Source organism: Episyrphus balteatus, chromosome 1 (genome assembly GCF_945859705.1).
Source record: "Episyrphus balteatus chromosome 1, idEpiBalt1.1, whole genome shotgun sequence".
NCBI lineage: Eukaryota > Metazoa > Arthropoda > Insecta > Diptera > Syrphidae > Episyrphus > Episyrphus balteatus.
Window position 1 is genome coordinate 117,222,767 of NC_079134.1, and position 72,089 is coordinate 117,294,855.

The window sequence follows — 72,089 nt, forward strand, 5'->3', positions numbered from 1 at the left end:
TTGAACACAATATTCTTGAGATATAAAACAATTTAACCCCTTGTAGCCCCATGTGACATTTCTGCAACAAACCGAAAAAGATTGCATAAAAGCTCTACAAACTATTTTTTTTTTCTTTTGAAGCTTCTAATATAATCTTTAAGTATTGCTTTATCGAAATAGTACCTACTTCAAATTTCTAATAAATAGCACCAATAGTTTTTAATTGACAGTTAATGTTGAAAGTTGGGCTTTTTTTGAAAATAAGCTAATTTGTGTAAAAACTACGAAATTCAGAAAAAAAAAAAGTTTTCATTAGTTTATTTTATTTTATTTTTGGATTTTAGGAAAGTGCCTAAAAATTAATATTAGATAGTTTTTTGCTTGAATTTTTGCATTTTTATATAAAAATAAATTATTTAAACTTTTTTTTACTCCCTAAATATCAAAATAACTAAGTAAATAATGACTTTATTGAATTTTTAAAAAATACGTGTTTTATTAAAGATAAAGGCCATTCGATTGACTTATTAATTTTTAAATTTACGACCTTGGGTTACAAAAGGTTAATGCAAATAAAAAAAAAAAAAAAACTGGGTTTCCCAGCAAAAAAGTATGATTCAGTTTTTTTGTTATTCTTAGGAACTTTAATATTTATTAGATTGAAGTCTTTAGTATTTGACTAAAAACTACTAGATCATTAACTAATATTATAATTATGTCCATAATATTGCAAAATTTTATACAAAATCAATTAAAAAACATAAACATTTTTTTTTTCAAAATTTCATCTTTAAAACTTAATTTCTCAAAAAACTATTTGATGAAACAACTTAAGTCAAAAAATAAAATAAAGAATAGATTACTAACTTTAATAAAGCACAGGATTGTAAGTGCATTTTCAGATTTTTATATTTTTTTTTCTCCCGGCTAATCCAGGGGTAAGCACTTAAATGGTTTTTACTGTAACAAGAAAATGAAAATTTTTCCTTCCGAATAACTTTTTGGTCATTTGGTACCTATTTGATGTGGGAAATGTGCCTAAATATTTTTGGCCAGGTTTTAGACCACTGTGGGTCGTTAAAATTTTCTGCTTGTTAGTCAGTCGTATGATACTTCACTTTATTTCTAACTGTTATTGCTGTTTTTTTGCCAATCCATCCCTTGTGCCCCCCCCAGAAAAAAATCCTGGATCCGCCCCTGATTTTTCCTATTTAAATAATACAGTTGTCAAATCAACTGGAGTTTTTTCATAACGTTCAGTACATTTTTGATTTTATATTGGAAAAAGCCCAACAATACAATAAAGCCACACTTTCAGGGAAGAAACTAATGATACAAATTTATCAATTCAAGCGAGGAAAATTACTCTCGAAGTAATTTTTTTAGTTGAAACCAGTTCGAAAACTTTTTCAATGGGAGTCTCCCAAATTTTAAGAAATCTGCATTGCAGGTTTTTTTCGTCATTTTTGCAGATTTTTCCAAATATTTTCATGGCGACACTGTTTGAGTTTGACATTATTTGAAGATGATTTCAGTTCAGTGTTCAATTTGTTATTTGTTGTGTTTGTGTTCTTTATATCCCTGCTGTGTTTGCCTTTGCTAAAAATGTTGCGAAATAATGGCTGTGTTCCTTTGGGCTTTTTAGTGCATCTGAATCCATTCAAAGACCTTTTTTCTATTGGAGAAATGGTGTTTAATACAACCAGAACTACTTAGCAGTAGATACTTCAGGCCAAAGGAACACAGCTAATATTTCACTTAAAACTAAATTGATACATAATCCTTGAATAAATTAAATCGGGAAAAAATAGAAAAGAAATCTGTGAAAAAAATATAAAATAGCTACATTCTATGTAGTTATATAATTGGATTGAATATTTAGGCGAGGATAAGTTTGTGGTACTACTGGGTAGGTATATTTGTATAAGAAACTTGTTTCTTATATCCGTATAAGAAACTTGTTTCTTATATCCGTATAAGAAACTTGTTTCTTATATCCGTATAAGAAACTTGTTTCTTATATCCGTTCTAAGAATATAAGAAACACTCGGTTATAAGAAACAAATATTGTGCAATTTTGGAGTTTCTTATAAGCGTTATGTACTGTACAGTATTTATCGCTTATAAGAAACACGCTTATAAGAAAACCTCGCTTAAAAGAAACTCGAACAAAAGCACCGTGTACTTTACCATATATTTTAATGTTGAATTATGTGTTTATAAGAAACACGTTTATAAGAAAAACACTGATAAAAGAAATATTTTTCAAACCACGAACTTTCTTCCTCACACATAAAGTTGGTTGGATTTAAGAAACTTTCAAAAAAATCACGAAACTAAAAAAACATGAACCCTTAAGAAAAATTAAAAGCAACCTGTGCAAATGTCATTTGAGCAGTGTTGCCAATAGATTTATCTGCATTTTGCAGATTTTTAACCTATTCCCAGACTTTTGAGAACTATAAATCTGCAGTGCAGATTTTATCTGCAGCTGAAACTTAACCTTTAAAAGACAAAAAAGGATAACATTCTAAAAACTCCAGTAAAATGTCAATTAAATTAAAGCCAAGGACTAACTAAAACATCATTTATTTTGCCAAAAACTACCTACAATTTTTCCCATAGGCGGATCCAGGGGGGGGCACGGGGGCACGTGCCCCCCCCAGAACTTAAAGTTCATACTTAAAGGAAATCAAACTATAAGAGTTTTTAAAATATATGAATAATAACAGAAAGAACTTGAGTGAAACTCTTGTCTATTTCTGGCTGAAAATGCGAATTTTGTTGTTTGTTGCATCCCTTTCCATGAAAAGCTCCACCTCACAAATAAATAAACGGCTATTTGTTTTCGATTTAAGAAAAAGTGAATTTTCAAAGTGATTTTGGTGAAAAATTTTGATATGGACATCGAATGACATTGAATGATATTCTAAAAAAAAAAAATAATTGTATATGCAACTCTATTTTTTCATACGGAGGGGTTAAAAAATTTGCACTTTTCTCGTTGTTTTTTTTAACATTAGTGTTTTCAAAATAGCGGAACACGCCACAACATTGCATAAACTATATATTATAGAACTGCTGGATATGTAGAACAAACTTGCATTTTAGAAGTTTGCCCAAGTTTGCACCCCGAAAATAAAGACCCCTTGAAAAAAACTCCTCAAAAGCGACCCTTACTTATAGATTTTTATAAATATTATTTTATTGAGAAAATTTCTCCAGGGATACCTCTAAAAATATGTAAAAAAAATAGTGTTCCAAATTTCAAAAAAATCGGTGCAGTAGTTTTGAAGTTATGAGGAGCACCGGCGTTGAAAACATTAGTTGTGGGGATAACGATTTAAAGTTTTGAACTCTGGACTAAAAGACTAAAACGTTCCTAAGGGAAGTATTAAAATACTCAGAACTTGGTCAATTTGGCTGCAAGAGACCTACAATTTGAACACAATATTCTTGAGATATAAAACAATTTAACCCCTTGTAGCCCCATGTGACATTTCTGCAACAAACCGAAAAAGATTGCATAAAAGCTCTACAAACTATTTTTTTTTTCTTTTGAAGCTTCTAATATAATCTTTAAGTATTGCTTTATCGAAATAGTACCTACTTCAAATTTCTAATAAATAGCACCAATAGTTTTTAATTGACAGTTAATGTTGAAAGTTGGGCTTTTTTTGAAAATAAGCTAATTTGTGCAGGTGGCCATGGCACAGAGGAATGAGTAGATGACTTCAGAGCCAGACATCGTGGGTTCGAACCCAACGGTCGACTCAGAAGTTTTTTCTAAATCGCCAGCTTAACTGAAGCCACCTGTGCGATAACATGAGACAATTGTCAACGATGTCTCCCCCTCTGTGCCACGTAGTTATGTGTTATATGGGTTTCTGTTGTTCTTTCTTTCTTTGTCTTTCTCTTTGTTGTATTAATGTCTTGTGCTGTATCAGCAAAAAGGACTAAGTTTCCGAAGCTGTAGTGTGTGTCTAGTCCGTAGATTTATCTTCGGATTAGATTAATATGTAATGTAATGTAAGCTAATTTGTGTAAAAACTACGAAATTCAGAAAAAAAAAAGTTTTCATTAGTTTATTTTATTTTATTTTTGGATTTTAGGAAAGTGCCTAAAAATTAATATTAGATAGTTTTTTGCTTGAATTTTTGCATTTTTATATAAAAATAAATTATTTAAACTTTTTTTTACTCCCTAAATATCAAAATAACTAAGTAAATAATGACTTTATTGAATTTTTAAAAAATACGTGTTTTATTAAAGATAAAGGCCATTCGATTGACTTATTAATTTTTAAATTTACGACCTTGGGTTACAAAAGGTTAATGCAAATAAAAAAAAAAAAAAAACTGGGTTTCCCAGCAAAAAAGTATGATTCAGTTTTTTTGTTATTCTTAGGAACTTTAATATTTATTAGATTGAAGTCTTTAGTATTTGACTAAAAACTACTAGATCATTAACTAATATTATAATTATGTCCATAATATTGCAAAATTTTATACAAAATCAATCAAAATTTCATCTTTAAAACTTAATTTCTCAAAAAACTATTTGATGAAACAACTTAAGTCAAAAAATAAAATAAAGAATAGATTACTAACTTTAATAAAGCACAGGATTGTAAGTGCATTTTCAGATTTTTATATTTTTTTTTCTCCCGGCTAATCCAGGGGTAAGCACTTAAATGGTTTTTACTGTAACAAGAAAATGAAAATTTTTCCTTCCGAATAACTTTTTGGTCATTTGGTACCTATTTGATGTGGGAAATGTGCCTAAATATTTTTGGCCAGGTTTTAGACCACTGTGGGTCGTTAAAATTTTCTGCTTGTTAGTCAGTCGTATGATACTTCACTTTATTTCTAACTGTTATTGCTGTTTTTTTGCCAATCCATCCCTTGTGCCCCCCCCAGAAAAAAATCCTGGATCCGCCCCTGATTTTTCCTATTTAAATAATACAGTTGTCAAATCAACTGGAGTTTTTTCATAACGTTCAGTACATTTTTGATTTTATATTGGAAAAAGCCCAACAATACAATAAAGCCACACTTTCAGGGAAGAAACTAATGATACAAATTTATCAATTCAAGCGAGGAAAATTACTCTCGAAGTAATTTTTTTAGTTGAAACCAGTTCGAAAACTTTTTCAATGGGAGTCTCCCAAATTTTAAGAAATCTGCATTGCAGGTTTTTTTCGTCATTTTTGCAGATTTTTCCAAATATTTTCATGGCGACACTGTTTGAGTTTGACATTATTTGAAGATGATTTCAGTTCAGTGTTCAATTTGTTATTTGTTGTGTTTGTGTTCTTTATATCCCTGCTGTGTTTGCCTTTGCTAAAAATGTTGCGAAATAATGGCTGTGTTCCTTTGGGCTTTTTAGTGCATCTGAATCCATTCAAAGACCTTTTTTCTATTGGAGAAATGGTGTTTAATACAACCAGAACTACTTAGCAGTAGATACTTCAGGCCAAAGGAACACAGCTAATATTTCACTTAAAACTAAATTGATACATAATCCTTGAATAAATTAAATCGGGAAAAAATAGAAAAGAAATCTGTGAAAAAAATATAAAATAGCTACATTCTATGTAGTTATATAATTGGATTGAATATTTAGGCGAGGATAAGTTTGTGGTACTACTGGGTAGGTATATTTGTATAAGAAACTTGTTTCTTATATCCGTATAAGAAACTTGTTTCTTATATCCGTATAAGAAACTTGTTTCTTATATCCGTTCTAAGAATATAAGAAACACTCGGTTATAAGAAACAAATATTTTGCAATTTTGGAGTTTCTTATAAGCGTTATGTACTGTATACTAATTATTTTTTATATTAAGTACACCTACTAATTCGTCTTACCTTAATTACAATTAAAAGAATTTGCACAATTGAAAGATCATGGACCAACTCGTAACCGATATCAACGTTTTGTTTATAGAAAATAAAGTTACAGTTATCCAGACTAGAGCTGTAACAAATTGTATGTATTCGTTACTAAGATGCGGGTATTCACATCAGTAAAGAGTAACGAAATGTTATTTTCAAAACAATATCGTTACTCGAATAAAAAAATATCCTACACTTTTTAGAACATAAACAACATTAAAAAAAAAAGTTTAACAAAACGAATTACCAAATTCTTAAATTTAGGCCCATTTGCTGAAACGGAACTTAAATATTTAAGTAAAACATAAAAGACTAAATTCGACATACCGGTTTGCACGAACTTAAAAGTAACCCCTAAATCTGACTAAGTTTAACATAATTTAGGATGAGGAAATAGTAGATCATAAGGGTAGTATGTTATACTTTAGCAATTTTAACTGGAAAAAAAGAAAAAAACACCCCCTAAAAATGATTTTGGGTTAAAAGTGCACAATAATTATAAGTTTAAGAACGGTTAATTTACTTTTTACGTGTTAACCATTAGTTGATGGTACAATTTGCCGCACGAATTTGTACACAATTTTAAATATTTTGTTGTCAAAATTTCCACACACAATACAAACAAACACAATGACACACAAATACCTACACAAAAATAATCCTTCAAATGAATAATTTTTTTTATTAAATTAAACACCATTTATTTTACCGCTTTCACTATTATTCACTTTTTCTTCAATAAAAATAGACGGAATAACCAAATTTGTTAAATTATTTCCCGTTAATTGTTCAAAAATAATTTAAATTAACTGACGTTTGAGTCGATTTGACAATTTGATTTGAAACTCTCAGCAATTTCTCTCATGAAAGTAAATCATTGTTAGGTTGAACAAAAATATTTTTTAGCAACTTGGAATAAACTAAGGAAAACATAAGTGCTATGTTCGACCTAGCTAAGATTCAAATTTATGATTCGTATGAGCAAATGGGCCTTAGTGTTTTTGATTTTTATTTTCCTACATAAATGTTTAAAAAAATATGTTTTAAATATTATATTGGATGTTATTGATACTGGCACTAGAACAAACCATATGCCATTGATTTTATCACCGTAAGTATTAGGATTGGGTCTATTTTGAATAATTGAACAAAATAGAAGACTTCGGTGTCACTTATTCAAACTTAATATATTCTTCTTTCGTTAACTTCAAGATAAGTAAGCGTAAATACTCAGCATAAAAAATCGTATGGAAAAAAATGAAGTTTTAGTAATTTTCGATTTTCTCAAAAACTAGAAGAGATACAACTATTTGGTTTTCAGTGTTTAATTAATTGATATTGCAGTGAATTAAAAAAGGCATTTTAGAGCTTTATTTCACAAAAAGTGAAAAAAAGTAGTACTAAATATTTTGATTTTACCTTATTTTTTACATTTTTACTTGCTCTATAGGGCAGGTATTGGTTTCGTGTAGAAAAAAAAAATCGAGGTTTTAATCAAAACCAACATTACGATGATGGAGAAGATCAAAAAAGTGGTTTTCGTCATGCCGTCCGTCGGTCTGTGCGTCCATCTGTACATCGAGCTAGGGCCTAAACGGGTGAATGGATTTGCTTGAAACTTGGTACAGATGATTTTTACGTAATTCCCTAGGTCCGTTTTTTTTTATTTTTTTAATATCTCCAATTTAACGCATATCTCCCATATAACGTTTTCGAGGTATTTCAAATTTCTCGAAAACGGCTCTAACGATTTCGTTTAAATTTGGTGTGCGCAGTACTCTTATTGATTCCAACAAAACTGCGTTTTTAGTTTTTCTCAAAAAATGCCAAGAGCGGAAATATGGCGTTGCCGTTTTTCAAAAATTGACATGTTTTTTAAGTCCATATATTTCATCAAAGCATAAGTCAATTTTTTCAAAATTTACAGACATCATAGGTATTGAAGTGTAAAATGTAAAAAAAAATTAAAAAAAAAAGTTTTCAAAAAATTTTTAAAAAATTGAATTTTTTTAACTTTCGATTTTTTTTCTGTTTTTATTTTTTTTTTTTTCTTCACAAAATCTTAAATTTCCAATAGATATTTAAGATAAAGATGCTTTGAACTACAAGAGCAAGTACGTGCGACCCAGTCGTGCATTTTATTTTATTAATAAATCATTTTTTTCGAAAACTAATAATAGAAATAACTTTATTTTAATACTAGATTAAAGGTGGGATGTCTAGCTTTTGAAAAAGGTGAAACACTTTATAGTTAGTGTTGCCACTTTTTTTTAATATATTTTTTTTTTCATTTTAAGTTCTATTTTATAAAATGGTCAAAAACACCACTTTTGCGCTCGATTTCGACTTTACCCCCATATAAATTAAGGTACTCTTCAAGACCTTTCATTTGATATGCGTTTCATAACTGTTGAGCAATGTTGTAAGTGGGCCCAAAGTCCATACAAAAGTGCCCATGGTCCTTTATTTTAAATATTTCTCTCACTTTCTTGGCAAGTCTCAAAGAGTAAGCACGTGTTATTTTTTTCGGTTTTGCTAAGAATTTTTTTCAGTTTCGTTGATGATGGTTGATTTTATCAAATCCCAAAGGGGGCAGACAAGCTTCACCATGAAGGTTATGCGTACGTGAAGTACAGAGGGGACGATGATAAAACTTTTTGGAGGTGCGAGAAGTATCAGAGCTTCAAATGTAAGGGAAAGGTTGTTTCTAGAGAAAGAAATGTGGTTTTGCTAAATGAGCATAACCAGAACCACGGCCCTTCCCCCTTTTTGTATGAGGTTGCTCGCACCTCCCAAATCGTTAAAATCACTTCCTCGGATTTCCCAGATCCATAGTTGTACGCTGTATGCAAGGAGTTTCTGTGGAAGCGTCTGTCCGTTGCTCAAAGCTGAGATCACTTGAAAAGGCTGTAACCCGGCAGCGGCGTCGACAGCACCAACCAAGATCTATTCCTCACAGCCGCTCCGAAATAAATCTTTCTGCCGAACTGTTGGCGACAAAAACAGGTACCTACCCCGGAACCATTTTTGTTAGCCGACAGAGGCAGGTACTTGAATCAGAGGGAATGGAAAATGCTCAGCCAACTAACTTTACAATCGACTTCGAACAGGCGGAAGAGCTCGCTCTCCGAAGAGTTTTCCGCGAAGCGGTAATTCATGGCTGCTTTTTCCATTTCGCGCAAGCAGTCCGCAGAAACATTCAGCGATTAAGGATGCAAGCAAGATACGGAGCGGACAAGAACTTCTATAACTGTCGGACAGGAACTTCTATAATTGTCTTTGGAAGTTTGTGGCGTTGTGTTTTTGCGAAACCAATGATGTATTAAAATGTTATGAGATGTTGACGAGCGAGCTGATAGAAAGTTTTGGTGATACATAAAATCACCAAGACTTTCTAGAGTATTTCGAGAATACTTGGGTAGGCCGCCGCCATCGTACTCCTAGACGGTGGAGTAGCGTGCCCGGGTGGCACCCGGGGCGGCAATTATGATGTCACCCCCAGAATGAAAAAAAGTAAAATAAATGAAATTAAACTTTTCTATACTATTAAGATTTTTTACTTTCTCGCAAAAATTGAATACAACTGATTTTTTTATTTTTTTTTTAAGTAGCTAAGGAAAATTTTCAAAAAAAAATAATTTTTTTTGTAAATTAAATAATAATGGATAAAGAACCAATGAAATTTTGTTTTTATGTGCCGATTAATATTTATTTTTAAATAACATACCTTTTTTATATTTTTAAAATTTGTACCTATACATAAAAACCGTCTCAATAATTTTGAACATTTTTTGTCACTAAATTTATCATTGGCATTGACACCCATTTTCATTTTGTGCCACGATGAAGCAAAATGGATCAATTCCGATCGCAATTGCGGAGAAGTAACTTTGCTAAATTTGCTTATTAATTTTGAAACATTTTCCACCGCCTCCAAAGATCCCTAGGAAGTCTTCATTGACTAAAAGGCCACAAACATAATTCTGTGGACCTCGAAAGATCCATAAAGAGTCCCCAAACATGATTTCTTTTTCACCCAAGGAAACTCATTCTGAAATCGAATAGAACAGGTCAAATCGCTTCTACTCAATTCTGTTTTTTTGTGATTGTGTTAGTTTTTCTGTAAAATTTCAAATGTCAAATATAAATTAATTTTTTTTTCTTTCAAACGAAATATTATAAAATAATTTTCAAATATGGTAATATTCAACAAATTAATGGGATAGTTGGTCTGCAAAATATTTTAAATAAGTATATAATGCGTTTATTTGTTTGAAAATAAATTAAATTGAATTTCAGAAAACAATTTCTAAAATTTTGAATGAAAAACAAAAAAAAACTGATTGAGTGATTGTTTTGACTTTTGAATATCCATGTATTAGTGCTTCTTGAGTGGATTCTGAATTTAAATCGAGAAGAGAATTTCTCTCCTGAGAAGCGTTCTAGCTGTCATTTTCGTGCGAATAAAACACTTTCAGAAGACTTCTGAACGCTTCCGGACGATTCCGGACGGCCAATCGAAAACGCCATTAGTGGTGTAAAAAAAATAATATGTCAGAGAAAATTAAATTTAAAAATTTTAATATTCAGGATTTTAAAAATTTGACATTTTAGTTGGGTCAACTGAGGTGAATTTAGAAAAAAACTCAAAAAGCAATTTCCGTAATAAAAAGTGATAGAAAAAAGGATTGATATTGGAATCGATAGATATTGTTAATAAATACAAGTCAGAAGTCACACATGAAAGCAAAAAAATTAATAAATCTGCAACTCGAGTCAAAATCTTGAAATTCAGTGTTTGAGAAATAATTCACCAGAAATCAGCACGAAAGGTGTTTGAAATAATATTTATGTTATTAGAGAGCAAACAAAAAATTACTTGACATGTATCTACCAAATTTTGTATTTAACTTAGTTTTTGGCTCCTTTTTATATTATAAGAATTACAGATTTTTACATTTCAATACACTCTGTACACTGTTTAACGAAAAAAACGAAATTTGAATATATTTTTCTGGTGGCCTAATACGTTTTGTAGGGCATAATGAATATATTGCTTTTTATTTTATTTTTCAAAATATGTACCTCCAAAATCTGGATTTAGGAACAAAAAACGCTTTGTGGGGAAAAACCCAAGAATAATAAATTGGTCGATCTTCGGCGTTTCCAGCATCCAGCTAGGTACACGTTATTAGGAGTGTTTTTGGCACAGCTATCCGTATCGGCAGTGGGAGCTTCCATGTATTATAAATGCAACACCAAGCTGCGGATAAAACTTAAATCTGGCTGCGGATAAGAAATTGACATTTGTTCGAGTATCGATACTCGAACGAAGAAAATTTATATGGGCGACTGACCAAATCTACGAACCATAAACAAAAAATACCAAGACTGGAGACTCGGCGGTCAACTGACGTTTGCCTACAAGCTGCGAGGTGTGGTGAATGTCGTGAACCTATCGTTGTGTTCGTGTCCGATGTGTGGTAAATGTCGTGAATCTATAAATGTGTGCGTGTTAACGTCACTTACCAACGTGGTGGCTTTCACATATATTCACAGACAACACTGTACTCAAAAGGGTTTTGAGGGGAAAGACGTACGAGAGTTTCCAGCATAAACAAAAAATACCAAGACTGGAAACTCGGCGGTCAACTGACGTTTGCCTATAAGCTGCGATTTGTGGTGAATGTCGTGAACCTTTCGTTGTGTTCGTGTCCGATGTGTGGTGAATGTCGTGAATCTATAAATGTGTGCGTGTTAACGTCATTTACCAACGTGGTGGCTTTCACTTATATTCACAGACAGCACTGTACACAAAAGGGTTTTGGGGGGAAAGACGTACGAAAGTTTCCAGTCTTGGTATTTTTTGTTTATGCTACGAACATACCCCAATATGTCAAAAACTTATCCGAAAGCAAAAGTAAATACAAATCAAACTTTGATTTGAACAAATGCAAATGGATATGCAAATGGAGAATCACGAAAAAAGGTAAATCAGCATTTATTTAAAATTATAAATAATAATACATAATAAAATTCTTTCTTAAAATATGTAGCATCAAGAAAAAAACCTGGGCAAAGGAGGAGACTGGTGGCAAGCCGATTATTACCAACACAAATACAATAAATATTGGTGCTAGAAATGTTGCAGAAGCTGTATGTTATATGTTTTATTAATTGTTTTTGTTTTGTCGTTAACGTATTTTTTTTTTCATAGAACTCTCAATTTTCACAACATTAATGCAGTCAAGAAAAAGAAACAGAACCAGTCGAAACAATTGTTGAAATTTGAACACCATCATTATCTTCAAACGTCATACGCATACCGTCGGCTGAAAGTCCTACTAGTCCAATTCCCACAACATCGTCTTCAACATCATCTTCAAACATCATCCCAACAACAGAAAGTCCAACTACTCCCATTTCCACAACATCTGGTGCATCAAAACAAAAAAGGAGTGGTATTGTGGTATTAAGAGAAAAATGACCAAAGGGATGTACTTCGCCGAGAAAAATGAAAGGAGCAAGGAGGATATCGAGAAGAAACACGACAAGTGGAAGGAATTTATGAATCTGCAAAGAAAAAAGCAAGAAAGTCGAACTGAAAAATTGAATTTTCTTAAAGAATATATAAATTCAAAAAAGCAATAAGTGAACAACAAATTATTTGGAAAACACCATAGGATAGAGACAAGTTTTACAAAAGAACAAAACGTCAAAATTAATGAATCAATAAAAAAAAAGATGTAAGAAATTTGTATATAAAAAATTTAAAAATTCATTCTCATCTCTCAAAAAAAGTATTGTGAGTAGATATATTTTTATTTTTTTATAATTTAATTTAATTTAATTTAATTTAATTTAATTTAATTTAATTTTATTTTATTTTATTTTATTTTATTTTATTTTATTTTATTTTATTTTATTTTATTTTATTTTATTTTATTTTATTTTATTTTATTTTATTTTATTTTATTTTATTTTATTCTAATGCATGATAATGCAATTAATTTTAATCGTCCCATATTGAAACCGTTTTAAAACTGGTTATTTTATTAAAACGGTTTCAATAGACAATCTTCTTCTCCATTACCGACGATAGTCATGATCTCGGATGAGATCACAACTCTCCCATTCTATGTTAGACATTATGGCTTTTCCGCATGTGGGGTTTTGGGGTATTTGTCCAATGTCCACGAATGCCAACGGCCATGTCACTTATTCTTTTCTCGATTGTGTTGTCAGAAATTAAAATACTTCTAAACTTATCTGCCTCGTGTTTTCCGAGAATGGTTTTAACTATGTATATCAATTAATTTATTTTCGTTTCTTTTTCCGAAGCACCATCCTAAGCTTTTTGGTATGAAGAAATAAAACCCTTTTTTTATGGTGCCCTTTAAAGGAAATGGGTTTTTTTAAGCTTGTAGTTTTGTTTTATAATTCAAGATTCTTAGATATTGTGCTAGAATTTTAGCATCCTTCGAGATACGAGAAACAATTCTGGAACTTACTTCTGCCCATATTGTTACTGTAGATCTTTTTAGGACATAAAAAAATTTCGTTTGGCTTTTCTTAATAAGGTGTTTTATAAGGAATTTTTTTACAGCAGCAGCAATCTGACCAACATTCTCAAAAACCACCCGGCCGAGTGCACCAGATGAGTTTGGACCAGCCAGGCTTCCAGTTCAACCCAATTTACATTGGAAAAAACCAACCCCTTTACCCGAAGGTACACCAATGCATCCGGATGTGATGCGAATGACTGGGAATCCCCTGATTCTGATTCTCTAAAAAATAACGAATCAGCAGGAAGGAAGTATCAACAAAGGAAACCACAGTGTATTCACTAAGTGGAGGGAATGCTGGACATCCATAGGTTCACCAACAACAGCAGCAACAACAAATAAATAGAGTTATTTTATTTTATATTTAATATTATATTTATTGTAATTTCTTTTGCTTCTATTGCCTTCCATTATCCCTAAAGGTTGGTACCAACCAGTTGGTTGCAGCATATGCTGAATCACCCAATAGGAACGTGTTGGATGGAAAGAGCACATTGTTGGCGGCTTGTCCTTTTCTATAAAGCTCAGAACGCCTTAGCACTCTGCTATCATGCAAAGAACCGGGTTCACCACAGCTTATATCTATGAATTTTTTGTCCGCGTCAACAACTGCCTGCAAAACAATCATCAACTGGTGTTTCCGGTTGTAATAGCACTCCTTGTCGATTTTCTGGAGCGGCTATAGTAATGGGTGCAATCTATTGCACCCAGAACACCAGGAATTCTTTTTTTTTTTCAAATCTCCTGCAGTTCTCGTTGATATTGGTTCCTTGTGGCCGTTTAATGTAGTCTGGGCCCTTTGACACCAGCCACTTGGCCACACGATATACTGAGACCCAGCTGGATGATTTGGTGACACCAAACAAGTTCCCAAGCTTGTAGGCATTTTGTAGGCTTCTTTCCACGTCACAAGAGGTAATGGGATCAAATTTGTATTTAGTTTAGTTATATTATTTTATTTTTATATGTGATGACGAGTTCAAGCCCTCATACAAATCATCAGCATTCAGATTTAAAATATCATTTATTTTTGAAATGATATTAAAACCTGGATTTATTTTTAAAATGGTTTCCAATTTCTGTTTTAAATTCGGTCCAAATTCACCATATATGTTATATACAATGTTTTCAGCTACCTCAAACAAATCCATTGATATTGCTAACGGGAGACCCTTCGCTCCCAAGGAAGTTATGATTTCGGAAATTTTTTCGAAATTCGATTTTAAACATAAAATCTCGATGTAGTTGGGGATTTCGTTTCAGCTCTTTTGAAAGTTTTATAGATTCTGCATCTTCCGGGTTCAGTGTTTAAAGAACCTACTATGAAAATTTTGAATTATTTTCTTTACTGAACTAAAAATGTTTTTTTGATAAACATTATCGTCCCTCATGTTATCTCCATAAAATGGTGCCGCCTTCAACCATGTAGATACCACATCTTGTTAAGATTGGTAGGTATGTACCTACTAGTGGTAACTCCTTATTTAACATTAGCTTGAAGCGTTGTACTCTGAGCGGAGCTTTTATAAAAAAAAATTGAACAAATCATATAAAAGAGTTAGCGACAGGAAACGATGTTCTAACGTTCTCCGTTATTAAATTTAACCCGTGCGCAAAACAAGTTATGTGTATGAGATTTTTTTTCTCCAGCTTTGATCATATATGCCTCAGCATCCGTTTTAAGCAACTAAACGTTTGATTCATTTCTGTGTGGCCAGAATAGGGATCCGAATCTGTCAAAGTCAAAAGTGACAGTTTTGACTTTGATGAACATGACAAATGCCAAATTGAAAACAAAAAAAAATAATTCTAATGAATTTGTTCTTGAAAGAAGAAGTAATTTGTATTTCATTTTGAAAAGTGTAATTTTAATTGCAAATATTTTTGCTAATATTTTTACCGACTTCCAAAACGAATGAGGTATTCAATTAGTCTGTGTATAACTCAATACACAACCCAGAATTGAAGTTTCCTAAAATTTGGGAAAGAAATGCGAAATTAAAAAAATATCGGAGCTTCGATTGAAGAGATGGTCTGCAGCTGCAGGTAGAAATAAAAAATCTTTGAATGTTAAAATAGATCGAGTTTTTTCAACACATTTTTCATTAGGTTCGTATTGTCTAAAATCACTTGATGTGCTCTTGTAAAATGTTTATTTTCTAGGAAAATGTGTCAAGCTGAGTGATGTTTTTTAATGTAGACTGGGTCCCTACATTGCACTTAGCCAAATGCAAAAGAGCTCTGACAAGAGAACCAGAAGCGTCCATCATAAGAGAAGGTAAGAAAATCATTTGTTTTCCTATCAATTATTCAGCTAGGAAATAAAATTGTCTTCGAAGTTTGGCAAATTTTTTTTCTAAGCCAGACAAACGCGAACGAAAGTCAAACGATAGGCAAATGACAGTCGTAAGCATTAACGAGTATCGTTGAAATCAAACGATTTGATCGTAGTACCTAATCGCTTTTGAACAAGAACGAAGTAGTTTCAACGATAATCGTTTTAGAAAATAGTGCCCCAGAAGTTTTTCCCGACGAAAGTACTCGTTCTAAAAGGATTATTGAGGGCTCTTTGGAATCAGCACTAAGCTCAGAGAAGAAAACAATTCAATTTTTTTTCATCAGAGCAATATTTCTAAAAAAAATACTTAAAAAGGCAATTTAAACACGATCAACAATCATCATCAATCTTGGTGAACCATTGTTCTCTGAGCATTTTGCCAATCCAGGAAATGAAATTGAGCAAGTTGTGCCAATGTCTATCACAAATTCACAATAGGTAAATCTCGAACACCAATTCTATAATTCATTGCTTAACTTTAAAAATTATTTATAGGAATAGGAACTCAAATAGATTTATCATTGAAGGATATATTGGAAATGGAGGAAGCTGCAAAGGCTAAGGCCGTACACCATGGACGTATTATATAATACGTCAATGCCGTACACATATCAAAGATAGAAAATGAAGTAAATAACTGAAAAAGGACCTTAGATACACAAATATGGGAATGGAATCTTTTCAAGACGACGCCACAGTGGGACGACCCATAGCAATAAATCAAATCCTGAATTGAGTTCGGAGATAACAGGGGTAGATAAGGATCTTATTCGCAACTTCGGAGTTATATTAAGGACGATTGCTACTGACCGTGAAATTCATGTGGAAAGATTCGTGAAACTATTGGACGAAACGAAAACCATGTATCTCTCCCAATACAGTTGGTACTACATGCCTAGCAGCTTCTCTTTCATGCGAGAGATATAATTTCCTTTTTTCATTTACCTATTGGAGTCTTTTCTGAAGAAGCATTGGAAGCTAGGCATAAGGAGATCCGAAAGGCAAGGCTAGATCGAAAGTGCTCCAGGTAAAGTTCGAGGACTTATTTAATTAATCATTTGTTAATTACTTCCGGCCCACTTATTTGAAATATTCGCTCCAAAAGCTCGCATATGCATAAGGTCGATCCAGATATAGACCAATATATTCTCACCAATAATGTTGAAGACGTAACATTACCAATTAACAAAGGCTTGAAGGATATTGATAGAGATATCAGCTTGCCGGACAACAATTATGAAGGTACCGAGAAGATGAGAATCAGAATGATACTAACGCAATTCAAACATTACAAGCCTATATAAACCGTTTCAATTAACAATGATTTTACAGTTTCTTACTGTATCAAATTATTTCGGTGCTTTATTTAGGATGTGAATGGGAAATTGGGAAGTACATAGGTAAATTTAAAACTGTGAACATAAAATAAATAAATTTTATCTATAATGTGCTGCATTTGTTAATTTACTATGTTTGTTCATCGTTTACTCCTGAATTTGATTTTTAATTAAGCACAAATGTAATTCGTGATAAGGTCGTTTCAGCATGTATGGAGCTGTTTCTTGATTGGTGATTTACGCCAATAACAAGCTACATCGGTAACAGATAACTGTTGAGTTGAAAATTATTTGCATTGATTAATATGTTTAATGAAAAGATGATTCACAAAACGTGAAACAAATGGCTAAGGAGTGTACGTTGGAGGAAATTAAAAATTGCATAGGCTGCATTTTTTTTTAAAATTTTGTTTAATCTTAGGATGAACAAAAGTTATGAAAATACAATTGAAATAATATAATTCATTTAGATTACCATGCTACATTACCATGGTACATTTTTCAATAAAGATAACTTAAATAAATTGATGACACAGCTTTCTTTCCATTTCTAAAAGAACACATTCCAATTAAGAAATCGCTACCGACAGTGTGCTGGTACCCAGTACACACCACTTGCTAACAGTGCAAGCGTCAAAGCTAATTGCAAAGTTGATGTTAGGGAAGTTGACAAGTGCCCATCAAACCTAAGTTTAGCTAAAATGTGGTTGAATGCTTCTTGGTTTAAGCGAAATCTTTTAATGAAACTGCAAGTATCCAGATGCTTTATCACATTATTATTACATGAAACTTACGCATTTCTAGAGAGTTGCTTTTATGCCTCAATTGTTTCCGTATAATTTTTTCTTTATATTCTTCACTCTCATCAGAAGATGAATCAAAATAAAAAACAAAAGCGGAATTCATGATTTTATCAAATGTTTAATTTATTTTGAAAAACATATGATTTATGACATTTAAGCTATTACATTTGTCGATTCAGTTCTTATATAATTTTCAACATTACGTTCCGTTTGCTAACGTATCACGTAATTATCTTTCGTACTATTGCCGTTCCGTTTACAAATGCGACGATTCGACGCCAGCCCTTCAAGCAAGAAAACTGAGTTCAGAAAAGACACTCCGACCTCAAAACGAGAAAAACGGAATTGCACTCACACACTTGCAACTTTTTGTGTATGAACACAAAGTCGAAGGAGAAATCGTGGTGAAAAAACCAACACATATAAAATCGGCTCCGCGGTGATTATAATTTCCATACTAATTTGAGCCGCCTTGGGACCCGTTTCGTAGTCGAGGTCGAACTCAGGCGGAGCGGACTCGGACCGAGGTCGGACTCGTTTGCTTAGGGAGGACTGGTCTTTTAATGTTGTTTTTTATCAGCCAGTTATTAAAATCATTAGCGATATATTCATAGAATGTCTCGGATCGAATCCACCCGGGCTCTGAGCGACCGATCACCCAATCTGGAGGCATTGAGTTCACAACCTTCGATGGAGGGCGAATGTAGCGAAATACCACTACCGGAGGCAATGTTTCCCCGTTCGCTGAGAACATTTATAGAACCGTAATGTTATCTTTCTCGTTGGAGAGCTTCACCTGATAAGGATTTTTAAAGCCTTTTGGACAAATGACAGTTCTAGTCTTCGGAGCTAGACTAAAAGATGTTTCATCACCGTTAAATATTCTTGTCGATTCCAACAGGATGTCTTTAAAGCCTTGTTCTTCTAAAACGGCATCAAGGTCTTGGAACCATTTCCGAATCGACTGCTCTATTACAATAGCTCGTGCTTTGCATACTGTTTCGGAAACTCTTACGGAGATCTCTTGGTGGCGTTTTAAGAAGAGATAGTACCATTTTCTTTCGGGTCTTCCATTCTTAAAGGGGGTTATTTTTTTTCTTCAAGAATAATTTTTTGAACAACGTCCAAAAGTTCATTTGATTTTTGTGGAAAACTACATTTTGAAATATTTAGAAGCCAATGCACTATCTTTTGTCTTCGTCTTCTGTTAGTACAGTTCCAGGGTCTTTTCTTTCAGTTTAACAGACAGGATAAGCAAATTCAACCGAATTATTCAAAAATAGGATTTGAATTCACTTTCACTTTCAGAGTCCATTTTTTTTTAAATAACTCAATAGTTTCAACTCAAAATTTAATAAACCCGGTACTATGAGGGGAATATGGGAGCTAACAAATATTGATTCTTTCTATGAATTTTCCTTAAGATTTTTTTGAACGCAGGGAAAAGAATCAAATTTGTTTGCATAGAGGAAGGAATACTAAGGAATATTTGAACCGGACTAAGAAGGAGCATTTCCGCAGCACCCATGAGGAATGCTTCTTGGCGCGTTAACCGATTTTTTGATAAGGTGTTCGGTTTCCCCAGCTAAAAAATAATAGAACAGTTAATAACAATATATATGTATATTTCTATGTATGTATATTATATTATAAATAAAAATATAAATAAATGTAGGAAGAGGAAAATAAATAAAAAAAGATGAAGTTTATAAATGCATTATTGTGAGCATTTTGTTTCTGAAATCGGATTCTTGAACTCTTTTATTTATTATCTTAAGCACAAAATGAATTCTAACTCTAATAAAAAATCTTAAAACAAAAAAAAAGGATCTACATTCGTGCAACAACGATAAGATGATTCAAACTTAAGAGTTTGAAAGAAATATTCTGCTATTCCCTCTATATAACACACTCTGGAAAAAATGTCTACAAACATATTATCGAGTTTCCTAATGTATTGAACAAACTCAGGTGGCGGAGTTTTGCAAGTTTGCAATTGGTATACTGTTTTTGATAAGTAAAATGCAAAGAACCGGACTCTGAAAGTTTTGGCAACAAATGTCATAGCATTTCCGATATAGCCAACCACAAGCTATCTACTACTATAGCTACTTCTCGCTCACATTGCAACCAATATAAATTCCCTCTCAAATTTCTACTATTCGAAAAATACCTACACTATTGTCTTCCTCAAGAGCACAATTTCCCCCTCTAACTATTTCAAGACACTAAATTCCCCAAATTATCTGAAAAGCGCTTGGGAACTGCATACAACTACTGCAGGAATTTTTTCCATTAGTGCATCTAATTTTACCAAAAATATTTTCTAAACAATCTTGATTTAAATGCCTAGTCAATAAAAATTTAAAACCGAGGTCTTGAAGTGGCAGATGTTCTCACAACAAAGCCAAAGCATGTATATTTAAGAGCCAATCTTTTATATAGGAAAACCTTGAAGTTACATCTTTGCTGTCATAGTCCAGTGCATTTATGATGTTCATATATGGGCGACTTAGCAGTTTGTGGGGGTTACAATTTTTGGACTGGACTGCATTGGACTATCAGGACCTTTACTAAGAACTCGGGTGGACTTAAGAAACGAATCGGCATAAATCAAAAATTGTTTTTGCTGCTCATTATTTAAAAAAACATATACGCTTCTCGTGTTGCGCTGATTTACTAGAAACTAGACGAATTTAAAAGATCCCCCAAAAATTTTGTTTGCTCATTCAATGATTTTTCGCACTTTCGAAATTCACCTTTCGGCCGCCATCTTGAATTTTAGTTTTTGTTTAATATCTCGATTTCTATTTATTCTACAAAAAGGTAGGAAATTAAATTTCGCGTCTTTTATGCTAAGAACACTCTTTCAATATTCTGAATATTAAAAAAGTTACAAGCCATAAAAGTAAAAAAAAAAAAAAAAACGAAAAAAATGACAATTTTAAAGTTTTGAGCACTTTTTATCAAAATTATGAAAAAAATGTTCCAAGAAAAGATTATTCGCCTTAAAATTCTCTACAATTCTGCCGTACAACTTTTTTTTGTATCGCTATAATTAATAAAGTTATTAATACTTTTTTGTTAAACAATACCCTTTACACGAAATAGAAAGAAAGGTAGGCCTAAAAACTCCTGGTACAAGCAAATGCAAAACCACCAGCATTCAGTTGGCCTTAGAAATGGAACAATACAAAACCGGGAGGCTTGCCGCCGATTTCTGAGGTCAACCCGGCGAACCCCACAGGCGGATCACTAGTGTGAAGCAGTTACGTGGGATAGTTATGATCCCCTCGACATCGAGATCATAACAGCGCCGAGAAAAAGGAAGAAGAAGAATACCCTTTTTTAAGAAATGAAGAGACTTAAATATAAAAAAATTGCAGGTCCTTAATTTTCTCTTGCAGCATTAAGCTATAAAATACTCACTTATCATTTAAAATTCAAGATTTGGTAAAAAAATTTAAGAAAAAAGTAAAGATAAAAAACAAACAAAAAGAGCATTTTTTAACAAAAAAGTAGGTATTAACAACTTTTGTATTCATAGCGATACAAAAAAAAAGTTGTATGGCAGAATTGTAGAGAATTTTAAGGTAAATAATCTTTTTTCGGAAGGTTTTTTCATAATTTTGATAAAAAGTGCTCAAAACTTTAAAATTGTAATTTTTTCGTTTTTTTTTACTTTTTTGGCTTGTAACTTTTTTAATATTCAGAATATCGAAAAAGTGTTCTTAAAAAGTGTTGTTTATACGACTTTTATGTAGGATAAATAGAAATAGAGATATTTAACAAAAACTAAAATCCAAGATGGCGGCTGAAATGTGAATTTCGCGAGTTAGAAAAATCAGGGTAATGATATTCAGCCAATGCTCTAGGTATCGAATGAGCAAAAAAAAAATTGGGGGTGGTACAAACTGCTGGGTCAAATAATAAATGCTATGGACTATCAGGACCTTTACTAAGAACTCGGGTGGACTTAAGAAACGTATCGGCATAAATCAAAAATTGTTTTTGCTGCTTATTATTTAAAAAAACATATACGCTTCTCGTGTTGCGCTGATTTACTAGATGAATTAAAAAGATCAAAAAGATCTCCAAAGAATAAAAGACATTTGGCTGTTTTTAACATTGTTGCTGTTCTCTTGTTGTTATGAAACAGAGTTTTAAATGCTGCATATACACCATTGCTGAAAATTTGCGAGGCAAGACGAACATTTTCTGCAAGGGTTTTGGCTTCAAATGTGCTTCAGTCAACCTGGGACACAAATTAAATTCATTTGCACAATCGACATCATACAAATACTCAAGGTCCTTCCATGTTGATCTCTCTTGTTGGCAGAAAATGATATCATTTTCCAATAAGCAATTTCGAGCACTCTTAAGAAGATGTGGAACGTTATAAAAAAAGAATATTTTGGAACCTTGAACTTCAAAGTATTGCCTTTCGGGACTGATATCTAGCACACTTGCCAAAAGTCTTAAGTTCGAGCTTTGATGGCAAACAAACTGCACATGGCATAAGCCATTTTCTTGCAATGCTAGAACAGCCTTGGACTGAAGTCTTTTCAAAACGGACGAGGGGCAAGTATTCCTAACAAAATAATAACCTAGAGGATGTTTCCATCTATTGGCAATACCTTGAGCCATTATAACTAAAACACTACCTGCAGGGAAATCTGAACGGGATTCATCATCTCCATAATCTTCTACACCTACAACTAAATCTGTTTTCCTATTGTAGTGAAATGAGTTTTTAGTGAAATTTCATCAGCTGAAATCGAACCATATTTGTAAATAGTTGGTAACTGACTCGCACTCATTTTAAGCACTAAGCTCTTGACATTAAAATCTATATGACCTGAAGTTTTAGGCCAGGTTGAAATAAAATCCCAAAGAGTCTTTTCAGATGGAAGATCCAATAACGGCCTTAAGAACCTATGCGCAACAGGAGATATAAAAAGAATAGAAGGTGCCAATATCTTAATCTCATTACTATACCTACGTCCCTGAGGAGGCCTATTAAAATTTTTCAAGCTATTATCTACTATATGTTTAGTATCTATTGGCTGGCAGTTTCTCTGAATCTGATTCAGCTGAAGAAATTCTATTTTTTAATATTTTAATTTCCTTTTTCAGCGACAAAAGCTCACAATCCTTGGCGCGAATAGCTTCGTCAAAATCAAGCTTCAAATTTTTTATTTGTTCTTGCAGTTCTAAATTTCGTTTTCTCAAATTTACCTTTCTGGGAGTGTTCTTCGTCAAAACAGAACACGTCTGTGCAGAAAAATCCCCCGTCCCGAAAGATATGGTATTATAACCGATATCGTCGAAACTATGAATCTCGGACGTTTCCATGGCATTATTAGCCCGAGATTGTTGGACCACTAAATCTGGCACAGCACTGGAGGGTAAACGCTTCTTCTATCCAATTTCTTGGGAAAAATGCCTATTGCATACCCTATGTGTTTTTCTTAACTGTGCCAGATTCAAGTTGATTTTCCATATTTCTCGGCTAGGTTTTTAAGAAAAAATTATAAATGAAAGAAACTGATTGAACTAAAAGGAACTCTTGTTTAGAACTTTTTTTAAAACAAAACTTAAATGCAAATTTAAATGTTGTTTTAAATTCCGATTTTTATTAAGACAAAAATTTGACTTATATTAACATTATCATTTTTAAAAGCCTTATGACTATTATAAAAATATATCGTGTAAATATATCGTGTCTTAAGTCTACAATTTATATGTTTTTTTTTTTTTTTTAAGATTTAAATTAGCTTATCTATTTCTATATTTTTTCTTAAAATAATATTAAAATCGTTTGAATTTAACCAATAAGTTAAGAAACGCAATTTATTTAGGTTTGTATTCCGCGTTTACAAAATAAAAGACTTATTCTAGAATATGACTAGGACTTATTAAATTATGTTTACCGTCAACCAAGTACATACACTTGAATGGGCAAAGAATCTCGAAAGCTATATACATACGTATGTAAGCAAAATTCGGAAGTTTGAGTTTTTGTTTATAAGAAAATGATTATTATATTTTTTTGCAAATAAAACATTCAGAATGGGAGTCTATTCCAATAGTCTAAGAGCCGGCAGCATATTTTGGCAGTTTTGATATAACCGAAATTCGAGTGTGCACATATCTAGATATGCACCACAGTATGTCAACGGAACAAGTCTGGCAGTGATCTTTTTCAGCTTTCCCTTGCCAGACGCATCCAAAGTGCAGCAAAAAATCAATTTTTGGCGTTTTGGTATAACCGAATAAATGATACACCAAAAAATCATAAAAAAATCCCCTGATTTCGAATCTGTGGGTACCGCAAGTTTCTTTTTCAGCTTTCCCCCCGCCAGACCGCCTTAAAGCATTTTTAAGTGCATTTTTCTAATAAAAAACCTAATTACTTATTTTCTGTTAGGTATAACCGTATGATGGTAACAAATTAATATTCTATGTCTATTCCAGGTCTAGAAAATATAATTTATAGCCAGCTATTTTTCAGCCTTCCCTCTGCCAGACACATCCAAAGTGCAGTCAAAAATCAACTTTTGGCGTTTTGCTAGGTATAACCCCAATAAATGAAACACCAAAATTTCATAAAAAAATCCCCTGATTTCAAAAATGCGGGTACCAGAAGTTTTTCTTTAGCTTTCGCCCCGCCAGACCGCTTTGAAGCATTTTGAAATGCATTTTTCTAATAAAAAACCTAATAGCTTATTTTCTGTTGTTTATAACCGTATGATGGTAACAAATTAAAATTCTATGTCTATTCCTGGTTTAGAAAATATAAGTTTAAGCTAGATATTTTTCAGCCTTCCCTCTGCCAGACGCCCTTAAAGTTTTCCCAAACAGGTTTTTCCATAGAAAAAACATCTAGTTTCTGTTTTTTTCTTATAAAATTGAAATAATATTTTTTTGTTTAGAGTAACCATATAATGGCCAAATATTAACTTTCTCTGCCTTTTCCTGATTTAGAAAATGTATGTTTAAGACAGTTTTGTTTCAGCCTACCCTCTACCAGACGCCCTAAAAGGTATCTCAATAGTACGGGAAAGTTAGATTTTGCTATATGGGGCATGGGGGTCTGGGAAAAAATCCGAAATGCATTTTGTTAAGCGAATCTTGTTATTCATTTGGACAAATTATGACTCACAGGCGTAAAGTAGGTAAAAATATTGTCAAGATCTCCAACTTTTCCAATTTAATGTTTCCATTAATTTGGAATTGTTCGCCGTATTGCCCTCCACCCTCTCTACTTTGATTGATTCCAACTCTTTCCTCGTTTCGACTAATTTTTGAGTCGATATCGGACAAATTCGTTCAGCTACATTTCAATTTCTTCAATTTCCTACCAGTAAAATTTAGACATGTTAAGTTTTTCAAAGGATGTCTTATCAGGGTCCATAGTAGCATTTCCGATAATTCTTTAGCTCGTGAAAACCTAATTACATAACCGATAAAAAACTGTTCAGTTAATTTTACTTCGTCTGGTTTTTCATGTAAATTCAATCCGTTCTTCAGAACGTGAGTATCTCCTTCTGAGAAGAAGAGATTTTTACAGTTTTTCAATCTCAAGAAAAATTTTACTGGGAAAATCGTTGAAAGTCGCTTAAATGGCAATTGAATTACTTAATTGGTGGCGTGCCGGAAATATTTTATGGCGTGCCACCAATGGCACGCGTGCCATTGGTTCGCCATCCCTGGGATAGGCTATCCAAGATACCTTAGTAGCTGATACCTTTGTGAACGAACAATCAAACAAGATAGGTTACCTGTCAAATTTGAATCAGCTGAGAGACAAAACAAAACCAAAAATCGTTGCCACAAGATTATTTAAATATTTAAATATTGTAATAAAATGGAAAATTTGGACATTTCATCTGAAATTGAAGACGGAGTATTAGGTAGTTATTGAACCAAATAGATTTTTTTTAACTGCATGAGTTATTCACATATAATTTTTAACAAATCTAGGAAGCATTGAGCTGTTTGTGGAGAACGATCTTCTTGCGAGTTCTGGTGCAGCAATTATTTCCCCAGAGATCCTGATGAACGAGAATCCGACAAGAACGGAAAACTTTTTCGAAATAACGATACCAGGATACACGTTTGATGAGTTTCGGAAACATTTCCGAATGAGTCGAAGTGCTTTCGCAGTAAGTTTCTATTCAAAACATTTAGGTTCAATATTATATTACTTTGAGTATGTTCGGAAGGATCTGATGGAAAAAGTGGGAAACCGTAAGCGCATCACGGGACTGGAATTAAAACTTTTGTTTACTCTGTGGATATTGAGCAAACAGGAAAGCTTTTTGTCAGCGGGTGATCGTTTCCACATCGCAAAAAGTTCAGCTCACAAAGCTTTTTGTGAAATTCTTGATGTGTTATGCGCTTTGACGGGAGACTACATCAAATTGCCATCTCCAAGTCAATACAACTCTATTTCTTAAGTGAGTATTTATTATATTAGAAGGATTAAAAGACAGTATAAATCAACTAAAACATTTAGGCGTTTCGAGAGAAATCTGGAGGCCGTATCCCAGGGATAATTGGGGCTATTGATGGGTGTCACATCCAAATCAAACAGCCCTTAAGAAACCCAATCGACTACTACAACAGAAAAAATTCCCACTCAGATATTTTACAAGGTAAATTATGTCTTTGGCAGATAGAATTTTATTACTTTTACCATATTTTGCTTTAAAGTCGTGTGTGACCATAGAGTTGTTTTCACCGATGTGTATGTAGGAGCTCCGGGACGGTTGCATGATGCAAGAGTCTTTAGAAACAGCCCATTGTCGAGTGAAATAGACCGATTGGTGCCTGACGAATATCATCTTGTGGGTGATACAGCCTACCCTCTGAAAAAAAACCTTGTACCACCCTTCCGTGATAACGGACACTTGAGTGAAAACAAAATTAATTTTAACACGCGTCTTAGTAGCGCAAGAGTTACAATAGAACGAGCATTTGGGTTCCTTAAATGCCGATTCCGCCACCTAAAGTATTTGGATGTTTCAGAGCCAATGATGGCCAATAAAATAGTAACTGCTTGTTGCATATTGCACAACCACATTCAAATACGCAGCCATGAGGATTTTGTTGATGCGGATATTGAGGTGGATTATGAGAATCCAATGTACCCAGATCCTAATAACGAAAACATGAACGAAAGAGGATCTCAATGCCAAAAGCGAAACTACTTGCTCTCATTATTTTGAAATAAAAAACAAAAAAGTAATAAAAAATGAATAAAAATTAAAGATCTGAAAAATAGAAACACAGAAATTTCTTTTGGCTCGTCTCTACTAGAATTTTAAGTTTTTTTTTTTCAAAAATGATGAATGCACACTTTAAGTAGATTCTTTAAAGTTTCCAAATATGTATAAAATATCCAGATGAAGCAAGTTGGTAAGTATAGATAAGCAAGCCAAGACATGATGATGGAAAAAGAAAAAGAAAAAAACTGAAACTTCTTTTGGCTCGTCTCTAATAGAATTTTAAGTTTTTTTCAAAAATGATGAATGCACACTAAATATTTATAAAATATCCAGATGAAGCAAGTTTGTTAGCATAGACAAGCATGCCAAGATACCCCTGATGGAAAATGAAAAAAAAAGGAAAATTCTTTTAGCTGGTATTTTATTATATATATATGTATATTTCTTAAAAATTATATAATGAAAAAAAAAAAACTTAAAACTAATGAATGAAAATTGCATTCAGATGCAAACAAAAAAATTACATATCCAGGCTTTAAAGATAACTTAAAACTTACATACTACGAAAAACAAAAATAAACAAAACTGGAGTTAATTTTTTATGTTATTTATGAATGAAATAAATAATATGAATGAAGTAAATAAAAAATAATAATACAAAAATAAATAAATGAAAAAAAAAAAAAAGAAAAAAAAATTCAGTCTGATGTCTGTCCTGAAAAAAATACAAAAATTAGTAATTAGTAATTAGTAAAACATATATGTTAACTTCTTACTTTGGACGTTTTCTGGGTTTAATTTTGATTTTCTTAATTTAGTTAATTCCCTAAGTTAGTTTAGGGTTTCTTGGGCAAGGCGTTTTTCTTCAATGTTTAAGAATTATTCCTTTAGTGCAGCGTTTTTTCTACAGCGTGGAGCCTCCGCGTTAGGTGCACCCGAACGAGATGATGTGGAGGGCAAAACATTTTCCGAAGCTGAATTATTCGCCCCCGAAAACGAGTAAGAGGAGGCATTCATCGAACTTATGGCGTCCTTCACCCTAACCTTAAATTAAATAAAAACAAGTTCTTTCTTCTTAACTCTTCTTAACCATACCTGTTGCATCCTCTTCATTCGATTGAATGCTGTTGGCAATACAGTAAAACCCGGATAAGGATTTTTTCACATAAAATTCATCTTTTAAGTAGCTTTCGCTTAACTGCCTTCCCCGCTTAATTGCCTGGCTTTTCAAATACTTATAATTGAATTTACTTGAAAAAATTCTTTTAAGTACACATTTGAAACAAGTTTGAACTGTAAGAAAAATTTCGTTTCCTAAACCGCTTTAAAATTCAAAAATTCTCCTAAAGTTAGAAATTAAGTAGTTAGCTATTTTTAACTTTCAAAGTAATTTTGTTTTGTGAAGATTATGTTTTTAGTAATCAAACATGTTTTTTTTTATTATTAAATAAATATAGAGATAACTGCCTATGAGCACTTAAGCGATTTCTTGTAAGTATCTTACCCGCTTTAGTGCCTATCAAAATGGGACATTTAAAGGCTTTGTAGGGTGTCCATCTTGGACCTTTCTAAATAGAGAACATTTTATTCTGAAACCTTAAAAAAGAGCACTTGGAAGAAAAAAAAAGAGAACAAAAAAGAGCACTTGATTAAAAAAAAACAAACAACTTACATAAACTAAATACATTTATTTTTCTAACTAGGTAGAGGTACCTACTTATAAGTATGGAATGTTGGAAACATGATCAGCTGATCAAACAGGACTTCCTTGTAAAACGATAAAAAATTAACTATTCTCTCAGTTAATTTAATCTTGGTGCATGATGGTTGGTTACCATCACCATAGAAATAAATTTTGAAATCTTAACTTCACAAAAGTCGACCACAATATTTGGTTTTTTTAACCCTTAAACCCTACCGGGAGAGACACTATTACTACCCTGGGGTTCAGGAGACCCCAAAAGGATTTTGATAAAATTTATTAAAAAAATCAATTTAACAAAAATTTTTATTTATTAATAATATAGTTTAATATGTTTTAAAATATAAAATGTTCTAAAAATTTGTGTTCAGGCACATTTGACACACTGAGTGGCTATGTTCCGAACAGAGTGCATTTCTGCAACTGCTGCACCTTATTTTCGTCTTGAGGTCCTTTTATCGTGGACAGATGAGAAATCCTTTTTTTTGTGGTTAGAGTAGATGTTTACTGAGCCGCTGGCCGCTTCTTTTTTTAAATTTCTCCAATAAGTAACTGGAGATTGGTTGGCAAAGTTGCCCATATAATTCTTGTGTTTTCGAACTAAAATCGAAAAACAAAACGAGAACACAGACATAATAACACTTGCATACAGTAGTGATAATAAAAGAAATATTAGATACAGTGAAAACACTCTTTAAAAGTAATAAAAACCTTAATAACCCATTAAAGGGATCCAAAAACAATCCATCGAATTACCAAAATAAACTTGCACAAATACTACCCTGGGGTCTACGGGACCCCAGAGAGTGGATATCTTGAGCTGTACAACTTGGTATTGAATAAATGACTAATTTTTAGGTGGCTACTACGTTAATTAGAGAATTCTAAAAGTTTCGGCGGCGTCTATTACTTATTTTTTGTAAAATTCAAAAAAATGTATGTTTGCAGTGTCGCTGGACCCCAGGGTAGGGTTTAAGGGTTAAAAACTTATCATAAGCCCAAATCTCGGATCCACAAAATGTTATGATGAGTAGAGATGAGCAAAAAATCACGACCTGTGATTTTTAACCTGTGATTGACAAATCACAATCACTACCTGTGAACAGTTCTCAAATAACCTGTGATTACCTTAACCGTGAATTGGGTATTTACTTTTCACTTTACAGTTCGCATTTCGCTCAAATAGAGCATTTACCCCGAATGTCATTTTCGACAAGTTCGTTTAGGATATGGCGTGATCTCATAGATCAATCATAAAAAAGATCTCTATGTTTTATGTTTACACTTTACACTAGAAGTGAGGCAAAAATGTTTGTCAAAAGTAAATGTCACAGGTCAAAAGTCATTTTCAATGCGTTTTCGTGAATTCCGCGGAAAATAATTCACGTTTACACTTGACCTGTAGCAAAAAGTTATTTTTTCCAAAATCACAGGTCAAAAATTATTTTTAATACGTAGTCGTGAATTCCGCGGAAAATAATTCACGTTTACACTTGACCTGTAGCAAAAAGTTATTTTTTTCAAAATCACAGGTCAAAAGTCATTTTCAATGCGTTTTCGTGAATTCCGCGGAAAATAATTCACGTTTACACTTGACCTGTAACAAAAAGTTATTTTTTCCAAAATTACAGGTCAAAAGTCATTTTCAATGCGTTTTCGCAACAGTTACTGTGTAAACGTGAATTGTTTTTACCGGAATTTACACAAGTGCATTGGCAATTATAACCTGTGATTTTTCCCAAAACAACTTTTAAACAGTTCTTGTTCTTGTGTAAACGTGAATTCACTTCACAAATGCTTTGGAATTATTTTTAACCTGTGATTTTCCCAAAACAACTTTTGCAATAGTTCTTTTGTGAACATGAATGTTTTGACCGGAATTCACGCAAATGTTTAGGATTTTTTTAAACCCGTGATTTTGTTCAAAATAATTTTTGCACCAATTCTTATGTAAACGTTAGTTATTTAAAGCGGAATTCACGAAAATGCATTGAAAATTACTTTTGACCTTTGATTGGAAAAAATAACTTTTGCAACAGTTCTTGTGCAAACGTAAACTGTTTTTATCGGAATTTACACAAGTGCATTGGAAATTATAACCTGTGATTTTTACAAAAACAACTTTTCAATAGTTCTTATGTAAACGTGAATTGGTTTGACAGGAATTCACTTCACAAATGCTTTGGAATTATTTTTAACCTGTGATTTTTCCCAAAACAACTTTTCAACAGTTCTTGTTCTTGTGTAAACGTGAATTCACTTCAGAAATGCTTTGGAATTATTTTTAACCTGTGATTTTTCCCAAAACAACTTTTGCAATAGTTCTTTTGTAAACGTGAATTGGTTTGACAGGAATTCACTTCACAAATGCTTTGAAATTATTTCAAACCTTTGATTTTTCCCAAAACAACTTTTGCAACAGGTCAAGTGTATAGGTGAATTATTTTAAGCAGAGTTCGAAAATGCATTGAAAATGACTTTTATTTTGGCCAAAACAACTATTTGCAACAGTGTAAAAGTGAATTAATTTAGCCGGAATTCACGCAGATGCATTGAAAATTACTTTTAACCTGTGATTTTGGATAAAACAATTTTTTGCAACGTGAATTGTTTTTACCGAAATTCACGCACGTTCGGTAAAATAATTGTTTTGTTAACCCCTTACAATAACGTATGGCTCCAGAAGAATCACGGTTTGCACCCGAATATTTGCTGTGAAATCGCAGGTTGCCCTGATTAGAATAAGGGGTTTAAAAGTTACTTTTCCCGTGAAATAATAAATTTCTTCCGTAAAATCAAGAGTCGCCTAGACAAAATAATGTTTTCCCCAGTATAATCACTAATGGCTTTGGTAAATCGCGGATCTGTTTGCTTAAACCAGTTTTCCTTGTAAAATCAGCTCCATTGTTTCAAATATACTCGTATTTGAGCTTCAATAGTACTTCCTACGTAAGTATCGTACGAAAATACAAACGTTAAAAATGCTACGTTTTTTTTTTTTTTTTTTTTGGATTTTCATAAAAAAAAATTGAAATCACTGTTAAAAATCACAGGTTAGAATCACCGTGAATTAAAAATCACAGTCACAGGTATACCTGTGATTGAAAAATCACGACTTAGCTCATCTCTAATGATGAGTAAGATAGAAGTGGGTACTACCTTCTAACAATATATTTGTGACGACATTACTAACTGATTTTTTACAATCGGTTTAAAAAAGTCGACTTCACATCGCAGAAGTAAATTTTTGACAAAATGTAGGGTAGAGTTGCCTATTTGCGGCCGTCTCCAGTTACCGGCCACCTTTCGGAAAATCGTTATAACTAGTGATTTCAAAGGGGTTTATTCCAATTTTTTACTCGTATGCTGTTCTAACATATAAGAGAACAGCATAAGAGCAAAATTTTGGAATAAACCCTACGAAATCCCTAGTTATAACGATTTTCCGAAAGGTGGCCGGTAACTAGAGACGGCCGCAAATAGGCAACTCTACCCTACAAACAACAAAAATTAAACTTGTTGGAAAGTAAATAAATTAATTAAAATAAAGAAAAATGTAGTTAAAGGAAAAAAGAGAACCGTTATATTTTGGAAAAACTACGTAGGCAAATAAAAAAAGAGACTAAAAGAGGATATTTGGAAAAAAGAGAACAAAAAAAGAATTTTATGAAAAAAGAGAGTGTAAAAAAGATCAAAGTTGAAAAAGAGAACATGTTCTCTTTAAAAGAGATGTTCTGGAAACCCTAAGGCTTGGCCACACCGGAGGGTATGCGGTAGAGGTACGGGTAGCGGTAACGATATTTGTATGAAAAAAATTCCACATCTGAACGTTGATATGTCAGTTTGGAATTTTTTTCATACAAGTACCGTTACCTCTACCCGTACCGCTACCGCATACCCTCCGGTGTGGCCAAGCCTCAAGGTGAGGTACTTATCCGGGTTTTACTGTATATTGCTGGGCGAATTGCGAATCTTTAAATAATTAAAAATAAAGTTTGATAAAAAAAAAAGTTGCATTATTGAAGTAAACTCACCAGACACTATTTTGTTACATACTTCCTCCGAATCCTCAATTTCGTATTGTGTATTATTAAAAAACCAAGAAATATGCATTTTATTATTGGTTTATTGTTTATCAAAATTAAAATAAATAATAATAAAAAAAACTCTAAAAAAAAAAAAAACTACCAATAGAAAAACTCCCGATTAAAAAAACAAACATATGTGCATCAGCTGTTCTCTTTCTTCTTAAGTATCCAGAAATTTTTTGGATTTCTTTGGATTTTTATACCAATTAACATATGTTCACGATCTGCTGAGATTTTATTTGGGATTACAACAGCACAAAGGTATCCGGATACCCTTGGATCGGCACGTGAACGCACCCAATGATGTGTGATGTAAATGTGTTGTTATAGGTGTTGTTGTATAGGAAATATTCCATTTCCGTGTGACTAATGTAAAAAATAAAACCAAAATAGAGCCATATAAAGTAATTTTGGAAATCTTTAGAAAATAGGAGTAAACTCAGAAACGTATAGCTGTAACCAGGGCTACCTTTGCGCCTCAAAAGAGGCGTTTTTCTTCTTTTTTCACCTAATCCACTTTCTCTCCACTTTTTAAAAATTGTCAAAAAATCCCTCTTTTTGATATTTTGGTTCCACCTTTCCTCTTTTTTAAAATTATGTACGTTTGATTAAAAAAATTGACATTTTTTTGAAAATCAAGGAAAATGTGACTTATACCACTTTCAATTATAACGACTCAATTGTAAAAAAAATATACGTTACTGTTGTTGTTTAGAGCTAATTTGATTTTTATAAGGTTATTTTTGATAAATTTTGTGTTGTTTCTTCAAGAAATTATGCACAGGTGATGTTTTTTTCATTATTCTTATGATGTTCATACAATTTTAATTTTAAGAAATTGTGTTAAAAGGTTTGTGTTGCGGTTTGGAAAAGGCGCAAATGAGGTATTTCGTGTGACTGTCGTACTTAACATATTCTATTTTGACATTTTTTTATTGGAGCCTTTTTTTTTATCAAAATCCTACTTTTTTTGGTTCTTTTTGAAAATCTACGGTAGCCCTGGCTGTAACAGTTAAATTACATGAAAAAGGGATGAACCTCTGAAATTATTCCATTCTATTAAATGGCTCAAAGAATTTTCATTATATTTTACTATAACTCTGCGTGTATTACTTAACCCTTTCGGACCCAGCGTTACTGTCATGTAACATTTTTTTTAAAAATTCGTAAAAAATATTAAATTAAACAAGTTTTTAGGTTTCGATGGCTTAATTTAAAGATAATAATGCCTAGTTTCTGGATTATTACAAAAAGTTAGTCAAATATAATACCTTTAACTTTTTTGTATCGAAAAAGGGACTGAAATTCACATTTTCTTTTTTTTTTTGCAAAAAAAAATTTTTTTATATATGGTCATAATTTTGAAAAAAAAAAGATATAAAAAATGTTAATGCAGAAAGTGTTTTGTTTTTTTGTTTAGAAGAAGTGGCATACATTATAGTTTCAGAAAAAGTTATTTTGGTGGTCATAGGCAGTGCATGTTTCTTACATGTAACAAGAAAATAACACATTAGTTTTTCTATTTATTATTTTGGAAAATAACTTTTTGCTATTCATATTTCTTAGTTGTGATGTTTTTGACCCGATAATACAGAAAAAACATTTTTTAATATTGATTTTCATAGCTTTTGTTCGAAAGGGTTAAAAATCACTATTCATTAGATTTTTGAGGTAAGTAAAAAAGATATTTTCAAAACTTAAAGTTGAAGATGAAGCGGAACGAAATTTTCCATACAAAATTTCGTTAACGAAATCTTAAACGAAATTGGATTTGTTTTGTTTATGCATTTAAATTTATTTTCTGATGTTTTTTCTTGAGTTTTTTATTTGTACTTTTAATATTTTTACTTTTCTATAATACCCGATAATATTTTGTTAATATGTTCGCTGTTGAGTTTGGAGACTTCAACATTTTTCGTTTCGCTTCAGCTACGTACTAGGCTTAAGATTGAAAATCTATCAACTGGACTATTAGAGAGGCTGAGTTACAAAAATTGTAGTGCAAATTAATTAAAATGCATAAAAACAAAAGCATTTTAGAACGTTTCAGAATTTAATTCAAAATTTTAAATGAATGCACTTACAAATTTCGTTGTCTTCAGGTTCCATTGTTGAATTTTCTAAAGAAAATAAATTTATTAAGAATCTCACAGAAATAGTTAAAACAGAGAGATAAGTTACATATTAAGGGGCCAGTTATAGCTATCATTGGTTTTCATCATTGGAATTTTCATGACAGGTCGTTTATAGCAATCATTGAAAATTTCTATCATTGAAGATTCTTATCATTGAAAATTTCAGTTTTCCTGGTTGAAATCCAGTCGATAAATTTTATATGACAGAAATGTTCGTGAAAAATAACTTCAATTAAACTTTTTTTTCTCAAAAAAAAAAAAAAAATTCTGTGTGATTGGCTGCGTTCACGTACGCATAGGATAGGCTATTTATATTTTAAGGAAATAAACTGGGCTTTAATAATAAGTGAACAAGATTCATACTCATTTACGTGTTTTTTTGAATAAAATAATATGAAAGTGAAAAAAAAACAACTTAAAAAACGAAGAAAATTGGGTTTGTTGTTGCAAAATTGCGGAGAAACGCTTGTCCGCAAAAAAGTTTTGGTACATACTTAAACAGCAACAAATTCTTGATTGGTTGTAAAAAAAAATCTTTCAAAAGAGACGTATTTTGGCAAAGATAAAGCCATTTAAGGGAATGGAAAGCAAAAATCATAAAAACCGTCATGAAAATGAATTTTAGGATGAAGGTAAAAACTAATTTTTTATTTAACGCGAAAAACTTACATATTTCAATATATAGAGATGTCCTGGTCCAATGACACTTTTTCTAAGTAAATATTGGAATTTCTATTGTTGTTGTAATAAAACATTAATAATATATGTAATTAATTTTTATTGAAATCTATTGCAATTGCAAAATAATATCATTTCTGGCAGTGCGGTTTAGGCGGCTGCCAAGGGATGCGTTTTCATTATGGCTTTCAATTTGTCCACCAATAATATTATGCGTCGCAAACGATTCAAATCTTCAGGATTTTCTGGGGGCTCAGGCTCATTTGAATCGATGCATATATTACACAGTATTGCACAGGCAGTGATTATTTTTTGTGCCGTGCTGATCTTAAGACGCATTTCATAAGCCAAAACAGGAAATCTTCATTTTTTCACAAAAGAAATTCAAATAACAAAACGCAGAAATCTGACAAAAAAAACAAATGCCAAAATCATAAGAAAAATCAATTTAGTCAAAATTTACCTATTTGAAAAGACATCAAATCTTAAAATTGCTATATAAGGCCTGGTTTCGTTAACGAAATCTTGAACGAAAAATTTCGTTTTCCTTTTCGTTTTTCAGTACGCAGCTCTAGCGAAAAATTGGAGAGTTTGCACTCATTTTTCACTTACTTTTTACTGTCCTGTGCATTTTTTTTTTTTTGACTCCAGGAGCAGTGTAGACGGTTTTTCACTTTTAATTCATTTATTTTTTGCTTTAACAATTATTTTCTGTTGATTTTTCTTGATTTTAAATTAATTTTAAATTTTTTAATTTTGACTTTGACAGAATACTCGATGATTTTTTTTTTCTTAGCATTTTCGTTGTCGACTTTGGAGACTTGACAATTTTTCGTTTCGCTTCAGCAGCGTACTAGGCTTAAATCTTTTAAAAAATCAAACTGAATTAAATATTATTCTCGCAAGACTGCCGATTTTTAGGTTCTAACAATAACGAAGTCCTAACTAAACCTCGGTACCAATTTGACAGTACTAGGCCTTAGAACTTGTGTGAAGAAATCATTTGGTATCTTGCGAAATTGAAAATAAAATTTATAGAAATATTTGTTTTGATATTTTTTAAGGCAATTTTGCATGCACATCAGCTCTAAGTTTGCAGATACACGATAAACACACGTTTGCAATTAATTTATAATAATTTATAACAAAAAAAAATAAAAAAAAAGTTTCAGTTTTATCGACTTCACTACGCAACAGTATTAATTCGCGGCGTTGGACGAATATCACCCAAAATTATGTGATAAATAAATCCATCAAAATATTTGGGCCTATTCGGCGAGATCTTTTAATCTGCTATTCTGTTATTCTTTTACGAATTTCCATACAAAAATCTAATCTGTCAAAAAATCTTTTATGATTTTCATATTTGGTATTCGGCATACCCAATATGCTATGTAATCTTTTACGAAGTTCGAACTGTCAAAAATTCTTTTACGAATATCATTTTTGGTATTCAGCAAGCCTTAATCTGTTATGAAATCTTTTATGAATCATAAAAGAATAAAAGACAGATTTTTGTTGGTTTTATCATAAAAGATTTCATGAAACTAACAAATTTTCAATAAAAGTAGGTGCTTTTTTATATTTAGCTTTGTTTTATAAATAACTAATACTCCAGTCAAAGCGTCGTAAAAAAGGGCCTCACCTTGCGCAGAGAGGCACTGTCAGTTTTTATTTCATGGATCGATAGGGGTATATTTAAAAGGCTTAAACCCAATTTCTCACCACCTGATCATTCTTTTTAGCGGAGTTATTCACAAAAATGCATTTTTTGGGATATTTTACTTCTAAGCTAATATCTTTGCTCCAGATTGTCGTAGACCAAAAAATAAACATACATTCTCTTCCTTATAATATTTTCTATCGTATGTATGTAATTTCATTGTATTTGAGTGAGTAAATATAAAATGGCAGCCGTTTAAAGTCAATTTCTTGTTGTAAAAAAACACATTTTTGTCATTATTTCGAAAAAAGCTTATATCATGATTGACACTTTTCTGGCCTATTTTGTAGCCCTGTTCATGTCCTGCATTTTAAAGAAAAAATGAGCTCTTTATCACCAAAGATGGCCGAGCTATTGATAAATGAACGCATGCAAAACCGGTGAGAAAACACCCAAAAATAACGTTTTTTGGGAATAACTCGACTTCAGAATGTCCTACGGCAAAAAATAAAGCAATGAATTGTTCGTTACAACATTTTCTATCAATTTAGTGCACAATTTTTTTGTTGAAACAAATAAAAAATAAGTAATATTAAGTCAAAGTCGTTTTTTTGTTTAGCAAACTCTTGCCTTATTATTTTGCGAACGGTGCAAGTATTGGCTATTAAAATAAAATATTATTGTAGTCCTTTAAATTATCTACAATTTAAAAAAAAAATTAGCTCTCTGCGACCCACACGAGTTACATGAAATCTTACGTTTTTTGAGTAATTAAAGTGTAAATTTGAATAAATAGACCAAAATTGTAAACAATGATACAAAATTTTTTTCGAATTCAAGCTTTTTTCATTTTTTGAATTTTACTAGAACATGTTCTATAGTATACTAATGTAAAATTTTTTTTACACCATCAGAAAATAGACATTTTAACGAACGAAATGCCCACCGACTTTTTGAAAAAAGCTGATATTTTGACACGTGAATTTTCGATTGAAAATTAGGGTGTTTTTTTGGTATTAAGTCAATATAAGGCGAACAAATGAATATTTTAAATCAAATAAATTACAGTGTATTTGGGATATAATAAGGTAGGTTTTCACCAAATTTCGTAGAAAAATGTTTGTTTTTGAAAAAGATAAAAATAAAAAACCAAAAACTCGGTTTTTTGAATTTTTCACATAAATTTTGAGGTTATGTGAAAAAATTGTTGATACAAAAGTTGTAGATCTTTTTATTACCTACAACTTTGTCATAAAACTTTTTTCTATAGGACTTGTAGTTTTGCCGGAAATCGAGATATACCATTTTTTACCATTAAAAACTCAACCCACCCACTTCCCGAACTCGGCTCGCCCGTAATTTATTTTTCCTTTCATTCTTATCATATTCCCCTCCTTTTCCAATGGGTTTCATCCTGCTATGATTTTTTTGTACTTTTTAATGTTTTTGAAGGCATCGGCACTGGTCTATAATACTATCAAGCAATTAAAAAAATTAAGTTACTTCAGACTAGGAAAAATCGAATGCAAAACGAATAGCATCAACAAAAACACCAAGATCACCCACTATTCCGTCTTCAATCACGCAACTGTCACAAGGAACGGTCGTCCTCGCCTCGACGCGACCTTTGTATATAAAATCTATAGTACTATCATGAAGTGCAATTTTTTAGTTTGTTCGTTACCTGAGTGGTCACGAGGGCGCTTAGATCGAATTAATAATGGGAGTCATTGAATTCAAGTCTTATTCAATGATGGGAGTAAGGAGATGAGATATACATTTCTGTTTGAAATTTGACATATTTTTAAGTTCGTTCGCTAGCTTACTTTTTTGGTGGCGCTGTTTTTTTTCATGATAGTACTATAGATTTTATATACAAAGGACGCGACGCACAGTGTAACGAGTGTATGGGAAAAACGGCAAAATTAATATCTTGGGAATAAAATAAGAAATTCAGTCAAATATGCTTGAAATAGTATTTTAGCACTTATATCTATGATTGCAACCTAAAAACAAAGAAATTGATACACTAAAACATATAAATCTAGGATTTTTTTTTTTAAAGAGCTGAGCAGCGAACGTGTTTTAATTTTAATTTTTATTTATAATTGTTTGCTTATGTTTTGCTATCTAGATTACATTATTTTAAAAGCTAAATAAATAGTTAAACAAATTTATACTTCTATACATAAAGTAATCACCATCACTTTCGGAAGAATTATGCATATTACTAAGATTTAACTCTATGAGTAATTCTGCAATTTAACTATTGTTATTTGTTAACCAAGTAAAATTTATATTTGGGTCACTTTTTGAGGATTGAAATTCAGCTTTAGATCTGATGCTTTAAATTTAAGGATCTGACGTAATAAGCAAATGATTAATCAAGTCGGTAATTGAATTCAACATAGAACTCTTTTGAGTATGATCCAAACTAGCTTTCCATATTTTTTTGTACCTTGCTTCCAACAACGCTTCTATCGAAGAACACCTAGGTATAGGTTAATCAAAAAACCTTATTATGTTTTTTGCATGGAGTAAAAGTTTATATACACTGCTAGGCATACAGTACCAGGTGTACTTCGAAAGATAAAGATTTTTTGTTCCAAGAATTACCCTTCAAGCAAACAGGTCCGACCTCGGTCCGAATCCGCTCCGCCTAAGGCGGAGCTGAGTCCGACTTCGGATCAGAAACTGGTCCGAAGGTGGCTCAAATTAGTATGGAAATTATAATCACCGCGAAGTCGATTGCATATGTATTGGTGTGGTGAAAATCTCCATTCCTAGAAAACGGAGCCGAAGGCGGACCTGAGCCGGAGCAGCGAAAACCTACCAGAAAGAGGAATAAGAAAGGGATGACATTTCTCATTTGCGACCAAAAAAAGAACAAGATTTATTTGTTTTTTCACTGAAACTGTTTTATTTTTTATTTTATTTTGGCAAACGAAATTTTCACAATAAATACAATATAAAATACAATACATTTTTTTTCATTTTATTTCATTTGATGCTGCTGCTGTTGTTGGTGTTTTTTCACCTTCTAGATTTTTCTTCATCATTAGGGATTACATCTACAACACAAGAAGAAACAACATTTTAACCCAAACACTTTGAGCGATATATAAAACATACCTTTTTTGTTTTCCATATTGTTTATAATTTAATAAAATTGTTTATAATTAATAAACTAACATTATACAAACAACGACACGAGACACGACGCGGCCAAACACTTCAACAAAAAATAACAAAATGACGCTTTGGCTCTTGTTGGCCTTGTCTTTCTTTTCCTTTTCTCATTTTTCACCACGATTCTCGTTCGACTTTGTGTTCATACACAAAAAGTTGCAAGTGTGTTAGTGCAAGCCCGATTTTCGCGGTCTGAGGTCGGAGTTTCTTTGTTGAACTCAGTTTTCTTGCTTGAAGGGTAGTTCTTCAAACGTGTCCAATGGACACTGTCCATGTTTATAACTCGACCAGCAACGAGTGTTGTCAAAATTAATGCAAATTTAAAGAAGAGATTAGGGGTATTCACGATCCGGTGTAACAAAAAAGTGTAAAAATGCAAAATTTTGTTTTCTACTACTACAACTACAATAGGGAAGTTCGAACATTTGTCCCTGTCTTCTCTTTCTTTTTACAGTTACCATTTTGACGTTTTAAACTCGGCGAAAACCAAAACAAACAATTTGAAATCATAAATAAATGCTCTTTTCAGTGCAAAGGCGGGATTTTGGTCAACAATTTATTTTAAGTGATAATTTTATTATAATTAAAGTAATTAGTAATATAAATAAAAATTAGTAATATAAATAAATATTACAATTTATTTCCTTAGACACTAGCTTTCAGAAAATATAACTCTCAACTGGTATAATGAGGTGGATAGGTCGTCCCATGACGGGATTTTTTCCTTTAATATGTTGAAATACGAAAATAAGTACTTTTTAAACGGTAAGTAATATTAAAAATTTGACAGATACGTGTCAAGTTATTTTATTTTCCTTACTTATCACATAAAAATTATTTAAAAAATCTTTCATTCTGATTTTTGGTGAATTATTTCTCAAATATCAAATTTGAGTGTCATGACTCTAAAAAGACTATATCTCGAGTTGTAGATTTTTTACATTTTTTATTTGTATGTGTGGCTTTCATATATTTATAATATCTATCGATTCCAATTTCAATTTAATTTTTATCAGGTTTTGTTTAGATAATAGATTTTTGCCCTTTTTCTAAATTCGCCTTTATTTACCCTACTCAAACTTCAAATTTTAAAAAATCCTGAAAATTAAAATTTTTAAATTAAATTTCCTATGACATAATATTTTTTTTATAACTCTTAGGCTTGCCATATAAGCAGGGTCGCATTTTCAAAAATTTGCAAAAATGAACTTTAAGGCCTGGCAACCCTATGCCTTGACAGGATATCGCTTGGCAACCCATGTGCAATTTATTTCTTAAGACACTAGCTTTCAGAAAATATAACTCTCAACTGGTATAACGATGAGGGTAGGTCGTCCTATGGCCGGATCTTAGACTATGAGGTGATATGAAAAACATATATATATATCAGTGGCGTCGCGTGAATAATTTAGATAAGTGTGCAATCCTTGAAAATTATAAGCTTATTTAAAAAAAATCAATTCATTAATCAATCTCTTACTATATACTGTTTTCTCCAAATTAAAAAAAAAAAAAAAACAACAAAAAATATCATTGGGTATATTTTTATTATAAAAAAAGACTTCACTAAAACCGTAGGTAACAAAAACTAAATTAAACTTCAACAAAAACTAAATACAAAACATATAAATTTGTAACGTTGGGCGCCACCTGTAACGAATTAGACTCTCGCCCCTCTGCACTCCTCGTAGACCACCCTTACAACCTCATATGTACAGGTACATGAGGCTGGTCCGGGCAGCAAGAGGCAGAGGGGTGTCCAGTACTCCGGCCCCCGTTCGGCATGCTGGCAACCGGCCGTTGCTCGTCGGATGGGGGTGAGTTCTTGGAACCGAAGTATTGGACTGTTGTTACGCACTGTCCTCATGCCGATCTATGCTGAAAAAAAAAATGGGGAACCCGATGTCAAAAGTTTTAGGGGAGCGGTGACTCCAGTAGGGCCGAGGGTCCAGATGTTGTTGGCCCTCGGAGGATTTTCCCACCCATGTATCTATGAGATACCACCATGGCTACCACGACCTCCAGTATTCTGTGGTAGCCCCTAATCCCGAACCAACTTGTCCCTAAAATCCCCTAAACATCCAGCTTACCTCTGCTTCTGACCCAAATTTTAATTAGTTATCATATCGATTTTCGACCAAAAGAAATCAATTTGCAACGGTTAAATATGTAACCATGAAAACTCTAATTTTTAACTTATTGCATACATTTATTAATCTTATATACTAAACAATTTTTGGTAAGTATTCATATATTAAGGTAAATATTTTAAGGTAAATTAAATTCCTTTTTTTTTTTTTTCAGTGTATGATGAATATATTTAATATTCAATTTATAAAAATAATTTTAATAATTTTTATTATTCTTGTTATTTTGTTTTGTTTTTATTTAAGTGTAATTAAAAAAAAGGTTAATATAAAAATTTTATTTATTGCAAGGTAGGTAAGTATTTAAAATCTTTTCTTTTTTTTTTTTTTGTAGGTAAGTATTTAATCTAAATTTTTTTTTTTTTTTTTTTCAGTGTAGGTAAGTATTTCTGTTTATTTTAGTAATTTTCTTTTTTTTTTTTAGGTAAATTTTCTATTTTTTTATTGAAAGTCAATATTAAATTTTGAATTGTCGAACATAAAAAAAAGAGAAATTCTTTAAATAATTAAGATTCAAAAATTTACTTACTCGCTTTTATTGGTAAATTTCCGCAGCAGTGCACCGCTCTGGAACTTGGAGCGATTTAAAAAAATCTGGAAGATTTAAAAGGTTATTTAAAGAAATTTTCTTTCCTTTTTGTTCATTCACTGTCGATTTAGTTATTCTTTTTTTTTTTTTTTTTTTTTATATATATTTTCTTTAATTTTAACCTTTAATCTTTTTTTTTTTTTTAACACTTTTATACCCTTTTGTGCATTTTCACTTAAAACTATTTACAATTATTTAACTTAAAACTAAACACACAAACACAACAAACGAGGGGATTATAGGGAAACTTGCTTTTTGTTTTTTTTTTTTTTTTTTTTTTTTAATGGGGTAAAACGGGGACACTATTATTAAAGGGGAAGGGCTGCTCCGTTTCCTGCTGCTGCTGCTGCTACTGCTGTTGCTACTGTTACTGCTTCTGCTGCTGGAGTTGTTGCTGCTACTTTGTATGTGTATTTTTATTAACGTTTTTTTTCTTTTTTTTTTCTCTTTTTTTTTTTTTTTCAGGGTGGTTCTCAGGTAAGTATTGTTTTTTTGTATTAATTAGTAAGTAGGTAGGTTCTTTTTGTGGTTTTAGATTATTTTTCACAATTCTTAATTACTTATTTTTTTTTCTTGTAATTTTTTTTTCTTTTTTTTTGTATAGGTTCAGTTTATTTTCCAAATGTCCCACTGTGTGTATGGACATGGACAGGTAAGTAAAATATATATATATTTTATGTTTAGACACTTTGGGGTATTGGTTTAATTTTATTTAAGAAATTTAATTTCTACTTGTAATTTTTTTTTTTTTTTTTTTTTAAACCCAATATTTGGCACCTTTTCTTTTTTTTTTTTTTATAAAAATCGAGGGAAATGCCACGACCCGCAGGCCGCAGTCACAATGCACTTGTACAGCAACACTCGTTTTCTTTATACTTTCTTTTTTTTTTTATTTTATTTTTATTTTGCTTTACTTTATTTTAAGTCAAACCGACCCGGATGCTTGCCAATTATCAACTGTCCAAATAAAAACCCATCACCACTCAGCTCGCACTTGCATACTTTTTTTTTTCTTTTCTGCCTTTGCCTAAGTAGAACCGTTGCACACGATCAGCCCATATAGTGGACCCAGGGGCGTACACTTCCTTGGGGCAAGCGGGGCGGTGCCCCGGGGCCCCCGACCGACCCCAGGGCCCCCACTGGAGACAATGCAGAGAAGGAAACTGTTAGCATAAATTGAATTACGAAGTAACCAGGGAGACAAATTATGTCATTCAGTGTAATGTATAATGCATTGGTAGCCACACAATATATGTATATAGATTTTTAAAAAAGTTACCCCAGGGGCCCAAAAAAAAGTAAAGTGCTTTTTAAAAAAAAAATTATAATTTTATCTTAGGGCCCCAAAAAATATTACTTGAAAAATCTTTGCCACCACAAATAATACATTAGGGGCCCCAAAAAAGCAAAAAAATATTATTTGAGGATCTTCAAAAGTGGTTCAAAACAATCAAATGGAAAATTAAATATAAATTCAGGGGCCCCAGCATAAATACATCAGGGCCCAAAATAAAAACATAAGGTTATTGGTGGCATTCCGAATATTACTTCAGAACAGAGGCCCCAATACCTATCAATTCTTGGCTCCAAAAAAATTATATTTTAGGGGCCTCTAAGCACTTAATTTTGAGGCTCTAAAAATAATTTTTCAGGGTCCCCAATATAAAAAATATTATGTCTGAGGATGGAAAATAAAATATGTATTTATTACTTCAGAACAGAGGCCCCAAGAACTATCAATTCTAAGCTAAAAAAAAATTTATTTTAGGGGTCTCTAAATATTTAATTTTGGGGGCCCCTAGTACAAGTGTTTACTACTTTTATGAGAGACATTTTAAGTAAGTATAGAAAAGTGCATTACGAAATAAAAATAAATAAAAAATAAATAAATAACTAAGGGGCCCCCAAATATCAAAGGGGCCCCAAAATTTAGTCTTACCCCGGGGCCCCGGCGACTCAACGTACGCCACTGAGTGGACCGCTATCTTTCGGCAACAAGTTCTACTTAGCTTGCCCTTGAAATCACACCATACACATAGCAGTTAAAATTTCTGCAAGCGCAAGCTGTGTGGCAATGGATTTGGTTTTCCTCCCTACCAAGTACATCGTTGCTATGCTTAGCATACATGGTAGGCAGCGGCACTTCGTAGAGAAAGAAAAGCTATGCAATGCTGTGTATTTGTTGTTGTTTATTTTTGGGCATAATTTTGTGTCGAATTAAATTCACACTGCGGGTCGGTCGATTATGTATTGTTATTATTTTATATTATATTATTGTTTATATTTGTATTATTATTGTTGTTTGTATTAATATTTTTGTTTGTATTATTATTGTTGTTTGTATTATTATTGTTGTATGTATTATAAGGTAAGTATTATTTTATCGTCGATTTTTATTAAAGGTAAGTATATTATTATATTTTATTTATTTTTATTTTATAGGTACAATTATATTATTTTTAGGTAAGTATTGTTTTATTATATTATTATTGTTTTATTATAAGGTAAGTATTATGTTAGGGTGGTTATTATTATAAGTTTTATATTATATTTTTTTTTTTTATTATTTATTAGCGTGCCGTTCCCCACAAATTATAGTTTTTTATAATATTAAATCGATTTTTCGATTTTTCTTGGTAAATTATTCAACCACCTTCTGAATAAAATTAAAACTTTGGCAACAAAACAACAAAAAATATCACCTCATGAAAAAAGTCCACTTCATTTCATTTTCACATTTTTCCTATGAAATTTGGTGTATTCTACCTAAAACAGAAAAATATTACCTACATCCTACATCGCCGACTGTCGTGCATTGCTTTTTTTCGCACGAGCTTCGATGTAATTCATTCTATTCTACCTAAACCAAAAAAAAATATCTACCCTGCCGACTCTCGTACATTGCATTTTTTCGCACGAGCCTCTATTCTACCTGAAACTGAAACAGAAAAAAAAAATACCTACACAGCCGACTCTCGTGCATTCCTTTTTACTTGCGATATAGGTACTATTTATATCAAGTTATGCATTCGTACAAAAAAAAGAAGTTGAGATAACATTTTTCCATGATATTACGATGGTAGACAATGCCAAAAAAGTGGGTCCCGGAAGTCTGTCTGTCAGTCTGTCAGTCTGTCTGTCAGTCTGTCTGTATAAGGAGCTACAGCCTAAACGGATGGACCGATTAATATCAAACTTGGTATGTAGCGTTATTTGGTGACTCTCCAGAGGGGTTTTTGGAATTAATTTTTTTGGACCAAAAATAACGGTAGTTGTCATATACCGATTTTAGTAAAATTGAAATATCTCGAAAACGGCTCTAACGATTTTGTTTAAAAAATTCAAATGTTAGTTTTAAGCTAAAGTCTATCTTTCAATAGAAAAAATTTTTTTTGAAAATCATTATTAACGGTACCTGCCATAGAACCGTTTTTTTTCAAATCCGATTATCTCCGAAACTGCTTATTCGATTTCAACGAAACTTTTTGTGAAGAAGCATTTATATAATTTAAATATAAGCCAAAAATAAAATTTTGAAAAAAATAATTTTTGGATTTAAAAAAAAAAATTGAAAATTTTTTTTTGAAAAATCAAATTTTCGAAAACGGGACATTGAACTTTTTTGAAATTTTGTTTTTAGATGTTGATTAGTGATTTCTACCAAATGGCATACTAATTTTATTTTAAAACTTTTTTTCCAAAAAAATATTTATAAAAAATTAGTTTTTAAAAAAACGGCTCTAACGATTTTGAAAATTTTTTTTCTAAAAATGCATGTTAATATATCAATCAAAACTGCATACTTGTTTTGGAGGGCAATTTAATTTCAGATTTTATTTTATTTTTTTTCAAAAACGAATTTTGTTTTTTTTTCCAAATTTCTATATAAAAAGTCTTAAAAATTTAAGCAACTTACACTCTAAGAGCAAGTTCGTGCGACCCAGTCGTGCATTTTATTTTCGCACGAGCTTCGATGTAACTCATTCTATTTTTCATCTTCAATGCTTTACAAAAACAGAACGGAAGAAAAGAAAATAAGAATAGAGACCGTGCACAGAAAACCGTCGTACGAGTTCACTACAAATTCATCAAAGTAAAGATTTTGTGTACGTGTGTATATCTAGGAATACTGCGAAAATTGTGTACGATCGAGTTGGATGGATTAATTTGATGAGAGAAAATGTGCACAGAAGGATTTCGTACGAGCTTATTTAATATTTTTGTTTCTGTTGTTTGATGAAGAAATTTTGAAAGAAAAATTAAGAAGGAAGAAAATGTAGGCTTTGTGATACAGGGTGTATGGGTGCATATTGGGAATATTTTATTTGTGCGTGGTAAGTGAGAACTTGTTTAATGAGGTATATTTTTCGTTGTTAGATCAGGGTGTGCAATGCACACCTTGCACACCCTGACGAGACGCCACTGATATATATATAAAACATATATAATATAACTATACAAAATAACACATCGAAACCGTACATACATTTTCACACAGAACACAATACACACAATAGAATTTTGTTATGTGAAATGTTCTCATTTAAAGTAGGTCTAATAAAAGATTATATTATAGATATCAGTAACAGATGTGGCTTGTTATTGGCGCAAAGCCCCAGTAAAAAATATGCTTCAATCTGAAATTCGCGCCATTGACTTCCAGAAGCAACCGCCATCAAACCCATTGCCAAATTGTCGTCCCAACATCGACGACAAAAAGGCTCTAGAAATGCTAAAAAGTATTAATAGCGCATACCTACCTGCAGCGGCCACTTGCTATGATGAATTCGTCCTGGACAATTCTGAAACAACTTTTTTTTTAGTCCAGTTTTACTTTGCGAATTTGTTTAGAGTAGAGTATAGACAATATTCAAAAGAAAGTCTGTTGGAGTTAGGGAAAAATTTAAATTTTTCAATTTTACCTCAATCTGCAGATAGAATTGAGAAGCTGACCAGGCTACAAAGCCAATCTCCCGATAATATTTGGCAAAAACTTCGAATCGGGAGAGTGACTGCGTCAGTGTTCAAGGAAGTGTGTAGAACAAATAAAAATATTCCTGCCATGAGTCTGTTGTCGAAGATCTGCGAATCGAAAACTTTTTCGACAGCCGCAACAGCTTATGGCAAACGCACAGAAAAGCAGGCAGTTAAGTATGTAGAAGCTTTTCTTAGGAAAACGCATTTAAATTAAAAAATGACTGCCTGCGGAATCTTCATACTAAAGGAAAAGAGCTTTTACGCTGCGACTCCGGACTCCATTTTTGAATGTGAGTGTTGTGGCAAAATCCCAGTCGAATTGAAATGTCCGTTCAATTTACGCAACGGAGAGGACATCGACTCCGTTTTGAAAAAGGTGCATGTATATTAAAAAATGGCTGTGATTATTTAATGAATGTTGACCACCAATACTATTTCCAAATGCAATTGCAAATTCATATTTTAAATGTTAGGTTTGGCTATTTTAGCATTTTTTCACCAAAATCAAAAATTGTCATTAAGGTAGAAAGAGATGAAAATTTTATGAAAATCAATATGCTGGAGAGCGATAGATACTTTTTTAATATTTTACTCCCCGAATTAATGGGATTTGTCTATACAAGGTCTGCAAATGAATGAATGTTTGTTTTTTTTGTGTGTGTTTGTAATATTGTTTAACTGTTACTTTATATTTGGTGAATTGTTTTTGTTTATTTTTATTTATTTATGGTTGTTTAGTTATATTTTAAGATTGTTGTTTAGTTTTGGATTTGTTTTGAGTTGTATATAAATATACTAATGTTTTGGTATTGATTTTTGTTTATGTACTAGTATTTTCCATTGTAGTTTTCTTTGTTTTGTATAATATGCTAACATTTCCTTTTTTTACTTAACTTATTTTAATGTTTTCTAATTTATCTATTCCGTCCATGAATTAGCACGCTAATTTTATTTAATTTTGCATATTTTTTTTATTAACTAATTTAAGACATATTATTTACTTCCATATTTTATTTAAAATTATGTTAAAGAAATAAATATTTACAAAGTTACACAATTAAAAAATATACTTATACTAAAGTTGACAAAAAATTATTTACAAAGTTCTTATACAATAAAAAAAAATTTTAAAAAAAACATGTTTTTATTCATTTAATATGGAAGGAATTACCGAAGGGGTAAGATTTACTAATCCGCAACACGTCCGCACAATAGCATCATAATACACTTCGTCTTCGTTGATCCTTTTGGAAATTGTTGTCATGGGCTGAAAATGAGATAAAATAGTGTACTTTTGGCGCAGATTTCCTATAACTCTTTCAACATGTATTCTAACTAATGATAAATTTTTGGAATACTCAACTGAATCGGGTCCTAACTGCGGCTTTCCTTCCATAAATGCAGGTGTCTTCAACTCTGCTCCTTTTCTTTCGACAGCTTCTCTAATGAGGAATCCTCTATCCGAAAGAACTATGTCTCCAGGCCCAATGTAACTCAAGAAGTCAGAGTTCTCAGCTATAAATTTATCACTCGTCCTTCCACCAAATCCATTGGAAATATAATTTATATTTCCACTTGGTGATATTCCGATAAGATATTTTATAGTCTCAGAACTCTTGTACGATGAAAACGTCGCTGCTCTTGCCAATGGCTCACCTGCGGATTAATATGACTTTATTACAAAAAGTTTGATCGACAAAAAAATGAGCTTACCAGACTTTTCAATACGGATTTCAAAACAATCGATGATCACCGCAAGCCTATCACCGAATAGTTGTTTAAAACTATATGGTGTAAAATAAGTCCTGGCGTTCCTATCTGGCCATCTTATAAAAGCATTCATCTCCATGTTTAGTACCAGGATACATTCATGGAATTTCTTTGACGCAGTTTGCGTAGAAATTCCAAAAATATACCCAAGCAACTTAAAAGGCAGATTCAGACGAAGCTTTACAAGAGTAAGGATAAGTACCTGAAATTTATTTAAATTTTTTAATAAACAAAAAGGAATATTAGATTCTATAGCATTATATAAAGTAAAAAGGGTAAGGAAAAGGGGCAAGCCTGTAAAGTAATTTGTTTTAACATCATCGTTTCTAAAACTTTCGATTCCCATGTTCTCTAGTTGTTTTTGTAAAGCAGCAATCTTGGCATCCCTCAGATCCAAAGTGAATTGAACTTCTTTTAACTTTAATTGAGAGTCATCTATCTCAATCATCCACAGATCAGTTTGAGTTCCTGGACAGCGTAAGTATTACTTATATTTGTTTTAATTTTTTATTTTAAGGTACATACCAACAGTATTAGAAGAACTCTCTTCTACATATGAATCGTCATTCCCATTTTCCTCGTTTTCTGTTACTAACATGTCTTCCTGATGAGAAAAGTCCAAACCTTGGCTTTCTTCCCTCTTGGCACTAGCATTTTCTTCGAAAACATTATCAAGAACCAATTCCTCTGATGCGGTATCTTGGTATGCACCATAGTTCTCAGGAGCCATAATGTTAGCCGAGACATTTTCTAAAATTAAGGAAACAAAAATTAAAATTATATCAGAGAAAAATTCATAACAAAATTTCGAAAACGAATTTTAAATCTTAAAGGAGTTATATAATTGTTTAGAGGGATGAAATTATAACTGAATGTCGTATGCCCAACTCATAACAAAATTTCGAAAACGAATTTTGAATTTTTAAGGAGTTATATAATTTAATCATAAGTTGTAAGAACGGAATAATGCTTGATTTACAATATTGCGAGACGACGAGACGAGAGCGTTGCGTTTTTTTCTGAACGTACTTCATTAACGGATAAAATGCATTTTTGCATTTAACACTTTATGCAGATTGTCTCAATGTTGTAATTTAAATATTTATTTTAAGTCCAAAATATGATGCTCTGTCATTTTTCCTGAGCCTGAAGACCATTATCTTGAGTATCCAACCAATAAAACCCAAACTGTAAGCTTTTTTAAATAACAATACGAGACAATTTTTTGAGTTTTGTTATTCAATTTTTGTTTAATTTGAATCGTTTCAAAACTCTTGAACAAAATATCGAAGTTGCTGGATTTAAAATCTTATATTATGAGTTCTATTGGTCGCATATTCAAGATAATTATCGTAATTCTTAGGGAAAATGACAGAGCATCATATTTTATATTAAAAATATAAATTTAATTCAATTTGGCCTTCACATATTGAATGATGGATTAGCAATACTAATATTGCAATATCTCACATTCTTAATGCAATAGAGCAAAACCACAATAACAAAAGTTTTTCCTAATTTATAGTTCTTTCATTTTATACCAATTTCATTGATGGCCGCGCAACGTCCAAAATGCCCATTCTCCTTTATCAGAAGAATCACCATTTATCAGCTCCTAAATTCCTCTTTTAGTGCAGAGCTTATCAAATTTGGAGATAAAACTGTTGAATTACTTTCCAGGAATGGATTCTGAAATTTAAAATGGAGCTAAGATAGATTCAAATCCTTACCTTTTGTCTCTACGCTTTTGACATCCACATTTTTACTTCCTTTTGGTTGGGTCCTCAAAATATTTTCGGGAACAAGTGGAACTGTTTTGTATCCTAGATTCAAGCTAGGAACCCAGTCAGGGTTTTGGTTATCCTTAAGTCGGGCACATTTACCTATTAATAAAAAAAAAAGACAGAATACCTATGCTGCAAATTTTCTGATCCACACAGGCCTATTCCTGACATTTATTTGAATGGTGTAGTGCTTTCCAAGTTTGAAAAGTTTAAATATCTGGGGTCTATGATAAATAACGAAGGTACTTGTGATGACGATATCAATCATCGCGTAAGCGTAGAGTGGATGAAGTGGCGGGAAAATTCTGCTATCTTCTGTGATCGAAAAATGCCCCCTAAGCTGAAAGGAAGGCTCTACACCGCAGTTGTGCGTCCAGCACTCACATACGGTTCACAATGTTGGACAATGTATAAAAAGTATGAGAGTAAGTTAACGGCAGCTGAGATGAAGATGCTTCGCATGACAGCAGGAGTAACAAAGCTTGATAGAATTAGAAGTACGAAGATCCGAGGAAGCCTTCATGTTAAAAATACCATCTCCCAAAAAATTGAACACGACCGACTCAGTTGGTATTGCCATGTTCAAAGGAGAGATCCTGAGAGCCCCGTCAAAAAAGCAATATCATATAACGTTCCAACACGAAATAAAAAGAAAGGTAGGCCTAAAAACTCCTCGTACAAGCAAATGCAAAAACACCAGCATTCAGTTGGCCTCAGAAACGGAACAATACAAAACCGGGAGGCTTGCCGCCGATTTCTGAGGTCAACCCGGCGAACCCCACAGGCGGATCACTAGTGTGAAGCAGTAACGTGGGAAGGTTATGATCCCCTCGACATCGAGATCATAACAGCGCCGAGAAAAAGGAAGAAGAAGAAGAATAAAAAAAAAAAAAAAATTGAATCTTAGGTACAAGTATTCCACTGAACAAATAAGTTTACTCACCAGAAATAAAATGCTTTGAACATTTACGAGCACTTTTTGTGTTCAATGTTTTATTATTAATAGAATTCCGCCAGTTTGGTTCCTCGTGTCCGAACGCTTGGAAACATAAAGAATCCAACACTATCTCCTGGCACATTGGAACTTATGCTATTGCATTCATTAATGCAGCAATAGTGAGGCATTTTTATTCTTCAATAATTTTAACACTTTTCGCGAAATAGAAAGTAAAGAATTTAGTTTAAAAAAAACTTTTTAACAGCACGAGAACGATTTTCACAAGCAAAAGAATTCTCTTAATTTGCGCGCGTCTTTAAAAATTTGGTTTGTTTACCTTTTCACCGAGTTTAGAAACGTCACTTTTTTTTTTTTTTTGCGTTTGACAGTGACATTTGAGCGAAATTCCGAATAGACAAATTTTGCACTATTGTATTTTATTTTTGCAATAGGGTTGGGGTATAGCAAAAGTGTAAAAAAATTGTAGTCTGTATATTTGGTTGTGTTATTTTAAGAAAATGTTACACTTTTGCACTTTTACAACGATACAAGACCATTTGCATCGAATCGTGAATACCCCTATTGTTATCTCAACTTTGGATTCGAAAAAGAACGTCGACTAGTATTGACATCATTTGTTGTGCCATAACCAGGTTTGGGTATGTCCACCAGAGGTCCCATGTTTTGCCTGAAGTTCTCTAGAATAATTTTTTTCTTTCATCAAACAGAAGCTTGTGTTCTGGTCTACGAACTTTGCCAAAAAAATAAAAGTGAAACCATCGTTGGTTACCCTACATAAAGCTCTCCTTCTTTCTATAGCAATGCTGCCATTTTTGCTTCAAACTGACACAAAAAGCCTCGAAATTTCTTTAAATTTCACATTTTTCCTCCATTAAGCTCTTCCAATCCAATTAACTGCTTGATTTTGTTGAAAAAGTTTGAAATTTCCACAATCGAGCCATATTGTGAATAAGTCACCATTTTTTATGTACGCAGTTGAACCTAAAAATGTCAATTTACTTGGTACCCGACAAATGTGTCTCTAGGGGAGCAGTAAAGCTGCAATATGCCGTCGACACAGTCAGAGATTGGACCGAAAAATGGCGTATCAAACTCAATGAAACAAAATCTTCACATATAAACTTTACAAATAAAAAGATAAACAATATTCCAGTATTCATTAATAATCAAGCTGTACCTTACACCAATACGGCCAAATACCTTGGAATGACTTTGGATGCAAAGCTAAAGTGGAAAGAGCACATCAAAAAGAAAAGAGAAGAACTAAACTTGAAATATAGAAAAATGTACTGGTTACTTGGTAACAACTCTGATTTATCAACCCAAAACAAAATAATGCTGTATAATCAAGTACTAAAGCCTGTTTGGACCTATGGTATCCAATTATGGGGCTGTACAAAGAAAACAAATACCGAAATCATCCAAAAATTCCAAAACAAAGTCCTTCGTGGAATAGTTAATGCACCTTGGTACATAAGAAATAGCGATCTACATCGTGACTTACAAATAGAAACGGTTACAGAAGTTGTTAAAAAATACGCTGTATCGCATAATCAGAGACTGCAAAGTCATACCAATTCTGAAATGGTGTCCGTCTTGAATACAAGAAACCATGTTCGAAGATTAAGAAGAACCAAGCCTCATGAGCTTATGGTCTAAAAAAACATGGGAAAGTATTAAAAGTTTAAACTTCCCCCAAAGTGATTTTACAAAGTTAAGAAAGAAAAATCTGATGTCGATCTCTCAAGATTGGTCCTGATAAAGAGGTGGTTTTAGTGGTTAAGAGTCCCACACTACTTGGTGTCGAATACTGCCAAGTGTCTTTTGAAGATTTCCTCCCGTCAAAAAAAAAAAAAAAAAAAAAAAAATTACTTAAAATGGCGCAAACTTGCGCAAGATTTTTCTCTTGATTCGGTTTATAGACACATTGCTTATTATAAAACTAAAAAAAACCCAAACAACCATATTTGACCATATTTTGAAAACTCGACTTAAAATTTGAAAATATTTTTTTTCCTCATAATGCACTAACACATTTAAAATCACCATTAAAAAAAAAAGACACACGAAAAAATTATTTTAGTTAAAATACCTTGACTATTAATATACTCAATTTTAATCTAATTTTCACAGGAGAAATATATTTGCACAACAATTAGCTGAAACAAAAACACCTTAAAGCTCTTTATAAAAAAAAAAAAAAACGGAAAAAGGCTATGTTCACGTGTTTATAACTTATGGACTTATAAATAAATGCAAAAAATTTTGTTTCATTTTGAGCTTTCATATATTTGGGATCACTTACCAATTAATTTCAAGTATCGCTAAAATAGTTGTATTTTTTAATTATTACCATGAGTCGTCCCACTGTGCGACGTTGCAATCCTATTTCATCTACAAGAACTACCACCTCCTTGGAACAACTTTTTCACTTGATACACTCCTCGTCAACTGAATACGCACAAACATTTTTGAATATACTTTATCTATTTTTTCCAAACAGTGACGGTTATAATGCCATCTGTTGATGCTTACTATTACCTTAAGATGTTAAGTAAAGAATTCCGAAAGAATTATCCAAAAACAACCGTGAGTTTTTCTGCAACCACTTGCAAAGTTTTTTATATGCAAAGTATGAGTTTTTTTTTAGTCAACTGAATAGGTACAACCCCATTTTCTTCATTGTTTATAAGTTTTTTGAAGTCCTTGACAGGTTAAATTAACGATTTTAGTGTTTTCAGTAAAATTTAATTTTTGATTTCAAATTTCAAGAAAAATGGGTACATCTACGTGTCTTAACAATGTTGAAAAAGCTAAAATCGATTTACTTAGAGACCAAGGCCTAACTGAACGTGCAATAGCTGATAAAGTTTAATGTATTTTATTCTTACTTGAAAAATAAAGATGCATACTAGGATGGAGTGAAAAAAAAAGTTGTCTTATTTTTTGTTCTACATAGCCAGGATGGGTGCCATTTGGAACTTAAATAACGGCAAAAAAGTTTCAGATCGATTAAAGAAGTTTTAGAAAAAAATGAAAACACCATAGAGGTTAATTTATGGAGTTTTTTGAGTTTTTTCTGTTTTACTCAGTTTTTTTGATTCGAAAAACATTATTGTTTATTGTTCAATTTTCATTAAAAAATTGCGATTTTATTGACTTAAGGCCCTTACTGCAAGAATCCATGGGCGGCGAGCACTCCCAACCCCCATGATCCAGCCACGTAAAAACAAAAAATAAAGAAATTTCTTAGACAAAAAAAGTTTTGGTTTTTTGTTAATTTCTCGAAAATGACAAGATGTTTTTGGATGCGGTTTTCTGTTTTTCTTTAAAAACAAATAACAGCATCGAATTTTAAAAACTTAAATAGTACTTATTTACATAAAATTTTGAAAAAAATTAGTTTGAAATTTTTTTTTTCAAAATTTTGATTTCGAAAATTTATTTTTCAAAAACTGTGCCAGAAAAAGGCCATATTAAACATTTTTGTAAAAGACGAGGTTTTAGGCTTTACAAAAAGGTATAGCACGTTATTGTAAGTATAACCGTTGATTTTTAATATTTTTTTGTTTCAAATTAAATAATTTCTTTTTTAAATTGCCCCTCCCCGCTAAACGAAGGGGAATAGACCCTCCTCCCATACGATTTTTTTCTTGTCTCGACCGAACCTACACGCTCTAACTTTTTGGCACATTGCTCCATCTCTTTTGAAAATTGCTCCCAGTACATTACTTCCAAAAAGCATGTAAATTTTCAAGGGCGTTGTGAACCCTCAAGATATTTTTTGATCGGGCTGAGATTTGGTATGCTCTTTTTTAATGACTAATGGCACCCGTCCCTGATATGTAGAAGAAGAAAAAAAAAAAAAGAAAAAAAGTGCAGTTTCACTCCGCCCTAATGCATACGGCAAAAACATGAAGGGAGGTAAGAAAACAGCAACAACAGCAGCTGAGAGACGAAGAATTTTAAGATGTGCATCAAATTCTTCTGATTCGGTGGCAAAAATAAAACAAAAAGACGTCGTAAACGCAAGTTGCTCAACAGTTTTAAGAGTTATCAACAATTCAAGCCATCTTAAACGAATGAAACTTAAGAAAAAAACACCACTTGACGAGAGACGGAAAATGTTGCGATTATATTTTTCAAGACTTAACATGAGTTGGAAAAAAGAATGGTATCACGTGGTTTTTTCAGATGAAATAAAGTTTAATTTCGATGGCCCTGATGGGTTCAACTTCTTAAGAAAAGAAAAAAGATTTTTAAAGCGCCATCATAAGCCCTATTCCATTGGAGGTGGTAGTTTACTCGTGAGTAGAAATCTAGTACAACAACTACACATTCCTATCTCCTCGAGTAGAAGATTATGTGTTAATTCTAGTACTAGATCTACTCATTAGTAAACTACCACCTCCAATGGAACGGTGATGCGTTCTTTTATTCGACGATGTTAACTATTGTTAACAATAGTTAACTTTCATCGTTCCTAAATGAGAAAAAAGTTACAAAGTGTAACATCGTGACGTCACAACATCGTTCCTAAATCCAGTGTTGAAGTGTCAAATAGTTACATTTTGTTACATTTTCCAACTCAGCTCCTGGACTTGAGTTTCAATGTTAATCTGTCAAACACAACTAAATGGGGAAGAGAGGGGATGATGTGAGAAGAGAATTTCTTGTTTGTTTCCATATTTGAAATTATTGAATGCATATTTTTGTTTCAATTTGCTTAGAATTCAATTAAAAAGAATTATTTCAGTACCAAATTAATTTTTTCTTGTTTATTCATTCATAAAATTAATCTCAAAAAATTTTCTTTTGACAGATCAACAAAATGTAACATTTAGTCGTTCCTAAATCAAAGTTGACATTTTGTAACAAAATGTAACAAAAACAAATACAACGATTTTTTTGACATAACAACAATAGTTAACATTGTTCAATAAAAGAACGGACCACGGGGCTATAGTCGTAAAGGAGGCGTCATGATATGGGGAGCAGTCAGTTATTATGGAACAGTTGAGCTCGAGGTCGTAACATCAAAAATTACAGCAGCTGGGTGTAAGGTAATTTTGGAAAGAAATTTTCCTAAATTTTCTAACATCTTCGGACCCATAAACTGGACCTACCAACATGATAACGCGCCTATTCACTCAGCGCACATAATAAAAACATGGATAGAGGAGCAACAAGTGCAGTTGCTTCAATGGCCGCCGTACTCACCTGATCTAAACATCATAGAAAATGTCTGGGGATGGTTAATACGCAAAGTTTATGAGGGTGGTCGTCAGTTCGAAGACAAAGATACCTTAATTTACAAATAAATAAAAAGCTATACGATTCCATGCCGGATCGAATTTACGAAGTTATTAAAAATAAACAAAAACTTGTTTCATTCCATTCCAATACCAATTTTAATTTTTGTACCTATTCAGTTGCCTAAAAAAAAAAAACTTCTACTTTGCATAAGTAACACTTTGAAAGTGGTTGAAGGAAAAACTCACGGTTGTTTTTGGATACAACTTTGAAAATTCTGTTATTTATATGTTACGAAAATTTTTACCATCAACAGATGGCATAACAACCATCACTGTTTGGAAAAAAGGGATAAAGTATATTCAAAAATGTTTGTGCGTATTCACTTGACGAGGAGTATATAAATGAAATTAAAAAACACCATGTTCATTTAAATTATTATTTAATTCATAAATAAAAGAAAACACATATTTTACAAAAAATAGGGAAGTTAACAATTGCATTTAAAATGTTGCAATCTTCTCTGAGCACTTTGTTCAATGTCCATGTAATAGGGTTGGTTTTTTAGCGGTGAGGTATCTGCTCCAGATTGTAAATATTTTGCGAAAGGCAAGATGCACGCGAATCTATTTATTTACTTTAATTTTATAGGAAGAAACACAATTTTGCGGGATAATCTACTAGAAAATTCAATTCACTTTACTTTCCACATAGGTCCTGTCCACATCCAGTTTTATACTGCCGAATTTAGTAATATTTTGTTATTTTTGGTCAGTCTGTTCCCAACTTCAAAATTTGTGTAGAAGAGAGCGCTCACGAGAGAGTAAAAAATTTCCCCACCCTGACAAATTTAGCCCAAAGAATTTCTTCCGGCAGAAATATGAGTTCTGTCAAATGAAAAGTTGACGTATGTCAAACAAATAAACAAAAAAAGAAAAATCAAATTGTGGCGATTTTTAAATAGAATCGCGTTAACGCAGTCTTTCGTAGTTTTATTTCCTTCTGAGAGAATTCTCTCCCAACTCTCATTAATTGGACAAACTGCCTAATTTAGTTCCCAAAAGTCTGGAACAGACCTATTTTGATTTGTTTTTTTTTTTTTTGTTTTTGGGAATGACAGATTTAACAGGCCGCCTCCACAGGAGATAATTTTTGTCATGTTGACGTGTCTTAACAAGAAATGTCTTGTGGAGGCTCGCCATTTCTTGTTACGATTCAATGTTAGACAATCGTGTCTTCGATTTTGTCTGAACACGGATGTCTAACAACGAATTTGACAGATGTGTTTTTTTTCTTATGGAAGTGTAGTTTTTTCATTATTTTTTGTCCTCTCATGAGGAAGGTTGTCTCCGTAGTAGCGGACGACCAAATATAATTGTTTGTTTTGCGAATTTTTGAATGTTTTATGTTGAATTGAATGAGATTTCATGAAATGGTATATAATTTTTGAATTTATTTATTTATTTTGAATTTATTTAACAGATATTATAATTGATTTTTATAAAAAAAAGGTTTTTTATTTTTTAGAAGGCAAAAAAAACAAAGCAAGCAATAGGTACATGTATAAATTGAAAAAAATTAACAAAAAGAAGTATTCATACAAAATTGACTGCATATAAAATAAATTTTGTCCGCAAAAAATCATACATCATCCTCTGGCGAACGAGGCATATGAAATAAAATGTCCAAACAAAATTTGCCCAGCCAAGAAAAAATAAATTGCACGACTGGGGTCGCACGTACTTGCTTTTATGCTTAAAGTAACTATAATGTTAAAGCTTTTTATTCAAGAAATTTAAAATTTGATATTTTGAAGAAATTTTATAAGTAGTATAAAAAAATTAAATCTGTTTTTATAATTAATTAAACTCCGTTTTAAATTATCTTAAAACAAAAAACAAATATGCCATTTTATTACTTGTATAAAAAGGTATTTTTAGAAAAAAATTTTCGAAAATTGTAGGAGCCGTTTTTTAAAAAAATAATTTTTTATGTATAAAAATTTTTTAACATTTTTCAAAAAAAAAGTTGGTATGCCATTTTGAAGAAATAATTAATTTACACATAAAAACTAAATTTCAAAATTTTTCATTGATCCGTTTTCAAAAAATTGATTTTTCAAAAAAAAATTTTGAAATATTTTTTAAAAATCCAAAAATGCGTTTTTTTAAAATTTTCTAAATTTTTAATATTATCTTTACTTACACACGTTTGTATATAAATTTTCATTTAAATCGGGTTAATGTTGTACGAGATATTCAGAAATGAAAAAACCCGTTCTATGACAGGTACCGTTAATAACGGTACAAAAAATATTTTTTTTATTTAAAAAGTTGGCTCTTATGTGTAGTACTACACACAAAAATTTTAATCAAAATCGTTAGAGCCGTTTTTGAAAAAAAATAACTTTTCTATTTCCGTTATATGGCAGGTACCGTTAGTTTTGGTCATAAAAAAAAATTTCAATTTCCCCTCTAGGGAATCACCAAAAACTGCTAACTACCAAGTTTGAAGAAAATCACTTCACTCGTTTAGGCTGCAGCTCCAGATAGAGACAGACAGACAGACAGACAGACAGACAGACAGAATTGCCGGACCCACTTTTTTGGCATTCTCCATCATCGTAATGTCATGTAAAATTGTTATCTCGAGTTCGATTTTTTTTACGAATCCTAAACTTGCCCTATAGTACCTATATCGCAAGTAAAAAATTGTTATGTTGTAGATGTTAGACATTGAGTTAGAGAAAAATATCTCCTGTGGAGGCGGGGTGTAAAAGATTTAAGTTCTGTTTGCTTTGTTATTAGCGATGGGAACTATCGAATGATTTGAACTATCGATAGTTAGTAACTGAATGATTTGCACTATCGAATAGTTCATTCATTCATTCGAATAAAAACTATCGAATAAAACTATCAAATAAAAACTATCGAATAAACTATTGAATAAACTATAGAATAAAAACTATCGAATAAACTATCGAATAATTTATTCAGTTATTTTTTACTCACAATTTTTTCATCCGATTTATTTTTTCCAGTTTTTACTATATATATTGACCTTGTAAAGGACATACTTTATTTTACTGTTTGCAGTTTTTTAACTAGAATTTAAATACTATTTCTCAACTGAGGTTACATTAAAAAATAAATAACAAGTACTGAATCACGAAGGAAGATGGTTGTTGCTAAATTTTTTCTATGTTGCGAAAAGATAGCCCAATTTTTGCTAAAATATGATATGATTTAAATTAAAACGAAAACATTTGAAAACCCACACTGAAGAAAAACATTTGTGCACAAAAGTAAAACCAGAAAAACACAAAATTTTCATTTTAATACTTCATATGTATTTAAAAATAAGTTTTTATTTATTATTTGGCCAGCTTTTGAAAAAACTCTCTCCGAGGGGACTGAAGTCGCTAGTATACAAAAATATTTTTTCGACAGCAGATAAAGTTCAGGATAAGTTGATTCGTGATCTTTCCAAAATTTGAGTGGATCTTGAGAACGTCTTAAGTAGTCGACTTTTGAATATTGTTGAACGATAAGATCTGCGGCTACAGTTGGTGTGTTAGTATAAGTCGTCTGCACCTCACTTACTTCTTTATCCAACATGTCCCATAGAGATATTGGGTTTTGATTGGATGAAATTTCCCTGGCTTGGTCCATTTCTCCGTCTAATGTTTTGGGCTTCAACTGATGCTTGTGTGTTTTGTTTGTTATTTAAAAGTTGGGTTACTTCTTCCGTAACCCATTTTTGTGCATTTGCAGCATTTGTTTCACTGCAGAAAGCAATTTTTTTAAATCGAGAATCTAAAAACCAGAGATACCCAAAGGAGATGGGAAACTTTCGTACGTTTTACCCCCCAAAACCCATTTGTTTATTTCGTGTTGTTGTAATCTCTTTTGTATTCGTGAATAAATGTGAAAAACACACATAGTGTAGCCACGGTGTTTTTACGCACACCTACACTGAAAATAATAAATTTCGTAAAATTACGAAAATTGTTTCATACACTACATTTTCGTTGGCCCAACGAAACTTTCGTTGGCTCAACGAAAATATGTAATTTTTCGTAATATGAAAACCTTCATCAATTAATGAAAACGTTTCATACACTTTTTCTCCCTTTTGAGTGCCAAAAAATCCAATTCAATGAAAAGATTCATCAATTAACGAAAAATTTCATACTCATTTTGAAGAACAAAAATAAGAACTTTTTCGTTACTTTATCAAAGTTTTAATTAAGTAACGAAAAAATTCATTAACTTATGAAATTCAACATTAACTAACGAAAATCTTCATAAGCTTATGAAAATTCTTCATATACTAATGAAATATTACATTGGCTTATGAAAAAATACATCAGTTAACGAAAAAATATCGTTGCCGGGTGCATTTCTGTTTTATGGACTAAAAATTTAATCTTGCTGGATATAGTTCACATTAGGTTTCTGTTTAAAAATCTATGTAAGTTGAGCTGAATATAAAAAATATTTGCGTTTTGACAAGGTGTCTCACGGATAAGTCAAGTGATGAGTCCAAGTGAGCTCTACCGGGTCGAAACGCCAATTTTTTGTTTGGACTGTTAATAATTTAACAAGTCCAATAAATATATACCTGCTATAATCTTAAAAAAAAAATATTAACACAACGAAAAGTTTCGTTAGCAAACGAATATTTTTTCGTAATTTAATTAAAATATTCATAAAATTTACGAAAAAATTCGTTAGCTAACGAAAGTTCTTTCATAAATTAATCAAAAAATACATAAAAATATCACCGTGTTTAATTAAATTTTACGTTAATTGATGAAAAACTTTCGTAAAGTGATGTAAAAATTCATTAATTCGCGATCGAAAATTTTAATGAAAAATTTCATTAAAATACGACAGTTTTCGTTAGTTGATGAAGTTCTTCATTAACGTATGAAAGCCATTTCGTTGAGCCAATTAAATTTTTCACCGGCTGAAAATTAATTAAATTTTCGTTGGCTTAACGAATTTTTTCGTTGTATTTACGTAAGGATTTGGTTCAGTGTAAGCAAAAATGTACGATTTTTCACGCATACTTAGCCAAAAATGTATATTTTTTCACACATACTTATCCAAAAATGTCTACCGCAGCTTGTAGGCAAACCCGTATGACGTCAGAAGTTTCTCATCTCTTTTGGGTATCTCTGCTAAAAACGTTGCTTTCGCACAGTTTTTATCTTCCTCCATTTGCCCTAGCCGTCGTTTTATAACATCGAGTAAGGATTTCTTGAAAGAAATGCATTATTAGTGAAGAGTTCCATCTTGTTGAAACATCTTGATTCAGTTTAAGTTGGGTTAGTCCCATTTGTCTTTGCATATTTTTCAATTTTTCAGTAGCTAACGTACTATGACTGAAGTGAGAAACTATTGCTCTTTATTTTAAAAGCATGAGGGATATGTCTAGATTGTTTTTTATAGCGTCAGTCACGCATAAATTTAATGTATGAGCAATACATGGATGGTGTGGTTTTTTCAAGACGTCGCATATAGTTTTTTTGATGTTTGCTCCGTTGTCACTTACTATAGTTACAACTTTCGTTAAAATGCACCATTCTTGCAAAATATTCATCAATATATTACCAATATTTTCAGCAGTGTGCCTTTCTGGCACTTCTTTTGTTTCTAGTACTGCTGAATAAATTTTATTTTTGAAAATAAAGTGGCACGTTACGCTTAAAAACGCTCTATTGCTATCCGAAGCCCACATATCTGTAGTCACTGCGGCATTGGAAATGGTCTGGAACATTGTTTTATGTTTTCGCACAACTTCATCGAATTTTTCTTGAATCATGGTATTCGATAAAAGCTTTCGGTTTGGGACATGGTATAATGGCTGCATTTTTTTGGAATATTCTAAAAATCCTTGGTTATTGATAGTGGTTGCAAGTCCTTAGTTATCATTCTTATTAATGCATCGTCGATGTTCTTTTTTTTCAAGTTCTGAAAGTGCTGAACGTTTATCTTCTAGGACCAATTTTGTTTGCAAGCATTTTTTTCTTGGTTGAACTGTGCCATCTGACGAATCAGTCCTTTGTGGAGTAGCAATGGTATTTCTATTTATAGTATTCAAACTTGCATTTATTGACGATGCATTATTTGACCCCGAAGAAGATGGTCTTTCGTTTTCAATGGCTTCAACTTGAGAATCAGACGCTGTGTTTGGTAAAAATCCAGTATGCCTTCGACGTAAATGATCATACAGATTTGAGGTGTTTCCCGCATATTTTAAAACCTTCATTCACAAATTGCATATCGCGGTGTCACCAGATTTCTTGAAATGCTCCCAAACCAGGGATCGCTTTCCTCCTTGAGGCATATTTTCACACGGTATAATATAACTTATATGTAGCTCTATAAGAGCTAGCAGATCAGTGCCGATCTGCCTCTCATCGGCAACACACGTTGTGAAAGTTTAGTCTCGTTAAATTAAGTTTTTCTCGTTGTGTCTCTATTAATGTTGGTGTCCTACCTATTCAATCAAACACAAAACAAAAATAAATAAATAAATAAAATTGGAATGTTTTAAATCGATATTGTATTTATTTTAGAATTGCAAACACATTTTTGAACCACCACTTGCTTTAATGAGGCTAATAAAACAATATAAATTGGCCCAAGGTGAATTTATCACAAAATAGTTCTTTTTACTTGCGATATAGGTACTATAGGGCAAGTTTAGGATTCGTAAAAAAAATCGAACTCGAGATAACAATTTTACATGACATTACGATGATGGAGAATGCCAAAAAAGTGGGTCCGGCAATTCTGTCTGTCTGTCTGTCTGTCTGTCCGTCTGTCTCTATCTGGAGCTGCAGCCTAAACGAGTGAAGTGATTTTCTTCAAACTTGGTAGTTAGCAGTTTTTGGTGATTCCCTAGAGGGGAAATTGAAATTTTTTTTTTATGACCAAAACTAACGGTACCTGCCATATAACGGAAATAGAAAAGTTAATTTTTTTCAAAAACGGCTCTAACGATTTTGATTAAAATTTTTGTGTGTAATACTACACATAAGGGCCAACTTTTTAAATAAAAAAAATATTTTTTGTACCGTTATTAACGGTACCTGTCATAGAACGGTTTTTTTCGTTTCTGAATATCTCGTACAAAATTAACCCGATTTAAATGAAAACTTTTATACAAAAGTGTGTAAGTAAAGATAATATTATAATTTTAGAAAATTTTCAAAAAACGCATTTTTGGTTTTTTAAAAAATATTTCAAAATTTTTTTTTGAAAAATCAATTTTTTGAAAACGGATCAATGAAAAATTTTGAAATTTAGTTTTTATGTGTAAATTAATTATTTCTTCAAAATGGCATACCATCTTTTTTTTTGAAAAATGTTAAAAAAATTTTATATATAAAAAATTATTTTTTTAAAAAACGGCTCCTACAATTTTCAAAATTTTTTTTCTAAAAATACCTTTTTATACGAGAAATAAAATGGCATATTTGTTTTTTTTTTTTAAGATATTTTAAAACGGAGTTTTATTAATTATAAAAACAGATTTAATTTTTTTATACTACTTATGAAATTTCTTCAAAATATCGAATTTTAAATTTCTTGAATAAAAAGCTTTAACATTATAGTTACTTTAAGCATAAGAGCAAGTACGTGCGACCCCAGTCGTGCAATTTATTTATGAATTGAATTGACATTAATTTAAGACTTAATTATTTTTTATTAAAAAAATTTCCTAAAAGGTAAAGATTTTTTTTTTTTTTGTTTCAAATTTACTCCGGAAATTTTGCATTTGCTCCACTTTTTTTTCAAATTTGCTCCAAAATTTCATGACCGAGGTTCGAACCCTGGCAATGAGCACAGTGAGTAATCCTTTCTTTTTCCCTCCCCTTTCTTCTTTCACAATTAGTTTTTTTATAATAACTGTGGTATTGTGAGTAGAAACTCTTCTTGCAGTACCAGAGTTGTTATAAATCTGACTCGGATATATTATTGATTTTTTTTTACTGAATAGCCAACAGGGGCGGATCAGATCAAATTGTCACTTAGGCATAACACTAGTGTCTAGTGACAATTTGTTTTTGTGAAGTTTTAATTGGGATTTAGTAAATGAAATCATTACAGGTAATTGTCCGAATAGGTTTTAGATAGTTTTTTGAGTTTTGAAATGGTTTACGAATTCAGGGTCGACTATGCCAACGTTCGTGGGCTAAGATCCAATTTCTGTGACGTGTACATTTACACTGTACAAAACAGGCCAGCTGTTTTGGCATTGAGCGAAACACAAATAGGTGAAAATACGGATTATTCTGAATTTAACCTATTTGGGTATAGCTTAGTGCCATTATTCTTCTCCCACCATGGTCTCGCCGTTTATATTAGGAATGATGTCGCATACCAACTTCAACCACAATACGGTCCATGTGTAAACACAAATTTTAATTTCATGTGGTTTAAATTCACAGTAAATAAGCGCATCATCCATAAATGTTTTATTTATCGGAGCCCCAATTTGGACAGTAATTCAACTTCAAACGAACTTGACGCTCTGTCCGACTCCATTCAAAGGATTGTTTCCCTTTATCCTCGCACTGAAATCGTTGTTACGGGCGATTTCAATGTACACAATTCTTCGTGGCTTTCGCTTTTTTTTTAGACTTGTTTCTTACCTCTGACCCTGATAAGTACACAGTTAGTGTATTATCGCCTCTAGGCACATCAGACCATTGTGTCATATCTGCAAATTTCTCATGTCAAACAAACCCAGTTAAAGAAAAAGCACCCAAAAGAACTGTCTGGCAATACGAGAAAGCCAACTGGGAGGGAATCAACGAATTCTTCAAAAACTTTAACTGGTCGCTATGCTTCCTCGATAGTGACGTTGATTCCAGTGCAGATATGATAACAAATTTAATTCTCTCCGGAATGAGAAATTTTATCCCGAATAGGGTTAAAGCAATCAAACCGAAAGAGAATGCATGGTTTGATTCGAGCTGCAAAGAGGTTATTAGGGTTAAAGAGGTAAGCTTTCGATGTTATAAAGCCAATCCCACTGAGGAAAACCGAAAAAAGTTTAAACAAGCTAGAAAGGCCAGCAACGCCCATATTGGATGAACCAAATTTTTGCATGATCAAGAATTAAGGCAAAAAATACTACAATGTCCCAAAGGTAGTAAAAATTTTTGGTCATTTGTAAAAAATATTCGCAACACTACCTCGTCGTCGGTTCCAACGCTCGTCTTCAATGACACTCCATTTGTTAGCTCTGTTGACAAAGCTAACCTACTTGCGAGGCAGTTCGCTGCCAACTCAACACTGCCTGATAGTGTCATGACTCCGCCAGTACTTGAGCGCGTAAACTGATTCATGGGACGAATCTTCTTTCGCACTCGTACAGTAGCAAGTGTTCTTAAGGATCTTGACATTCACAAATCCGCTGGCCCGGATAGTATCCCCCCCCCCCCCCATCGTTCTGAAGAGGTGTTCTTCCACGCTGGCAAAACCACTGCGTAAGCTTTTTCATCTGTCCTATTCTACTGGTCTCTTCCCGAGTAGATGGAAAACAGCATTTGTCCAGCCTGTCCCTAAAAAAGGCGAATCTTCCTCACCCTCAAACTACCGACCGATTGCACTTACGTCCCTTCTTTCCAAGGTCATGGAAACGTTGATTAACTTTCAACTTAAGAAATATCTTGAGGAACGGAAGCTTCTTAATGACCGGCAGTACGGCTTTCGTAGCAACAGGTCCACTGGTGATCTGATAGTTTATCTCACCGAGCAGTAAGATTGAGAAAGTAAGATTGTTGCACTTGATATTTCAAAGGCATTTGATAGAGTTTGGCATCAAGCTCTTCTTTCGAAAATGCGTGCTTTTGGCGTCGATGAATCTCTTCTTCGTTGGATTAGAATTACCTTTCGAACCGTTCAATACAAGTTGTTTTGGATGGATTCAAATCTGAAACCCACAAAATAAATGCTGGTGTGCCCCAGGGCTCCGTTTTGTCTCCGACTCTCTTTCTCATTTTTATAAATGATCTAATGTCTGCAACTTCTAATCCACTCAACTGTTTTGCTGATGATAGTACCCTCAGTTTTTCATATTCGTTTCCTGATTCTCGCCCATGTTCTTCGGATGTGAATCTTGAACGGCTTAATATGATAAACTCATTAAATTCTGATCTTGATAGCATTGTTCAATGGGGAATAAAAAATCGCGTAGAATTTAATGCTTCAAAAACACAATGCTGTTTACTTTCATTAAAGCGAAACCTTCCTTCCATGCCACTTTCCATGAGTGGTACTTGCATCGAGGAAACCGAACAGCTTTCAGTTCTCGGTATGTGCATTACAAACCACCTTCTGTGGAATGAACACATATTTGACACCGCTAAATCTGCTGCGAAATGTTTAGGTTTCCTCCGAAGATGCAAGAAATTTTTCTCCCCGTCTGATCTAGCCATTATTTATAAGGCTTATATTCGTCCAAAGCTCGAATATAACTCCCACATCTGGGCAGGTGCTCCAATAACATCGTTGAATTTCTTGGATACAATACAAAATAGAGCTATAAAAATGATAGGTGATAGGTCAATAACTGATACAATTACGTCTCTCGAGCACCGTCGTAACGTATCATGTCTCACGTTGTTCTATCGTTATTTTTATAAGCAATGCTCAGAAGAAATAGCTAGTTGCATTCCTCCCCTCAAACAATTCAACCGTAATACTCGCGCTTCAAGGAATGCTCATCAGTTTACCCTAGAGTCCAATTTCGGACGTACCGTCAAATACAGAGATTCTTTCTTCAGCCGCACTACACGAATGTGGAACGCATTACCCGCCTCTGTTTTTCCATCGCATTTCAAAACTCAGAACTTCAAAACTAATGTTCATCGGCATCTCCTTTCAAACCCCTCCCTTTTTTCCTAATGCTCGTACTGTGTTCACCATATTAAGGGTAGACGAATCCCCTTAGTGCGCGCTTATTAAAAAAAAAAAAAAAAAATGTCAAAGAGAAAAAGTACACGTTAAAAAAAGCTTTGGTGGTAATGTAATAGTCAAAGTAGTAATAGTAGTAAAATAAACCATAAGTGAACTAATAAGATTTTCAAAACGCGTATTGAAAAATATAAAATTTAAGAAGACAACATCTTAATCGAGGCCTTTAGTTCTACTACCATCAGGATTATGATGTTTTATTGTAAAAAAGTAGTTACCTACTATACTATTCATTCAAGTGAATTTAAATTAATATATGTAGGTATAATTTAAGATGCATTTTTTTTAATAAAACATTATATTCTTGACTGTGGTAGCAGTAAACTCCTTGATTGCGATATTACTATTTTAGTTTTAGCAGTAATATTTTGTCTGTTTCAAGTATAAAATGAGTTATTATATTTTTATCGCACAAAAAAAATAATATTTTTGTAACTTTAGTTTGAAAATGTGATTTTAATTATTTGTTAAAAAAATATAATACTAACAATAATAATAGTAAAAATTAAAACAAAAAAAAGTATTTTTGTATAAAAACACCAAAAGGCGAAAAATGTTTCCAAGACGTTCATAGTCTCAATAATCTTACAATAAATTGACAACCTTAATGCAGATATGTATTTTTACTGATAGTTTCTTTAGAAAATTTAAAACTAAATTTCATTCTAATAATACACATTATTTGAAACACAAACTTACCAAATATCGCTCGGATCTCACAGCAAAAATACTTTCCTTTTGCAATAATGAAAAAATAAAACCATTGAATAATTACAAATAGAAGTGACACCGCAGATTACTCATGCGACCATAACGTACCGGAAGATAGATGAACTACAGGTTTGCGCCTCAACTATCATTCGTTCATAAAAAAATTAATAATTATTATTATTATACATTTCAAAGAGCTTATATTGATATAAGTTTTCGTTTATTGAAAAGTCATATTAGTCTAGAGGAGAAAGGAGATGCCTTTTGCTCCTACCGGCCTGAGTTCGAATACCGGTATGAAATGAAATTGTTCTTTTTTTACATTTTTTTTTTTAATAAAAAATAAATTTAAATTGTCTTATAGTACAGATAAAATAGTAGGTACATTAAATCAAGAAATAAAAAAAAAATTGTTACACTAATGAACTTGGAAAAAAGTTTGCTTTTGGGATAAGAACTAAGTACAAAAAAAGTCTATACAAAAAAGTTGGGTAGAAGGGTGTTTTTTCGCGGACAAGAGGGAGGGGGTGAAGGTCAAAAATACACTGAACAAAATTGTTAGTAGAATATCATCATATGACACATGTATTCAAGGTATTTTTTGATGCTGAATCTAATGACATAAAAATAAAGTCAATACGATTGCTTTAAGAAAAAATATCGCCGATTAAAAACAAGGGTGCTTGTTTTTTTACTTTACCAGGTAAAATATAACCAAAATCCATGTAAAAAACATGCTACACTGATGAAATTCGGGATGAAGATTTAAGGTAAAGCAGGGACAGAGGATTCATAAAGTTCTTAAAATTATTTTTGGTGAAAGGATGTTTTTTTGTTGGGTTAAGTTGTGTGTCAGGAAGGTAACATAAAAGCTGACTTAAATTTTATTAATTTTTAAAACTTGATGTAAATGTTTTGGTTGGTATAAGAATTAAGAATCTATAAAGTGTTCAAAATTATCTTGAGTGTGTGTTTTTTGTGTTTTTTTTTTTAAGAAATAATCAAATTCGGAATTATTACCACAAAAACTAGGAAAAAATTGTTACACAATTGGTAAAAATGTTTCATTTATAACAGAAACCAAAAACCCGAACAGTCTAAGTTTTATCCGATATCACTTGTGCGCCTCCACAATAAATTAAAACAAAATAGCGAGACATAAACAAATAAACAATACAACATTGTATCGATCTACAATGTTGGATCATAGCATATACCCTTCTGGTGTATTCTAATATTTATCTTGTAATAATAAACTGCGACATCCAAGCATCCACTGTTAGATGCTGTGTCATCATTTAAGTAGTAATAAACTTCGACACCCAAGCATCCGCTAGAGCAACTGTAAGATGCTGTGTCATCATTTTTAAACAAAGAACATTGTAACGATCCCCAGTTGGATCATTCCAAATATAAAAATTATAATTTAATCTTAAGTTGGCTGTCGCCAACGAACAAGTCGACCATCGAACACTTCGTATCTTTAGAAAACCTTTGAGATTCAAACTAATAAATTTATTTCTTTTTTAAAAAATATTTTAAAGAAGTTTAATTTAAAATTGGCGCAGTCGGTAGGATCTCATTAAAATAAAATGAGATTCAGTGATACGAATCAAAAAGAAAATCAAATTTAATAAAGTGAATAAGTGAATTAAACCAATCCATGTAAGGAACAATAAGTGTTTTAAATTTACAAACTCATAATTAAATCATTGATTACATAAGTGAATAAGTGAATTAAACCAATCCATTTAAGGAAAAATAAGTGTTTAAATTTTACTAATTCACAACCAAACTATTGATTGTATCGAGTAACGAAAATACTCAACACAATAAATCGATTAGTGAAAATAATCAAACCAAAACCAAATTAAAGTGCTTTATTGTATAAAAGAACAATAAAAGTGTTTTACAGAAAATATCCCAGCTCAAGCCAGTGCATATGGCCTATGCTGAAATTTCCGTAGAGCAAGGTATTTTCAGAAAATTAACAAATTGATCAAAATAAAATTAAAAAGTGTACACTCAAAATAAAACAAAGTAAAATAAAATAAAAAATTGTTTAAAGAAAATTAAATTCAAAAATATAACAAAACAAAATAAAAATTATTTGTTTAAAACTTTTGTGTGAAGAAAAAAACGCACATTAAAAAATTAAAATTTATGGTTCATATTATAAAGTAAAAACTTTTTGAATCCAACGGCAAGTGGCATGATCGAAAGCCCCAACGAGTTCGAAAAATAGATGAAGAAGATCATCAATAAATTGAACAGAAATTCAAAAGAAAAAAGA

At 32.1% G+C, this 72,089-nt stretch overlaps 4 protein-coding genes and 1 long non-coding RNA gene across 5 annotated transcripts; 3 read left to right on the top strand and 2 right to left on the bottom strand.

The window, feature by feature from the left end:
• Positions 1–9,942: 9,942 nt before the first annotated feature.
• LOC129919014 (uncharacterized) lies at positions 9,943–12,654 on the top strand. The gene is made up of 3 exons (XR_008773039.1): positions 9,943–11,868; positions 11,936–12,035; positions 12,097–12,654. It is a non-coding gene; the product is annotated as an uncharacterized LOC129919014 (long non-coding RNA).
• A 13,138-nt stretch (positions 12,655–25,792) lies between these two features.
• Positions 25,793–27,177, top strand: LOC129910275 (putative nuclease HARBI1). Its single transcript, XM_055987600.1, has 4 exons — positions 25,793–25,838; positions 25,909–26,090; positions 26,444–26,582; positions 26,641–27,177. Exons 1-4 carry the CDS (start codon positions 25,793–25,795, stop codon positions 27,153–27,155), a joined length of 882 nt encoding a protein of 293 aa, XP_055843575.1. The 3' UTR covers positions 27,156–27,177.
• Positions 27,178–43,010: 15,833 nt separating this feature from the next.
• LOC129910282 (uncharacterized) lies at positions 43,011–48,537 on the top strand (the record flags this gene model as incomplete). Its single annotated transcript, XM_055987612.1, has 2 exons — positions 43,011–43,019; positions 47,923–48,537. Coding segments are annotated over 2 exons (624 nt in total), but the record flags the coding sequence as incomplete, so codon positions are not given.
• Positions 48,538–49,329: 792 nt separating this feature from the next.
• LOC129910291 (uncharacterized) lies at positions 49,330–52,956 on the bottom strand. The gene is made up of 6 exons (XM_055987624.1): positions 52,821–52,956; positions 51,824–51,976; positions 50,619–50,843; positions 50,037–50,561; positions 49,687–49,979; positions 49,330–49,590 (listed from the first exon to the last, which is right to left on the bottom strand). The coding sequence occupies exons 1-6, from the start codon at positions 52,954–52,956 to the stop codon at positions 49,468–49,470; spliced, it is 1,455 nt and encodes a 484-aa protein (XP_055843599.1). The 3' UTR covers positions 49,330–49,467.
• A 10,270-nt stretch (positions 52,957–63,226) lies between these two features.
• On the bottom strand, positions 63,227–64,364 carry LOC129910301 (uncharacterized). Its single transcript, XM_055987636.1, has 2 exons — positions 64,082–64,364; positions 63,227–64,015 (listed from the first exon to the last, which is right to left on the bottom strand). Exons 1-2 carry the CDS (start codon positions 64,362–64,364, stop codon positions 63,501–63,503), a joined length of 798 nt encoding a protein of 265 aa, XP_055843611.1. The 3' UTR covers positions 63,227–63,500.
• Positions 64,365–72,089: the final 7,725 nt, after the last annotated feature.

Coding starts and splice junctions, on each gene's coding strand:
- LOC129910291 (XM_055987624.1), bottom strand. CDS start 52,956: ATGTGCCAGGAGATAGTGTTGGATTCTTTATGTTTCCAAGCGTTCGGA. Junction 51,977..52,820: donor TTCAAAGCATTTTATTTCTG/GTGAGTAAACTT, acceptor TTTTATTAATAG/GTAAATGTGCCCGACTTAAG. Junction 49,980..50,036: donor AATCCGTATTGAAAAGTCTG/GTAAGCTCATTT, acceptor ATTAATCCGCAG/GTGAGCCATTGGCAAGAGCA.
- LOC129910301 (XM_055987636.1), bottom strand. CDS start 64,364: ATGAAGGTTTTAAAATATGCGGGAAACACCTCAAATCTGTATGATCAT. Junction 64,016..64,081: donor ATTGGTCCTAGAAGATAAAC/GTTCAGCACTTT, acceptor ATGATAACTAAG/GACTTGCAACCACTATCAAT.
- LOC129910275 (XM_055987600.1), top strand. CDS start 25,793: ATGGAAAATTTGGACATTTCATCTGAAATTGAAGACGGAGTATTAG. Junction 25,839..25,908: donor AATTGAAGACGGAGTATTAG/GTAGTTATTGAA, acceptor TAACAAATCTAG/GAAGCATTGAGCTGTTTGTG. Junction 26,583..26,640: donor CCACTCAGATATTTTACAAG/GTAAATTATGTC, acceptor TTTGCTTTAAAG/TCGTGTGTGACCATAGAGTT.